Genomic DNA, 72,089 nt, shown 5'->3' with positions numbered 1-72,089 from the left:
GTTGTTGTCAAAAACCAGTTCCGGTATATACTTCAATATCAGTTTATTTCATGATAAACGAAATTATCCTGACAGTAAAAACGTATCTTAATGCAAAGAGTTGTTACTTTAATATTATCTATTGCACAGGTGGACTCATGTGAGTTCATAGGATGTACGGAATAGATGTGATACATGTTATAAGAGCTTGCTGACATATACTAGTAGACACAGAATGAAAATCAGGTAACTTTGCAAATTGATAATTAAATATACTTATCCTATCGGGAAAGAGAATGCTATTTGAAATAATTACCAAGTTCTGACAATGTTCTATTGGAAAAGCCGGTGAAAATTCATGAAGAAAATTTTATTATTACAATATGACCAAAATCAAGAGCTAAGCAATACTTTTCTGTTTTCTGTATATTAATTAAACTCTCGTTAAAAGTTAAATTTGTAAAATTGGAAGCACGTGGGTGTATTTTTCATTCTGATCCGGAAAAATCACCTCGGATCCCTTTTTGTCTCATATTTGTATTTATTTTAGCTTTATTTTTTTCATTTCAATTGTATCAAAGATCGAAAAGGTTATCATGAGTGATTTCTCTCCATGCCGTTGTTTATAAATGAACACCTATGCTTAATAACTGCGTTCATATCAAGCTGAATGACAAAGATGAAATTAGACAGCACGCTGGGAACTTCACATTAATATTTTTCATTTTATGAAAAAACCAGCAACTAAAAGCAAACTGTGGGCATTGGTGTATGATGCCGCCATGGGTTGCCATCAAAAAGCATAGTGTCATGTACCTTAATGGAATGATATTATTAACTTTTTGAAGGAACCTATTTTGTACAATCTGACTTTCATGTTTATTAGCATTATATTTTCTTTGATGACAAAATCCATACCACTGAAATTTTCCATTTCGGAGGAAAATCGAGTTTTATCAGTCCAAACCCACATCTGATGAAACTTGCAATCCATGACCAAGGAGTATCAATTAAAATTTCAAAATTGGATGTCATATTTTTGTAATATATTTCCCCCGTGTGATTAGTACAACATAAGGTTAAGTCTAATTCAGTAAATTTGGATTTGGCACAATACTTAATGAATACAGTAACTTCCATTATTTTACACGCTGTGTTTTGAGCAACGAAAAAAATCTGGAAAAGGAAAGAATGCTTTTTTTTTTTTTAGAATAAAACAAAGTAAGATAATTTGTCATTTACTTTTGTTATGGGCAAGATAATTTAATAACTTAAAGGATATTTGTACTTTGCTTTGGTATAGACAAATTTACCAATGACTACATTTACTGACATTATTCATGTTTTCCTTCTAAATTATGATTAAACTCATTCTAAAATTATTTGCGTTCTGTCTATTATTAAATTAATCCCCAAGTTGGACAGGAAAGGTTTTTGTTTTATCACTTGTTCAGAGAAACTGATGTATATCTTTGAAAAGCCCAATGTTTTTTTTTTAAAGATTAAAATACAGAATTTACAATTAGATAATGTAAATGTCTATGGCTAAGCAATTGCTGTGGACTCTTTAGTGATCGGCTGCCAATTCCACCAAGAGCACTCAGCATGTGTAGTCGTTTCCACGTGGTCCATATGGAATCGGGAGAGTGCCACATCCATAGCTCGATGATGATGACTTGATTGCACGTAGGAGCAACAGTGCAATGACATTTTGACACACTGTGCAATGGTGCTGACGCGATAAAGAGCAAAGACGATGATGCGATGGCACGATGCAACAATAGTGATTTTTCGTCATCGCACCATCGTCATTGTTTTATCGTCATCGCATCATCACACTGTCACTTCATCATGTAGTCGAGCCATCATCATTGCATTAACGGCACCATCGTGTCATCGGCATCGCACCTACGTGTCATCGAACCATTAACACAAAGCTCGATGCTGCAGTAGCGTGAACTACTTGGCCCTAACCTGATTCCATACATTAAGGCTACGTAAAAAAAAGCATTTAGCTATTATAACTTTCCAATTTACACTTTATTGCACAATTATACGTAAAAACATCACATTCATTTTTTAGCAAAGGCTTATTTGTTATTTTTAAGGTAATAAACACATATTTTTGTGAAATATTTTTTTTTACCTTATCAATGAACCTGGCTAGATATGGAATATTAAATTTAGTATTCATATAAATCAATAGACCATAATTCCTGTGTATTTTCTTCTCATTTGTCGCTAAACTTATCAAGGAAATCTATTTAATGTATTGGTTCTGAGACGGAAGAAATCAACATCATTACCGCCATTTTACGATACTTTTGTTACAAAAATTATGATTTGCAGATCTTATGAACATAACATCTCAAAACCTGCTGTACTGGAAAATAGTCTTAATCTAATTGTTTCGGCGGAAAACATCAAAATTGTGAAATGGCCCTTTTTATGGAATCCGTAGATTATCATGTTTATCTCCGGAAATCAGTGGTATTCTTTGTGAGAGATTGCGCTTGATAAATAAGGTTGTTTTTTCTCCTCTAATCAATGCCCAATGCTTGTTCTTTCCCTAGTTTTGTTTTGTCTGTACATAATAGAGGTCAAATAAAATCTATAGCGAGACCACAAATCAAAGGATTTTATGTCGACTTTTGATGCAAATTAAACCTTGCTGTTGGCGAACAAATGAATGTCAGAAGTAAAAACAACCTGCAAGAAATACTGTTTTTCACCTAGCAAAGGTCTGGATTGAGCAAAACAGGGCATCGATGTGTACAAACTTCAAATTTACATATCAGTATTGCACTGTAAATATTTTTTATTGATGGAATTCTGTAAATCTTCTTTGAAAGCAATATTAAAAGGTACAAATACATATATGACGTACAGTTATATTTTGCTGACTACCTTAACTACCGAGCTTTGCAATGGACGAAGGTTTCTGTGAATACGTAATCATCAATAACACGATATTTTCTAATTTTAAAGTTTTTAAAATACATGTAGTGAATAAATACAATTCAATGAGTTGTTAATCAAAGTACCGGTATATAATGCAAGATTCTACAAGTTTGAACAATTTAACTGATTTTTAAATAATGAATATTAAACAGAATAAAATCAATATTTATTTTATTCCTTCTTTTTCCAGAATAAGTGGCCGGGGTTCACACTTGTCGGTCAGTCGACCTCATGGTCTCTTTGTACACGAATGGCTAGGCCAATATCCTGAGAAACATTTGCTTGTAGTTGTCAAACTTAATACACAGGTAGGAAATGATAAGAAAATGACTTTTAAAGCAAAAAGTCAAAGGTTTTCTGCTATTCTTGTATCAAAATTGATAAAGCATCATTTCAAAAATTCATATAGTTATTTGTTCACATGTTGGTCATGGTTATTATATAATGACTACAGATTTTCATGTAAAGGATCTACATTTTCCCTTATTTCTTTTCTTAATGAATGTAGTTCATTTTACATCTTGGATAGCCTTTGCTTCATGGTCGTCAAACATCTCGCAGTGGTTGTCCATTACATAATACAGCATATATTTGATCTTTTTTTAAAGGAAGAGTTGCTTCAACACATTCCTTGTTAGGCTCAATAATTGCAACTGCATTTAAAAAGAACTTGGTTTTAATTCCACATCTGGCAATCCAACTCATACTCAAAGGATGGAATTCATCAAAATTATGTTTCAGTTTTAAATACTTTTAGCACTCCAGTCAATAAATTTTAGCAATCATGCCTATACCGGATTCTAATATACTTTAATACAATCCTTACGGAGATACATTGCAAGGCATAGTAAATGTTTTATCAAGCCTACTTTTATCGTAACTCCTCATAAAAACAAATTAACTGTTGTGAAATAGAAACTTCAGATTTGCTATGCTACATCAAAAGAAATGCTGGACTTCCATATGTATTTTCAATCATATGTCGGTTTGACGTATCCCAGTAAAATCGAAATAGAAAGCACCACCGACTCTGATACATTTAGATGCTTTAAAACATTTTTTGTTTGAAATAAAATCTCGATGGAAAAACTAACGTCTATTTGTATATTTAGAAAACATTCAAATATCAATCAGTATTTCGCAAATTTTATGGTCGTTATAATGACTTTTTTGCATTTTGATAAAATTATTTCATACCAGTTTTGCACAAATGTTAGGTAATTGTCTTCATACTGATGTTGACAAGGGTCCATTATTTTCACCTTTTACATAGCACAAATATTTCTTGTTTAAGTAAATACAATAGTGGTTTTTTTAATTGACACAATGAAAATGCAATAAATCTTAGTAGAGTATTTGTTCTTTTGACTGAGATTTGCTATTAGGCGTCATCTTAATTTAGCTTTTGTAGGTTTAAATTATAACTTGACAACATTTCAGCAAATAAAAACTGAACTAAACTACTCTGTTCTCATTTGCAATAACTGTAAAAGGTCATGAAATTGCAACCGTACCATAATTTCTTTGCTCAAAGTTAGAATTATATTTCGGTTAGTCGGTAGGGTGAAAGCAAGTGAGTGCTCAAAAAGAAAATAAATGAATAAATAAAAATGCAAAAATATTTGATGTAAAGAGATTAGATACATATATGAAAAGGCATACAGTAGACAATTGTCACTTTGATGAAATATTGATTTATGGGACATTTCTCATTTTTATGAAGCACAGATTATATGGCTTTGTTCCAAGATTACAAAAAGTCCCATTAGTGGTTAAATAGGATAGAAATTGATAAATTTCGTGCAAAAGTTCTCGAAGAATTAATCACTTTACGATAATTAAGCCCTAAACGACCACAAGGGAAAATTTTGAAACATTTCATTTATCGGGAAAAAACTATACTAATACGTAGGACATCGTGGTTTAGCTTTCGATATGTCAGTCTTCTTGAACATTATTTATACATTTTCCATGAAAAGTCAAATTTCTATGAAGCAGAATTTAGTCAAAAACTGGTACATTGAGAAGAAGAAAACATTTGCTGTGGCCTTCAACTTGACATTCAGATATATCGACGATATTATATCAACTAACAATAATTATTTCCATTCAAATGTCCACTCGATATACTAGTATCCATGTGAACTCGAAATAAAAGATACCACAGAGTCTGCCACATCTGTTTCGTACATGAACGTTTTTCAGATTAGAGACGATAAGGACCAACAGACAACTTAACTGTATGAGAATCGAGATGACTTCAGCTTTTCCACTGTCAATTTCCCTTATTTATGTAGTAATATTCAAACATCACCTGCATAATGTGTTCATGTCTCCCAAATTATTCGATATTCAAGAGCTTGCTCTGAGTACGATCAATTTTTAAACCGAGGGGTTCTTGTTTAATGCCACAGATTCTATTGTTTGTAGCTTTTTAAAAGATCGGTTACTGTTCGTTATATACATGTTTTTCATTGAAATTATTAAACATACTTTTTAATAATTAATTTAAGTTATATAAAACATGAATAAAATTCCTTTGAAATGTAAAGATAATGAACGGTGATCATGCTCAAAAATCCATTTCAACAATATAAATTGTAAACAGTGCCAACAGGACCTCTGATCAGGTGCCATGGAGGTGTAAGCATCCCCTGTCGACTGGTCACATCCGCCGTGTGCCCCTTGTCTTGAAGGGGTAAACAGAAAAATCCGTGGACAATTCAGTGATAATAATGGCATAACCATGTGTATGAAAGAATCCAATCAACATTCGAGTTTTAATAACAGATTTATTTGCAAACAAGACCATTGTATCGACCATAGAATTTGCGACATGTTGACTTTAAACGAGATTGTTGGTATCTTTGTATCATCAACTTACTTGTCAATAGCCTGTCTGCTTTAGAAATTGTTCGTTCATAGAACGAGATTGTCTTTGAAGCAACCAAACTAGATAAAATATATGTTCCCTCTATTATAGTTTATTAACATAAGAAACTACGTGTACACAAGTTGCTACCCCTGAAAAAAATTAACATACATAGATACTCTTGAACAAATATATATTTATAGACGACATTTTCCAGACAAAAGTGCACGTGGTCGTCCACATTGCGTACCGATTAAAATTTTGATCTAAAATCGCAGAGTAGGGAGATGATTCTTACGTTGGGGCTCGAACCCGATTGTGGAAAGTGAAGAACGGTCCTTCAGAGTAGGTCCTGTGGTGCAGTAGATGTTAGCACGAAAAAGATTCCTCACTGGCCGTAAGTGCCAGGTACAGGTCTAAATTTCTGAGCCTTCCACCGGCAGTTTGTGGCGATGATCAACTGTACTCGTTTTTCACAAACTTCATTTTCTAGCTCTGAAAAGTTCTTAGATGCGTTAAATCGTCGGTTAAATTATTTTGATATAGAAATGTAACAATAACAGTATCAATACAATATCTTGTAAATTTTTTGCTGAATGAAAACTTTCCTTAGTCTTCGATCTCAATTTAGAATAAGCTTTTTCTGTATTTTGTAAATCATATCTTTTTTAAAATAAATAAATGTTATTTTTCTTTTGCATTTTTGTTGTAAAAAGGAGTTTATTTAATTAAGAAAAATTTAAAGTAAAATATAAATGGTCACTGCAATGTTTTTTTTAATTGTGTCTCTGAACCGAATTAAGCGTCATGATTTTGAGCCACGAGGTAAGACTGACATTATATAACCCTGTCTTCAGTTGCTGTTGAGAGTTTTTGAAAAGACAATTTCATACGCATTCGCATACTCGAGCGTATTCCTTTGCCACTCATTGACTTTAGACTCTCATGGAGTTTTCCAATCATAGGCTTGCAGTCCTACAGTTTAAACTATCCTCCTTTTAATGCATTTACTTTGAACTTCCTTCGAACACCTCATTCAAAATTTTACCCTTCAAGTAATTGCAGGAGAATGACTTTCAAAGATTTTTCGGTAGTTTTCTAAGTTCAAAACAGCTTTATAGTAGTTCCAGTAAGCAGTTCTCGTGAATAAGCTTTAACGCGGAAAACTGAATGAATATTAAATAGATATTGTTTTGTATTACTCTCAAAGATAGACCATAAAAAATATCATCGATGTACTTGTGAAAAAGGTTAAGATAATGAACAGTGATCAATCTCTTAAATCTTTAAAACAATACGAAAAGTGAACAGGGAAAAACACAGACCCTGGAAAAACCAAAGATAGGATCAGGTGCCTGGAGGAGAAAGCACCCACTTTCGGCCGGTCAAACCCCCGGTAAGATCTCTGTATGATTAGGTAAACGGAGAAATCTGTACTCAAAATTTATAAAATTTATAATCAAAAGACAAATACAAATCCATAATTTTTTTATTTAACATCCATTCAGCATTCCACGTTAACAGAGTGACGTATTAATCTTTATGAAACATGTCAGTGAAAATGTTACCAAACGATAGGTTGTATTAATTTTGCAAAAAAGGTCACTATAATGGCCATAGAAATTGCAATAGGCTGATTTTAAAGAAGTCTATCTAAACAACTGTAGCATCAAATTATTTTCCAGAAACCTGCTTTGCTAAAAAATTGATCGTACTTGGAACATATTCTAGCGTATCGAATCACCATATGCAGATGATAGTGAAAGGTTTCTACATATATACATGTAGGTGAAGTTGACATTGTAAAAGCTGAATTCATCCCGTATGCAATTTACATTACATGAAATTTAGTTTTTGGTTTGCAATCAATGTCTCAGAAAAAAACCAAATACGAAACAAATGTGACAGACTCTTGTGTGTCCTTTATTTCTAGTTCACTAATTCTGCTTCAAAAGAATATAATTACAGGTCGGTTAATAAAGGACACAATTTGTGCCAACAGTAATCCTAACAGATTGATGAACTTGCTCGCCAGACCACATCATATTAGCTACTGTCATTGAGGAACTCCGGTATCTTTTTTAATTTGAACTCCAGAGTACTTGTGTATAGAATCAGAAAAATTTTAACAAAGTTATTGTGTACGTGAAAAATCACAAAACCAGTGTATATATGAAAATTTCCAAGTTTCATTTTATCGAAGAAGTGATTGTCTATTATGTAAAAAGTTATTGCGTGGAATGGTTGTATAAATTTTGAAAAGTCATGCGCTTTGATGCTACTGATTTTGAAAATATTATAATTTCAAGTTTTCAAACAGTTTTTTTTAGCTTTATAGAATCTATATCTGATTTATGCCAAACCTTTGAATAGGTTATAGTACAGTAGGAGTGAAGTTTCTCCTACACAGCAACTAATATTTCTGTGCGTAATAAAGGAAGAATGGGGCTTGGTAAAACATTTACTGGACTCTGCAATGTATCATTGTTTGTAAGCATATTTATGTCATTTGGAATCCAGTAGAGTCGAATTCAAAGTATTGAAAACTGAAACAATTTAATTCATCCTTTGAAAGGGAATTCTGAGTACAATTTTAATTACCAGACATGAAATTAAAACCAGCTTGTTAAATTTTAATTCCTTTAATGGCCTTAGTGTTATGGTTTTTAACAAATTTGAACATTAAATAGTGATAACTAGGTGAAAACAAGAGGCCCATAGGCCTTGACCGTCCCTGAATCGAATATCATGGATTTTTTCAGGCTATGACCACTTTGGGCCCACCTAGAACTGGCTTAGACTTTTATCACATACATTTACAGTTTCTTTGTTTTCAAAATATATGCAGATTGCACCCTTTCAATTCAAAATTGAGCATAAATGAAAGGAACAATGTATAATAAATTTATATATGTATGACTAATCAAGGCTTTGCTGTTCCTGAGAAGAAGATTTTAAAGATTTTTCTTATATAATCCTATGTAAAACTTTGATCGCCCATTGTAGCCCAACCCTAACCCTGGGGGTCATGATTTGAACAAAGTTGAATCTGCACTAAGTGAGGACTTTCTTTTGAACAAAATTGAATCCCTCACCCTAGAATACTTTGTGGCAAGTTTGATTGAATTGGTCCAGTGGTTCTTGAGAAGTTGGAAATGTGAAAAGTTTACGCACGACGTACACCCGCACGACGACAGAAAAAGAACAGTAGGCAATAGGTCACCTGAGTGACTTAGGTGACCTAAAAATGAACCATTGACCTTTTCTTTTTAAAGTAGAGTATTTCTTGTATTATTTTTAAAAGATACTTTAATGAAATTTGTAAGATATTTTTGACCCTGAACACTGGGGAGGAACTCAGGTGACCTAAAAATGAACCATTGACCTTTTCTTTTTAAAGTGGAATATATTCCTTGTATAAATTATTAAAAAGTAATTTAATGAAATTCTGATATTTTTACATACAAGATATTTTGACACTGTACACACACATGTTTTATTGACTGTATTCCTTTAATTAATCCAAAGATGCAAAGTGTGACATTTGGTTAAATTACTCAAATAATTGTACAATAACTTAAATTGTGGAAAAGTAAGCAATCACCTACTTAACGATATCGATCAGATATCACTTGAACCTGTGGCTTGGGTCAGGTGAAAAATGTCAGTACAGAAGTCCTCAACGAGACCGCTTTCTCTCATTTATTAATGCACTAAAAACATTTTTAAATTTTCTATTCGTTCTACGTTTAATTTCTTTTACCCTAAGGTGTAATGAAAATCAACTATTGAAAATTCTATTGCCCACTACAAGCTGTTTGTTTACAATATTGAGCTAGGGGCATCTGTCTGAAGTTAATTACAGGACTTGGGTAAATATTTCTTTTCTACCGTTTGATGAAATACAATTCTGCAAACAGGGTTGTTAATAAGCCAGAACATAATCACATGACACCAAGTACGCAGGAAACCGTAAGATAAAAAATAAATATTTATCGTTTTGTTTCGATGGAGGAGCACACACAACAAAGACTAAGTGCTAAGTTATTTGTATGCGGAAATTACAGATGGACCGCTATTGGAGCCATTAGCTATCTCGTTAGATTCTCTTTTTAAAGAATGAGTATCTTGTAATCGAGTAATGTTGATTTACAGTTTAGAAAGTATCTAAAATAAAGCATGCCTTAGGATGTACATATTACGCTGAAGAAAGGGCGGATTAGAGAGGGCCCAGCTCTCCCTTTTGCCAAAGGCAATATAAATATAAAATAGAAAGGTACGAATAGACAGGGTAAAAAAAATCATGCGTACGTGTAAGATTTTAACAAATGAAAACTGTCTATTGTACGATACATCCTATTTTCATTTCTTTTGTATCACTGTATTTGCTATTTTTATTTATATTTATCGTATTTATTATAAATTGTAATATTTTGAATTGTGTCCTTCTTGGGTTTACAAATAAATTGATAAAACTTTCCATCACAAAGTATTAGCTCTTTTCAGAGGGTTCGTGTTAAAGTTCTTTGATCATCAGATTGACCAATTGCTATTTGAAAACGCCATAAATGTCATCGTCCGTACGTACAGTAATTTCCATATGAGAAGTCAATAGCTTTATGAACAGGATGGTTTGCAATCATACGTACAGCTCTGATGTCATTGTTATTTACAGTCCCCTATCGTTTTTGCTTCTATCTACTTTTCCGTGAGATCAGATGACAAGAGGAAAACCCCACCCCAGCTGTCATGAAATATTCATATGTAGTTCAATATTTCTAGGTTAAGCATAGTATTGCGTCCATTGTAACCATATTCAACTAAAGACTTTCTTTAATCGTCTTCACCGATGTGTATCCTCCACCATAAAATGGTTCTTGATTCACAAATAAATGAAGAAAATGAATGATTGAAACTAATTATAAAAGCCAATAGACCGCAAATTATACTGTTGTATAGGTACGAGTGAACGTAGTATCATAATTATTCTTTTTGTCCGGTGATGCAAATCTCCCCACATAGTTAAGGCTTAACAGAATAAAACTGATGAGGAAAATGTAATTACATAGTCTATAATACAGTAATAAATGATGCAAATCTCGTGCAGTGTAAAAGAACCAAAAAAAAAAAAAAAAAAAAAAAAAAAAAAATGAATGAGAAAACGGGTATAAGTACACGGCACCAAGTTTACAAAAAAGACAATGTCAAATATGAGGCAAAGAAGTCCAGGATTGGTTATTTAACCAGAGGTTGTATTAAGTACACAACATTAACCGACGTTCTGCCATTAAAAGCAATAAAAATCTGTGTTGAAATGCATTTAAATCTAATATGGCTATCCTGTTTTTATTCTTTTGCAGTATGTATTTTTTTATATTCTGCTGTTAGGGAGCGTTGACCAATTATGCTCTCAAATACCAGAAGAAAGGTATTAGGCAAGAGTTAGTTTATCATAAAACTTATGACCAGGAGTAAGTGCAGTGGGTAAGTGCTTGACAGTCAGTGAAACAGTTGTTGCATGTGTCACAATAAATTTAACTGTTAAATGCTGCTTGATACCTGAACGGTATAGAGGTTGCTAAATTTGAAAGCCTTTGTACACACGTCATTGAAATGATCAATATGGGTTGAAATTCTTAAAAGATTTAGATAATGGTTCAATTTCATCATAGTTTGGGCTCGGCGGTGACGTCACATAAACAAGTGGAATAGACAAATGAAATATTTTGGCACCGGAAAGTTTGAAGAACGTTCATAAAGGATAGGCTAGCTCTTATGCCATCTCGTTGTTTGTCTTCAAAACTGAGAATTCCTGACTATAGAGCGTATCATCTGGAAAAGGGAATGAAACGGGGTTTGACAAAGAATGTCAAAAAAGTTATTTTTTCTATCTGTAAAATCTCTATTTTGCTACATTCTCGTAAGTATTAAAGTATTTATCTTTAAAATACCATGACACACCAAAATAGACAAAATTGACATTGCCATGTACATGCATACTATACGTATGCCACAAATTTTCTTTACTAGTGGGTTATCCATTCATTTTTTTGAAGGTATATCTTTGAAATAGGAGCAAACGTAGAGATTTTGAACTAAACATGGAGCAACTTTCAAATTACAGTGCAGGGAACTAATTTTGTTACATAAACCAGCATCAGCATAAGCATTAGTAGCATCAGGATCGAGCTAGCATCAGCATCAGCATTTAAAAAACAGCATTACCAGGATCAGCATCAGCAAGCAAAGGATAAAACCAGCATTGACCTACGTAAAATCAGCATTATCCTACTAGCATCAGAAAATCAATGAGTTTTAATTCAGTAAAAAATTAAAAAAGAAAGAAAGAATATTGGTTAAAGTATTCACATTACTGATACATAGTGAGATATTATGATCAAATAATTGTAAAAGGCACTTTTATTGCTTTAAACGGCAATGCTGAAATTCATTAACTACTTCCGGTAGCATGATGCTACTTCCGGTAGCATTGACCAAATTATAAAACAGCATCAGGATAAGGATAACTAGCATTAAATCAGCAAGCAAAGGAAGCATTCAAATCAGGAAGCAAAGGAAGCATTCAAATCAGCATTGATGCTGTAACAAAATTAGTTTCCTGCACTGTACACTTGTATGATAAAACATACAAATATCGTTCGTAATAATAATTGAAGTCTAGCTATTCAATGGCCATATCAAAAACAACTAGATGCTTTCATATTAAATAAAACTTGTACATAAGCGTTTGCCTCCAAATGCACCCTCCTTCGTACCTGTGTAATAGTGAAAGAGCCACAATAGTTATTCTATAGTTTACATAAAATGTGCATATATCAAGCTGAGCACAAAATGCATATGGGCCTTGGGCCTCTTATGTTAGTATTTTACATAATAAATTCATTACTAATCTGAAATTAGAGAATTAATGGAAGCAAACTCTGCTGATGAAAGAGTTTATGAGAGAAAATATTTGTTGGAAAAATCGTTTTAAATTTCTGGCCCATAATTATATTTTTTGTTTTAATAATTTTTTTTAATTAAAATTTTTTTGAATTTATTGTCAATACAACAAATTATATTAATTAGTGTATGATGGTTTTTTTTTTTTAACCCAATCAGAGATTTTCCTTTGAATAGTTTAAAACTCTATACAATGTACTTGTAAATGTCTATCATTAAAACTGAAATTGATATTAAGGATAAATAACACAAACTTTTTTTTTCAGAAATCAGCAACATTTCTCATACATTTATTTTCCAAAAGGTAGCATGAATAATGTTTGCCATGTAAAGTAGAAGAAGTTTTTTTGTCACAAGATTAAAAATACATGTATGTGCAAAATTCTGTATAGAATTACATAGAGTATCATACAAAGTCGCAAATCTAAGCAACGTAGAAAACTTACGATTTCTTTATATTTAAGGATTTATTATTTATGTCATTTCAATTCAAAATCAGTCAAAAAATATATAACTATCCATGCATCAGATTTTTTGTTTGTGTGATGTATCTTTAAATTATTTCAAAAGCACTTATCGATATGAAGATATTTCCATCTGGCAGTTCAGAGTTTAATTTACGCTTCTTTCTGCATATATCCCATAGCCCAAGCCTCTCATTTGCTCATTTTTCCTGCGAGTTTCAGTTATTTAAACAATGAAATGCTTTCTTTGGTTGTTAGTACGGGAATTAATGTTGCAGTTGTTGCAGAAAAAATACATAACCCGCGTAAGCGGGTTCTGTAAATTTTTTTCTGCAATAGCTGCAACGTTAATTCCCGTACTAACAAACAAAGAAAGACATGTCATTGTTTATATTTATATCTGTACAAAAAATCATGTTAAGTAGGATTTAGTAGAGATGAAATATTGTATTATTGATATGTGCGTCATTGTATGTTTCATTGATGGAACAGCCACTGTTCAATGCAAGAAATTTGTTCAGGTGGTTTATGCTTATTGCTGTTTACTGACTGATTAATGGCAATGGTTTTCTTTAGAAATAAAGGAGATAATATCCAGTAGATGTAAATATTAAAGTATGTTCTGTCTTTCTATTTCTGTTTTCATAATATGAAAGAGCCCCTCCTATCGAAAACGATCATCATTTCCATATTTTGAAGGTGTCAGCATGCAATGAAAGTGCAATATTTTGCAATTATTAATCCGTATGAACTCTCCTGATACTAACGTTTTCTCTTTAATGATCAGCGAGTAAACAGTACTCCCTAGTCCCAAAAGATTTCGTTGCTGCTGGCAAAAGATAATCTTAAAAAAAGTTGTAACGATTTGATTATTTTGGAATTAAATGAAGTAATTCTTTGTTGACAACGCATGCGTCAATTACCTTCTACACGCACAATAATTGTACAGTATCCACTAATGCTGTTGAATTTTACTTAAAGCAAATGATTTGTACAAATAAATCCCCGCGCAAATGCGTCGCGATAATTTCCCTGGAGACCACACTTTGAAAAGCCGATTAAGGTATCTTTCAGCAAATTATTTACCGAAGAAAAAAAATATATCTTCGTTATTAACGCAATCCTCTCAAAGTATATGGGTGCATTTCCCATTATATTGACCCAAGGGATACATTATTTTACGAATGAAGCTTAAATTCTATGTGCATCGATCGCTTTTCTATAAATCTCTGCAGTTACTTCATGAAGTAACTTGAAAGAAATACCAAAAGAATTCAAGTAACTATTATAAAATGTAAACAGTGTAGCCTTAATTGAATGAAAAAGTTTACATAGTTTTAAAAATCTTAATGTCAAACAGTTTCAGGAAGTGAAATATTGCAAATTACTTCCGGTAGTGCCCGGATGGTAGCTGAGGCACAACTTGAATAGTGTTGCATCTTGTCTGGAAAACACAATTTAATGGTATATTTCATATTCATACACACTGAATCAGGACATTAACAAAGAGCAGACATTGTATCCTCTATTCATTCTTTTAAATAACAAACACTCTACTTCTTTGTCTCGGATTTCCCAAAGGCTTCCTCATCGAAAGAAGCCCTTATCTTTTAAAGTCAACAACAAAGTAAACAAAACTATCAAGCTTTTGATGGCACTGAACAAAGACATCCGACGTTTTTTCCCCTTACTTTATTGCACTATTTCAGCATAATATGCACATACTAGTATATAAACAACCAATTATATGCGTTCATGATGTATGGAATGAAGTAAACAATTAAACATGAAATATACACGTACAAGTTTTTATTAATGTTCTTAGATACAAACTAAAGTCCACTAATTATCTGTAGTGGTCATTTCTTATATTTACATAAAGAAAATATCCCCTGTCATCTCATGTTATTTAAATTTTTGAACTGGTTTCAAAAATGCGAAATAGCTGATACATATACTTGTACATTAATGTACACATGGATAAATTGTTAAATGGATTTGTTTGATGAGAAATGATCTTAATCTTTTTTTTATTGTATAAATAAGTGAGTTTTTTGATTTTCAGGGCCCTTATTATTGTCTATTTTGTTACCAAAAACATTTTGAAAAACAAACTTCGATATCTACAAAGACTTTAAAGCAAACCGGCTAGGTCACTGTAACTTTGAAGGAGGAGGTTTACTTCCTATCTCAGGAACTCTCTAGAAGTAAAGATTATTTCCAATACTTTCAAGAGTTAACTTGATCCTGGCACCGTAATTGAAAATTTAAGTCGCAAAGAAAATTTTTGATTCCGTTTTCGGGGGGACTTCACAAAAAAATAAACACAATTATAGTATTCATCCGCAGATATTGCGTTGCCTGGAATATCTTCAAATAGGAACGCTCAATGTTATAGATTTAAAAAAAAATCCCAAAGCGATATAATGAAGTCAATATGAGCCTACATTATGACGAACAAGAGCCAGGGGACATATTGTCACTAACACGAGAGAAAGATATTACAAATTAGTGAAAGAAACATTTTATAAATTTATAGCAAAAGTAAATGATTATCTAATGCTGTAGACCAATGAGTTCATTTAGTATAGACTTTCATCATCTGATAAAGTTACTGTCGTGTTAACATACTAACTATATATTCTCTGACGATGTTATGAATAAAATATGAATGTGCACTTGATCAGGGGATATTTTGATCGATGACCTATAACGAAGATTTTTTTTCGTATTTAAAATAATTGTGTTAGTACTATGATGCAGCAACATAAATGTTTACCTCGCTGTTGAAAGCATGAAGTTCTATTCATGTTACTTATAATAATGATATATTGAGAACTTTCAATTTATTTATCTATCGGCATCAAACTTTACTTGTAGATTAAAATAACAATTAAGGAATATCTAGACACTGCTCAACGAAACGTTCAAATTCCATGGTAGATTGATTCAGTTTTAGTAAACTATTCTTTAATGTAAAATGGAATAAATAGAAATCTGTAGCTGACACTTCTTAACATTATATTAGATCAAGATAAAGTTACTGAAAACATTTATTTTTGGCATGTATTTTCCCAATGTAAGTAAATATCAGTGATTTCCATTCTAATACGTCGCAGTCTTTGAACATATTTCCTGGAAAACTATGACTAGTACCCTATGTAAAAATGAAGCAAATATTAAACTCATATATGAGACAAAATCCAAAAATAATTCTCATTAATATAAACGTACAGTGGTCGATCTTAAAAGATCTACAAGCAATACAAATCTGTGAACAGGGCAAAAAACACGGACCCCCGTAAATTCCAGAGGTGGGATCAGGTGCCTAGGAAGAGTAAGCATCTCTTATTGACCGGCCTCACCCGCCGTGGGCCCTATGTATAGATCAGGTGAACGGAACATTCCGTAGTTGAATATAGTATTATAAAAACCAGAGGCCTAACAATAATCTGAAACACGACAGCCAAAATACGACCCAATGATAGGTTATATTTGCTAACGAGGTCATTACAACGATCATAGAATTCACGAAATGCCGACTTTTAAAACGAGGTTGTTAAAATCCCTGTTACATCGACTTATCTGTCTGAAGCTTGCCACTGTTCAAGAAAAATGATCGTTCTCAGAGCATGTTCTTGAGTATCGAATAAGTTTGGATATTTTGAATAAATTCTCCTTCACAAGAATTTAAAAACTAAAGAAGCACAATTAGTGCCCCCTCGGAATTACGACAGTTGTTGAAAGACCTGGTCTCCGAAGACAGTCATGATAAATGTTGTCAACAAGGAACTTCAGAGTACTTGTTTGTAGAATCAGAGTAATTTTTAACAATTTTTCTTTATGAAAAATCACAAAATTCGAAAATTTTCCAGTTCCATTTTATTGTATTTCAGTAAACACGGGTATTTCGTATCTCACATGCATGTCTTTTGTGTAAAGTATCTAGAAAAGTACATGTATGTATGTATGTATGTATGTAGCTACATGTAAGTTTAACTTAATACCTTACCTGTTGATAGGGTCCAGGTACATGTAAACCACGTGTTATAGAAATGTTTTCCCTTTTTTTTTCATTGCACAACAACATGCCCATCTTATGTTTATTAAAATAGATTGATTGATTGTATGTTGTTTTATACGTCCCGTTCGAGAATTTTTCACTCATATAGAGACGTCACCATATACCTGTGAAGGGCTTCAAATTTAGACCTTACTCGGCACTCAGGGCCATTGAGCAGTGAGGGTTCTTTATCGTGCCAACGCCAACCGTGACACGGTGCCTCGGTTTTTAAGGTCTCATCCGAAGGACCCTCAACTTTCACTTCAAGGTGACGAGCGCTTTGCGAAGGGACAGTTTTTACATGTATATCTATTTTTTTATCGACTTAGGTCAGTCGCGGCCGTTATTCAACACACGACCTTCCGATCATGGAGCGAAGCGCTCTACAGACTGAACTACCGTGACAGCTATTAAAATGGAGAGCTGGGATTTGTCTTTTATTTTACTATTTGTTTATAAATGCTAGACACCTTAGTTTTCTTGCAAAATTCATGTATTTACTTTTAAGTTGATTTGATTTTACAAATGCCCTTTCCGAGACGTTAGGAAAGTAGATAGTCCAAAGTTGAATCCTATAATTCCTGAAATTTTCTCCATCATTTTAGACAGGAAAAAATTCTATTAAAGTCTGAAGTACGGTCTTAGACTGACATTAAGGAGTAATTTACAATAATCATTGTATTGATTTCTGAACAAAATTATGCAATCAACCTAAAAAAAAAAACTTGTTCAATGCTGAAACGGGATTAGACTTTCATTTTGACGAAACAATATTTCATCTAAAAATTACCATAAAATTCAATTAGATTGTAAAATACTGAATTTAAAAAGAAAAAAAAAGAGGAAGAGAGAATTTCTCTGGATTTTATCCAACAGCGCTTAATGAAATATCCAAGACAGCTCCTTTAGCCAGAAAGGCCTTTGATATAAGGAATCGTTCTGGAGCTTAATTCAACAACCGAAGCCAAAAATATATGTTCAATCATGTAACTGAGATACATGTATGTAAAATAAAAATAATAATAAGGTCATCTTCAGAAAAAGTGCTTGTTTGCTCTCTCCAGACTCAGGATTAAAAAGAAATGGTAGGAAGGTATCGGGAAATTTTTTTAAATACAAAACCTTGCAAATATGATGTTAAAATTTAAGTTTTTAATGGGATGAGAAAACTTCGAAATGAATACAAAAAAAAAATGATTGTTTAAAAGAATGAGTCGGGCCGTTTTAGTCGTTCGGGAGAGGGCAAACAAACATTCTTTGAAAAATGTCCTAATAATAAAGAAAAACAAAACCCCAGAAATACTTTAAAATGACATATCATATGCAACACAGCATGTCCTTTTTTTTTTTTTTTTTTACATTCTTACTATTAACGTTATAAACGTTCATTACTACTACTTACATATTACAAAGATGTTTACAATAAAATATTCAGAAAGTGCAACTCTCCAGGGAACCATCTGATGTAGACTACTCAAACCTTGCAAACTATGGAGTGACTTCGTTTGTACGTGATACTCACCTGGTAATGATCGGTCATGACCTGTTCTCTGGACACTAGAATATCATTACGTAAATCCCAACTTATATACTTCTGAACAAAAAGATCAGCGACTGACCAAGTTGTCGAACAATGTACGTAAAAGATATCTGTAACTACATGAAGAAGTATACTCATGCTGTAGCTAGAAGTATAATCATGCTCTAGATGGAAGTATAATTATGCTGTAGCTAGAAGTATAATCATGCTCTAGATGGAAGTATAATTATGCTGTAGCTAGAAGTATAATCATGCTCTAGATGGAAGAATAATTATGCTGTAGCTAGAAGTATAATTATGCTGTAGCTAGAGGTATAATTATGCTGTAACTAGAAGTATAATTATGCTGTAGCTAGAGGTATAATTATGCTGTAGCTAGAAGTATGATTATGCTGTAGCTAAAAGTATAATTAATATGCTCTAGCTGGAAGTATATTAATCATGCTATAATAATATAGGTCATAGGAAAAAATGCTAGAAAGTACACGCAGAATTTAGTAGCTGATCGCTATGATAAATAGGGATTAAGCATTAATATATGTTTGGAGACTGAACTCCCCCCCCCCTTTTTTCAAATATGTTTTAGATTTGTGAAAGGCATGTTTTCATCGTAATAACTGCCTGCATATTTTACTTAAGCTTGAATAATCAACTCAATTTTTTGCACTGGTAATTGTCTTGCAACATTAGTTTCATATTTTTCTGATCCTAAAAGAATAAAAGAAAAAATAGCACTATTCTTATCTCTCACTATAAAAACTCAATAAAATTCTAACCATCTTTGAACTTTTTAGAATAATACTGATTTACTTGGAAAAGAATAAAATCCAATCTAATTAAAATTAGATGTTCCGAATCCGCTACCGCTTCTCAAACAGTTTGAGAAGCGGTAGCGGATTCGGAACATCTAATTTTAATTAGATTGAATAAAATCAAAAATAAAATTTAAAAAATTGTTAGCACGGCAGAAAAATTTGTAGGTCATGGACTTGGAAGCTGACTGGAATTTCAGATATTTTCTTTATATCTTGGATAAAAAATAAATCGGTCCATTACAATCAGTCATTTAGACTCGCGCTACAACGCTGTATATCTCAGATTCGTTTACTTTGAAATGATAATTAATCAAAGTGAGATGTAATTATGTAATTAATCAATCTATCAAAGTGAGATGCAATTATGTAATTAATCAGTTAATCAAAGTGAGATGTAAAGACCATTTAGGGAATAAACCCCAATTAAAAGAGTTTAATACCTATCTAGTTTAATCAGTTGACAGTTATAATCTAATATACTGAGACGAAAAATGGTTTGTCAAAATTAGAGAATGTAAAACACATTCAATTATGCAGGAACCACAAATGAAATTTACATCGCTTACCGTAGACTTCTAAAATATTAATTGATGAATGAAAAAAAGAGCATTCTTCAAATACATTATTTTCAACTCTAGAATACTTAATAATTAAAATTATTAGATGCATTTTTGGAAATAGGCATCCAAAATAAAATAAAATAAAATAAAAAAAAAAACAAAAAAAAAAAAAACGTTTGACCTAGTTTCACGTTTAGCATGGTAAAAAGCTCACAATGGATATTTGATCCAATTTACTCCCCACTCAATATGGCTACCGATGAGACTAGATCAGCCGCGGTATTCTTGACAATTGTCTGCAAATATGGCTGAATGTAGCTCTATCATACATCATACCAATTTTGATGAAATCCACCCATGACAAACACTGGAACACTGTCTCCCATTTGAGAAGGGTCTTTTTGTAATAATGCACTCGTGATTCTAAATGCTGCCTGTCCTCTAAAAGCCTTTGACTTTTTTGAACTTCTAGACAACCTCTCGAAATATCAGCAAATTGCTGCCCCCTTTCTATCTCAGTTCTTTACCTTATTTTTTTGTCAATATGATCTCCCTATATAATTTTTGTGTGCATTGTACGTGGGAAGTTCCTGTAAAATATACAATAAAATAATAATAAAAGATATATGTAGCTAAAAGTATAATCTTTCTGTATACTAGTATGTCGTAGAAATTTTTTTTTTAAAAGCACACGCAGATTTTAGCAGCTAATTGCTATGATAAATAGGGATAAGCAATAATATATGTCTTGAGACTGAACCCCCCCCCCCTTTTCAAATATAAGTTTGGGATTTGTGAAAGGTATATTTTCATCGTAATTATTTGACTTCTTGCATATATATATATATATATATATATATATATATATATATATATATATATATATATATATATATATATATATATATATATATATATTTAAAGCAAAAATATTCATTTTTTTGCATTGATAATCATCTTGCTTCGCTAGCATAATATTTTTCTGAAATATTTCCCAAATGAATAAAAGAAAAAAAAGCAATATTCTTTAATGTTAAACATTATCTTTACCAGTGTATAAAAACTCAATAAAATTCTAATTATCTTTGAACTTTTTATTATAAAATTGATTTACTTGAAAAAAAAATATATAATCCAAAAATTTGTTAGTCCGGTAGAAATATATAATCAAAAAAAATTTTTAGCATGGCAGAAAAACTTGTAGGTCGTGGGTTTGCAGGCTGACTGGAATTTCAGATATTTTCTTTATATCTTGGATAATGAATAAATCGGTTCATTACAATCAGTCATTTAGACTCGCCTTATAACGCCGGATATCTCAGATTCATTTACTAATCAAAGTGAATTGTAAAGACCATTTAGGGAATAAACCCCAATTAAAAAGGTTTAATATCGGTTTTGTTTAATCAGTTGACAGTTATAATCTAATATACTGAGACGAAAAATGGTTTGTCAAAATTAGAGAATGTAAAACACATTCAATTATGTAGAAACCACAAATGAAATTTACATCGTTTACCGTAGACTTCTAAAACATTAATTGATGTATGGGGAAAAAAGAGCATTTTACAAATACGTTATTTTCAATTATCAGCTCAAGATAAGTCACAAAACTTAATAATAAATAAGATGCATTTTGCAAATGGAAGCCCACAATCCAAAAAAAAAAAAAACAAACAAACAAACAAAAAAAGAAAAAAACAAAAAAACAAAAAACAAAAAAAAAAACAAAAAAAAAAAAAAAAAAAAAAACAAAAAAAAAAAAAAAACAACAACAACAACAACAAAAAGAACTGAGACCTACTTTCATGTTAAGCAAGTTAAAATCTACAGTAATATTAACTCAAAATGGATATTTGATCCAATTTATTCCCCACTAAATATGGCTACCGATGAGAGATCAGCAGAATATTCTTGACAACTGTTGGCAAATAGGGTTGCTTGTAGCCTATCATACTAATTTTGATGAATACCAGCCCAATCACAATGTACTTGTGTGATTCTAAATTAATGCCTGATCTCTAAAAGCTTTTTTGAACTTCCAGATCACTCTACTGAGCAAATTACTGTCCCTTTACCTTGTTTTTGGGTCAGTGTGATTCCTGTATATTTTTTATGTGCAAGTAGGTGGGAAGTTCCGGTAATACATATTGTTCTTGCAGTTGGTTTTAATATCTGTTCACTTATGATTTGGCACAAAATTTAACAGTTAACCGTTTGCATTTAAAGAAATTATTTTTAATTATTTCCAAAAGCATGAACCATTCTATCTTAATTCGTCATGATCCATTTATTGAAACACAAGGAACTCAACTAAATTTTAGTTAAATGTTACAGTGCATGCACTTTTGAATAAAATATGGAGATAACGAACAGTAATCAAGCTCAAACGTCCATTGAAACAATACAAATCAGGAGCAGATTAAACACAGACCTCTAAAAACATCAGAGGTGGGATCAGGTGCCACGGAGGAGTAAGCATCACCTGTCGACCGGTCACACCAGCCGTGTGCTTATTGTCATGCTCGGGCAAACGGAAAATACGTAGACAAGTCGTTGTTTAAAAAATGCCTATCAATTAGTATGAAAAACATCAGTTAGCAGTCGACTTAAAGATTATCCATAGATTGTATTTGCTGACAAGGTCAATGTATCGACCGTATAACTTGCAAAATGATAACTTTAATCGAGACTGTTGATATGCTTGTTTCATCAACAATGAAAAACCAGCTGTCTATGATGTCAAAAAGCCTAGACTTTAAATTATAGTGGGGAATGGTTGTATAAAGTATTGAAAAGTCATACGTTTTGAAGCTTTTGATTTTGGTAAAGTTTTGTGATTTCAAATTTTCTCAAAGTTCCTTGGAGTTTTTATGTATCCATATCTGATTTACACCACTTCTCGAAATTATTGTTTTACATTTACAGTAATCCTGAAGTGTCTCCTTCACTGCTGTTAATATTTTAGTGAGAAGTAAAGAAAGAGGCTTGATAGAACATTTACCAGAACCCGCTATGTACCTTTGTTTGTAAGGATGTTTATGAAGCTTAGGAATCCAGTATAGGTATGGTAATTAAAATTCATTTTGATTGTTGGGAATATTAGAAATATTAAAAACTGACATGATATGATTTTGAAGAATTTCCTCCAGAAATTTCCTCCTCTTTATACCTATAGCTCCAAAGGGAGTTATGGGTATAAGTTGGATTTCCACTTGCAGAATTGAATCCCAGTTCCTCTAAAATACAATTAAAATAGTCAGCCTTACAAAGACAATGTTGTTACCTGCTTTGTCAGCTGGGACCAGTACATACTGATCGTGTAACCTATCTAATTCTAATTCATTTTTCACTTCTGAATTATTGAAGACAGAAGGATAGATGGTTTTCCCATTGCCCCTCAATCGCATAATGCGAGATTTCAACATCCGTATGATACTTTTAATCCATTCTGACAAAGTGTCAAGGTCTTTTTCATGTTTGACAATGTTAGAAAAAATCCCCTAAAAGTTTTGACGACAAGAAAAAAAAATATGAAGAGATCCCGGATATTACGAAACAGTAAGTAACCATCGTAATTCTATACACATACAATATTTATGTTTTTCCTATTGTAGATAAAGGAAGAACATATGATCCCTTGTTTACCCGTTATACAGGGTATCTCTCATTGGTTGAATTTTTCATATCCCACGCTTTGTATTCTGACTACTGACTTAGATATATAAACAAATACACGTATTTGCATTTGAAAACATGGAAAAACCAAAATAAAATTCCATTACTGAAATCGTTGAAATAATAAATGCACTTTTGTCATTATTCCATTTCCTACCATTTTAGAGGCGCTATTGATGTTGTATTGCGTAAGACAGCTCACGTGAAATCAAAGAGTTTTCAGTGAAATAGTCAAGGCATTAGGACAGTCAGGTGCTCTCTGAACTCTACAATTAAAATTAAAGACAAATGCTTGACATGCTTTTAGTCCTCTAGATTTATTGCAGAAATTATGGGAAATTTCCTATCTTGAGACTTTTTATTGACAAATATACTAGAAATCAAAAATTATTTCTTTGTCATAAGATGCTTTTTCCATTGTCTTCCTTCTGTCAAACGTAAACATTAATGTTTTCACATTTTTGAACTTTAAGTATGATGTAATTATCCTTTTTCTGTATTTTTCTTATATGATAGCATTGTAGATTTAAAAAAAAAAGAATTGTAGCTGACTGAAATGGTCATTTAGTTTTGCTTAAAATATAAACACCCCGCCACCACCACCAGCACACATGTACAGTGAATCTGAAGGCAAAATCACTTCCATAATGATTCATTATATTATTGTTCTTAAATAAGCACAAAGGAAATATTTCAGTATAAACATTTATTGTATAACGTTGTCCACCATTTTTCTCACACACATCTGTACACAATGATCAATAACGAAAAAATAGTCACAAAATTCGGACTTACATTATCAGCATGGACAGAGTGATAATATTCCATACATTCTGTGATAAGAAATGAGGATATATATAATTTATTCTATCATGAAAAATATATTCCAATGGCTATATATATCAAATGAGTATTTATTGTCCAATTGTGGACTAGAATGAAGTTTTTTGTATAAACTTAAATATGGTTCAACGAAAATTAAATATTATGATAATCAGAAAAAACGTGATGAAAATCCAGAGTTTTTTGCTCAATCACTCTGTATGAATAAAACATCACAAAAGTCGGCAAAATGAATCATATTCATCAATGCTTTGAACCTGCGTGTATTCTTGTTTAAAAATTGTTGTGCACATTAAAAAACAATAAAAAAGGACTTCAAAGTCCATACTACTTATCAGAAGACAAAACTGTGACATTCACGCATTGCAATACATAATATATATATCGTATATATTGTAATTATTTTCCGTAACATCTTCCCCTTCATTCCCCTCCATAAAGCGGAGGAATAATGGATAGCACTTTTAAAACTGTCAGCTAAAAGATTAACTGAAAAAAGCCTAAATAAGTCATGATATAGAAGCAAGTGATCAGGTTGTAAATGCACAAGTACATCGTATTAAAAAGACGCCTTGGTTAAATTTGCCACAATAAGATCACACATCAGAGGATACGTGACTCCTCCAGATTTACATAAAAATATTTCACAGTACCCCTGGGATTGCTGCAGCAGAAAAGCAGACTGGAAGAAATCTGCATGTGGTGCAAAGAGGGGAAGAAATGCGAAGTATCAAGCTCATGGTTTGTTTCTTTTTTAGAAGGATAAGGCATTGAAGCTTACAAATGAATATCGATATTTCGTATGCAACTGACAGATAAATGAATCGACTCTGCTATAAGGTTTTTTGATGAATAATTGTTCAGCTGACCATGGTCCATCACAGATTCTATGAAAGTCTAAATGAGTCTTCTCTGTTCGTTACGTTTTGTGACAATCCAATTTCAAAATCCTAAGAAAAGTTTTCTTAAATTGTTGATTAGCTAGCGCATAGCAGAATGGATTTATAGGACTGTTGAGGTAACATAACCAGTATGTAAACTGGTACAATTTCATGTTCACGCATCCCCAACCGTCATCACAAACGCCAATGATTAACACCATTATATGATAAGGCGTCCAGCACACAATGTAGGCTCCAAGAATGAAAGTGATTGTTCTCAATGCTTTCCTGGCTCTATTTTCCGATTTGGAATTCACTTTTTGACGATTTCTCTTGCTTCGTTTTCTTTTGTCTCGCATAGATTGTACAAGGTTGTGAAGTGGGCTCATCAGACTTGGTTTTTCTTTATTTGCATCATTATCAATGTTTCCTTCGCCATTTTTCTTGTCACTAGAGGGCATTGCTGAAGTTCCGTTGGATGGGGTTTTCTTGGACTTGTCTTCCTCGGTGCTCGTATGATTGACATTAGAATCACCCTCAAAAGTTGTGGAAATGGTATTGCTCGATTCCTCTGCAATGGGGATGGGTAAATAGCGCCCTTCTCTCCGTTTCCAAACAGGTGAACATCGCTCATCGGTGGTAGCATCAAAGGATATGCTTCCATCGGGATAAATCTTGAGATTATCATTCGACGTAAGAGTTTTCAGGCTATCCTCCTCTATATACTTGCACCCTTGCAAAACATCGTTCTCAAGCAGTTTATCGGTTTGTTTCGATGACTTTTCGTATGTTTCTGGTATGACTTTAGTATATGATGGAGGTGCTTCTTCTATCAAAGCTTTTGTGGCATTTGTATCCTCGTTTCCATCTGTCTCGGTTTCTGAGCCAGAGGTACCAGTTATAGTAAGTGCTATTTTAGAGACATGATTAAAGGACATTCCTAGCATTCCTTTCAAAGATGGTCGATATGTTGTGTCGGTTTGAACTGCACTATTAACAAAGCATGTTTGCTCGTCGTCATCAACATCATTGGTTTTATAATGCATTTTTGACAGACCACAAGCTCCCTGGCTACTGTTATTTTCTTCATCAGATTCAAATACAGGTGAACTCGAACGATCCTCTTCCGGTGCCTTTGTAAAGCTTGTGGACTCATCTGGACGCATTGGTCTTCCGTTGTTGTTTTCAGCACTAAGAGTATTGTTATCCGTCGCTGACGTAGTTCTGATAGACTTGGCGGCTTGCTTGTTTTTAGAAAGTTCCATGGCAGTGGCCATCTTTTTATGCTTGGCTTCTGCTTTCTTTTGCAGTGCGAGAGCCACACAATAGATCCCTGTATACAGTCCTATCATTACACAAAGAGTTGTCCAGTAGTAGCCAATTGTCAACAAAAATGTAAACAATGGGTCACTCATGAATTGGACCTCACATTGGTCAGATGCAACAGTTCGCTTACCAACAAAATATTGCCATCCAACAATAGACGTGAAGAAAATCAGAGTCGGAAATATCCATGTTAAGGATATCATAATTATCACTTTTTTCTCAGTCCGCCATTGCCGATATTTGGCGGGAATTTTGACGGAGCAAAATCTGTCCACCGTAATAAAGAAGACAGTGTATTGAGAGGCAAGACACACGGTCCAATCTAATGATAACCACAAGTCACATATTAATTCACCGAGAGGCCAGTATCCTAGAAGCAGATACAACGTAAAACATGGCATGGAAAAAGATCCTATAAGCAAGTCCGATACAGCAAGGGAAGCAATGAAATAATTTGTAGGTTGGCGGATGGTCCGTTCCAAAGCAAATGACAGCAGTACAAGAACATTTCCAGCAAGCGTTATAATGACAATGAACGCCACCAGAATCCCGAGGATGATAGTCAACCACAGGGGATGAGGAGATTCGATCGGGGGAGCGGCCGTAACATTGCCATTTGTGCAATTATCACACAGAGTTGTGTTCATATTCATAGCCCATGTAGAGAGGGCAGAACGAGTTGTGATGGAGAGTCCGGCCATTCTAATTTTTTTCATATACTGCCTAGAGAAATCAAGACAGTGACTGAGTATTCAAATGTCATGATTTCATCAGCTCAGTTCCATCCCCGCAGACGAATGATAGACACACATTTTTGATTGAGTGAAACAACGCCAAGTACGATAAGGTTCAACTGGTCATCGTCTGCTCATCTGTAAAATACAAAGTAGAAATTTTCGCTTAATAACTTTGATATACAGAAGACATTCTATACTGTAATTATTATATGAGAGATCGATGCCGTGAACATTGATCAATCAGTCGGAAGATAATCATCTTTTCTATTTTTCTTTGTAATGGAATGAAAAATCGGACGCTAGTGTGTGAATTAGGGTATCGAAAGAGATAATTGCGGTCGTAAGTCAGCTGCAAAAAAATGGTAGACTTTGCTTTTCGGATGTTACTTTAATACTTAAAACTAGAAAAAAAAATGAATTGTAGCAAATTCTCCACAACCTTAACGCTGTCTTAAAAAAAACTTATATAATTTTATTCAAGAATCAGTATAATCAGAGAACATTTGAAATTGATTATTGTAGAACAATCATTGGAATTGACTATCATTATCCTATAAAATATTCTAAAATCTAAATGACTTTTAATTGTCATTCTTTACAACGTTTTCAATCGTGATTTCCTGATGAATCGAAATAATATCAAATATGATAAATTATTAGTTTCGAAACACAGAGAGAAAGAGAGAGAGCTTTTACTGGTTCAGTAGTCAGCCGCGCGTCATAGCCACATGAATATTTAATATCCACATCCCAAACTACTGCATGCACCTTCGTATTTTTTTTTCCCTATGAATATTGATGACGGGTGCACAGAAGCAAATAGTATCAATTATTCCCCTGAGGGATTTTACAATTATACTGTCATAGGAACGTCCAATGAAAGAGAATTTTAACTTAAAAGTGCAAAAAATGGATAAGTGCAATGGATAAGTGGAACATCATTCACCCAAAGATGACATGCAAAGAAAATGTTACAAAAACAGATGATAGGAGGTAATGAATGTATCGCTGGCAATATAAGTGGCCCAGAGGAGTTTTAGCATGTTTGGGAATTTTTCCTCTCTGTTAAAGGAATCCTGAAAATTTTTGACAGAAAAGGGAAATGGCTGTACGTGATAAATCCGTTTTACTGTCTACAAGTACAAAATCTTGATTTATGTTTAGAAAACCATCTCTTTTAACATATGCTCTTACTACAAATTTATCGACTGAACATATCTTCTTTGAGTCAGGTATTTCTGTGTAGTATTTACATAGCATTAAGTTTAATTGTTGCAAATAAAAGTCGAAAGATTTTTTTTCAACGTGAAATGAATAGCACTCATTGCCCATTATTTTATCAATCAGACGTATACGTTATTTACTTAAAATTGCGTACTATTTATCAATGAATTTAAATATGAAGAAAAAATGTGAACAATAAGAACGAGATAACAATAGACACCCCCCCCCCAAAAAAAAAATAATAATAAATGAATAAATAAATAAATAAATAAAAAGGATGCAAGCTTGAAATCCCAAAGGAAAAGCAAGCAACTACGGATTTAAAGTAATGGAAATTATCCAAATCGTATCAAACATATTGGACACCGTCTTCTGGTAACGTTACAACTATAACCTCAGAAATATGCTTTAGTAAAGAATTCATCAACGTAGTTAGAATCCGCAAAAATGTCTTAAGCGCCAAATATTCTGAATGCAACTGTTGTTTGGTGCAAAATGATAAAATGGAACTAGTTTCCAACACAATTTCTACATCAAGGTAAGATTAACAACTTCTATGGGTCGTTTCTCTTGTTATTTCTGTATGATCCAAAAACACAACACCCATAACCAAAATATCTTGGTAATCCATAGAAAACAAAGTCTAGAAATACTGTTCTGTTTAAACAATCGATTCATCAATTATACAGTGCATTCAACACGTGAAAATGCATAATTAATTGTGTCAAAATAGCTCGGACGTTTACATTTCGTTTACATCCTTTAGAAAATTTAGCTTTAAGACAATCTACTGTTTAAACATTTCCGTTATTTCAAAGGTATACCCCCGGCGAAAGTACACTTACTTCCTTAAACATTAAATAAAAATCAGGATCAACATCCTGCAGCAAAACGCAAGAAATCAATGTGGGAAAAAACCGCCAGAGCTTTGTCGAAAAGTGGTGATTTAAAGCTATGCTATGCACTCCACAATTTCATTGCAATGAAGGTTTTTTTTTTCTTTCCCCCCAAGAACACGATTTATTCCCCAAATAGTCATCAGAGATTTTATCAGTTAAGATATTAGGGTCTACGCTTTTAATTTTGATGAATGCTAGATAGAATCTTAATGACTCCCGTTATGATAGTTTCCTGTGGTAGCCCTTGATGTGTCGATAGAATATCATTATGATGCAGTAATTTGATCAAACTATCGATGTTAAACACATTTATGACGGACATATGTGCAGCCTGAATAATCTGATAGGAAAATTTATATGCAATGAATTTAGTATGCTCAATGCCCACAGATCATTATTTAAAAAAAAAATCAGTGAAAAGTCATGTCTGGTTGTTTTAAATGAGGAAGCAAACATTTTCTTTTTTCGTCTGTCATTTCGTGCATGGAAATTGTGAAAATTGAGGAAATAAGAAAAGTTAATAATTTTCATTGTTATAATAATAGCATAATGTGCATAAAAGATCGCTTGTCTTCTCTGTAAAAAAAATATGTATTTATTGAAAGCCAAATTGAAAGGCAGTCCAACTTTCAGAGACTCAACCATCACAATTACTAATTATGTAAAACGATAGAATCTCTACAACTTCTTTGAAGTTTTTCTTTTAAATAAGACATTTTAACTGATAAAAAAAGTCTCACATCATGACATTCAACAAGAGAACTAATAGACTTTGCCTTTAATGAGATCAACTTGAAATCGATCTGAACAAGCTTTTATGAAATACAAAACATAAGTACCCATCTTTCTGATTAATATTTCAAATCCTGTTGTAAAATCAAAGGAGCTAAAGTCAATACAAGCATGCAGGTCGCAGATGCAATTATCACATAAACCTTGTAAGTTCAAAATTGGAAACAGTTCTTATCGGCTGCAATCTAAATCAAAATGATTAATTTTACAAACTGATGATGATGTAACACATTTTCTAATGGCCGATTGCCGCGTCAATTTCTTAACCGATGTCCTTGATATGGAATCAGAAATGCTTTTGTTTGTTTTTTTTTAAAAGAAATTAACTATCTTCGATACAAAACGTCTATAATTTGCTTCTGTGGAATCTTTGCGATTCATGAGATTGGCGTCATAAAGCAGCCGCAATCACTGACCAAAAGTGACCAATGGTTATCACTTTTGACATATGCTACACGTAATTGACACTACCACCCGCGCAATCAACGGGTCAAGAACACCGCATTTCCTTATTAGGTAGCCCCAAATCCCAAGGAATTCCACCCCCATTGTAGCAGACGACACGCCAAAGGGCCAAGGGAATTCTAAATCGATCCATTTTTTTTCTACCAATGGTCATATATATTAGTGCTTGACAATCAATTGTCGCTAATGAATTCACTGTTTGTTTAAGTGCAAACTCAATATTTGGGTTTGCAATCGGAGTTTTATCTTAACATTGAAATGTTGACCAAATCCGAGCTTATTTCTGTCTCTAAGTAAATTGGTGGATCGAATCACGCTATGATTGAATGTTTTATGTTTATCAACGTTATATCTACCAGATATTGTCCCGGTACCAATAAAGACAGAATAGAGCTCTAATACAACAGATGTTGCTCAATGGCAGTCATTTGGGTACACCACATTCATTTACTTATGTGCATATAAATACAACAAACCCTTTCAGACTAAAGGACAAATTGCAGTGAGTTGACTAAATTAGAGAAAGAACTAAATTGAATTGTGTGATCATATGTCGCTCTTATTGTACAGTCATCTGTTATTCTGAGATTAGCCTTCATGTCGAAGTGCTCTAAAATGTTTCAAACGTTTAGCCATTAAGTTAAAAAGCATGTAGCCATTTTTCCTTCTTTTTTGTGGCGATTTCCATGCCATACAGATCAATTTTAACATCGTAAATGCTCCAAATAATAAAATTACAATATGGAAGCGAAATTCCATCTTCAAAAGCAATGAGTCTTATCTGTCCGAACACATTATGTTCACCATAATCTGTTTTTAATGACAGCTAGATGTTAACAAATCAAAATGTTTACGGGTTCGATTTTTCCTTTTTTTCAAGATGAATTCCGTGTTTTGGAGAAATAATGTGGTCAGAACACTCAATATAAGTTCACAGGAAAAAAAGACAAAACAAAAGTAATCAAATCATTTCTGATTCCATATCAAGGACATCGGTTAAGAAATTGTCGCGGGAATCGGCCATTAGAAAAGGCTGTATTTAATTACACGCTTTCAACAATATTACAATGGCCAATTTTTGCGGACAATAAAATGACGAGCTTGGACACAAAGGAAATGAAAGAGCACAGACAATGAGGGTTTTATTGATTAAAAGTGTAGTACCTATCTTAGGACCTAAAGCAAAGACTCTTCTGTCGGGATGCATAATATCAGAATTCAGCTACATCATGGGCAAATCCGATCAACGACCATGCTCAAGGGGACTGGATGTACCCTTTAGAATTTTTAACTTTGTAACTACTTTTTATAGAAAGCAACATTCTTTTTGTATCGTTGTAATATGTAAAATTATGGGAAACTAACCCCCGTTCCATTTCTAAATGGCTCATATTTCTCCCACAAAAAAGTTCAAATTATCAGCTTGTGAATTTAGAATATATACTGGGTGGTGGTAAATACCAAATTTACACCATGATAATAAATACGAAAATTTATATGATAACATTCAAAACTTACGAGCGCAAAAGAGATTAAATTTTGATTCATTCTAATAATCGTTAAACACATGATAAAGAACTACTTCTACGATTTCAAGCATTTCCTTGCTCACTTTTTGTTATTAGTGTGGCTTTGTTACATGTAATATGATTATTTGCTACCAGCAAAAAACTGCCAATTTCCATATCTGCCAATAAAATATCATTAGTGATGTCAAATTGCAAATTACAGTCGAAACATTACACCAACCCGATATTTTGTACTTCAAAGTATAATTAAAATTTGCCCGTAAATTGATACAAACATTGGAAAAGGTATAAAATAGCATACTTTTACTTAAAATAGCATCATGCAATTCTATGCTTTGTTCTCAAATAACATATCCATTGACTAAATTTACACTATATGCAGAGTTGATCTCTCAAGTTGGGTCTTGTATTTCCCTAAAACAAAAATCGATTATAAAATACCAAGGTTGCCGTACTTAGAAATCGGTTGCAGTTGTCCGACTTCGAAATAATTTTATATTCTACATCATGAAAAATTTAGAATGCTGATGAGGTAGAAAAAAAGGCTATTTGATTATTATCTAGCAAGTGATCTTCAAAGGACACATTATTTTGCACGTTAAATAATTCATGAAATGGCTAGGAATGAACAATAAAATAAAATATATCGTCAAGATTTTATTTTTTTTTTAAGATTGTATGTTTCAATAGGATTTTACAAGTGTTGAAATATACAGAAAGAAACCGAGAAAAGAATATGAAAATGACTATGTAGACATTTACAAAACACCGATAGGAAATAACATCGAAAATAATTATCCCTTGAGGAGAAAATGGCATTAAATGTATTCATTAAATTTTAATGCCTTTATGTTGGTACATGCAATGCTTAACTGGACACGTTAATTAACAACAGTGTCATCTGATCATACCAGACATGTTAATTAACAACAGTGTCATCTGATCATACCAAACGAAACATCATAACTGCTATACACTATTAAAATTGAAGGGGTAGGTTCATATTGATCAAGACAGATTAATAAGCAATGTGCACATCATAAAATCGTGATCAACAATTATATTCTACTCATCAGGACTTAACCTGTTCAAATATATATTACAAAATGAATTCTAAAGATTTTTTAAATCATTGTGTGTTATCTGTTAGCAGACTATTTTGAGTTTGAAAAGATCTTGGGTAGCATGTGAAATACGCGCTTTATCATTACTCAAAGTAATCTAATCAAAAGAAAACATTCACGTATTGCGAATATTTAAAAAGAATCTGAAAAAAGTTTCTACATACAGTGTAAATATACCTTGTACTTAACACTTCAAGAAAAAAAATAATAAAATGATAAAATGCAAAACGAAATGTTTAATTTAACAAAATTAATTCCCTTTTTAATGTGTCCTGTCTTTGATATGTACCCATAATATTTTAAGTAAAATAAAACGAAATTAATATAAACCCTACCATTAATATTTTGCCTCTTGTTAAAAAGAGGATAAAAGTATTTCATGTTTTGCTTTTAAACTTTCAAATATCCCGAACATACTTTTTCAAATAAATCTTTTAAAATTGTATCAGTTGTTGATTCACTTTTAGAAAAAAATCTTACCTGCCGATGCAAATAGTATCCAAACTGATGCATCTTTGAAACAAGTAAAACTTCATTTATGCAACACAGAAAGAACAGATCGAACCAAAACACATTGTCTTTTATAAAAGCATTTTGAAATTCGTTTGCCAAATTTTAAAATGGAAGCCAAACTTTAAGAAGATCAGAAACTCTTGTAAAGAGTTGTGAAAGCCCATGCTTCTCGATGAAGAACTGAAGTGTCACTAAACTAGGCGAAATCATCGATTGGACGAAGCATTGATTAAGTTTGTACTTCACGGATGCTTCACAAGCAAACCAATCGACCGTCACTCACCCTGAAACTGCCGGATTATATTTTAGACTTGACTTTCAAATTGACATATTTGACCACAAATTGACTACAACTAGATCTGAATCCAGGCCGAGCCAGCAACAGAATCTTCTCAAAGTAACATTTGTCGAATTCCTGCGATTGATTTTCGGGTTAGAATTATAGATATTGGACGGTTCACACTTGGAGAACATTGAGAGAAAGAGTCTTTACTCGCTAGCTTATCGGTAACCCGTTCTGTCACACAGCTCGTCAACTTTCTGTAAATATGATTATAAAATCTCAATTTTAATAGAATCGACAGCATTTATGGAAAAGATCGGATTGTTTTACCTCAAAGTGAGAATACACCAATGTATAACACTGCTCTTTTAAGATAATTCAAATGAGAGAGTGAGGGAAAGCAATGTCAAAGGAACCATTCAGCAACTGTAGAAATAAATTCGGCAGGGTCTCCGCTGAAGCAAGCATCGCTGTTTTTTTCTTATAAAGTTGATAAATAAAGCAGATTTGTATGACAAAGATGAAAAATCGGTTAAAACTAAAAAGATGCAGGTCTGATTTAAGGAAAAAAACTTGACTTAAATAGTATTCTTGAACAATTAAAGCAAAGAAGAGGGGGGAGTATTCCATGAATCATCTCCATTTTTCTGTATGTTTACCCACCGAGAAAATATATTCAAACGATCAATCAATTACAAAATATTAGCATATTCCACGAAAATCCGCCAATTTCATTTTTTAAGCCTTTTGGCATTATTACATAAATGATTCGTATTGATTTTTAGAACTTTTTTATAGAATGTGTGAAAGACCCTGGAGTTTTCCTGTGCCAATAAGTCTTGCATTATGTAGATCTCAAAACCATTTTTATAGTGGGCAGAAAACCCCAATATTATTCGTATTATTGGCAGTGACATATCTTGATCATTAAGGACAACTCTATCAATAACGTAATTCAGGGATATATATATACCGAGATGAGGGTTTTTGACAATCCCATCAAGAAAATAACAAAACAGCTTAAAGCTGCCATATTCATGGCTGTACAAAATGGCGAGCCTTAACCTGGAAGCTTAGGGCTTGTTGTTGTTGCATTACAACAGTCTCCTGGGTATGTTATAATTTTTCATATCGCAAACAGCACTTCATTTCTTAAATCCCTCAAGAATTAACGATTGAATACACTTACTGTAAATACGTTAGGTGCAATTTGTATCATCGCAACATCTTCGAACAGATATAGTTTTCTGCGACAAATTTGGTTTAGCATTCAGAACTTTTGAGATTTTTTTTTTTGTGGTAGTCATCAAATATTATTTTGTAAATCGAACATACGCTTTGTGCAAAAATTAGCATAATTTACCATACTGGTTTTTCAAAAATATTAATTGAAAAGCCCAAAATGTTAAAAAAGATTGTTTGAAAAAAATTCTTCCTCGATACTATTGTTGACGAAGACACAAGTGTAAGCTGACTCCGATTCCTGAGCAATATCACAAATCTGTAACTCCCGTTGTTAGAAGTAACACAGAAACACTTTCTTTGGCTATTTCCGAATTTATCATTCATCGGGCCAAAAAGGATAGGGATCAACCAGACCTATGACCTAGAGTTTGAGATACATTTACTTGTGCCCCACAATGCAAACAAACTTTCACTATTGCACTGTAAAAGATAAGGCTAGGCACACATCGTCCTCAACTCTATGGAGAGGAGTAAAAATGTATAATTGACAAAAGCATTTAGTTACCAAATATTTGATTGTGACGTCCATATGTGAACACAAGGTTACAATCTGAATATTTGTGGTCAATTTAGAATTAGACTTCAACATGTTGTGTATCTCTACAATACGCGCAATGTTGTCTTGTGATCCATTGCATGTAAATATTAACCTACACTATATCCTACTTGTTGAATTTACAAATATTCCCCCCTTCAAAGCCCTTTTATCACATTTTTATGTCTAACAGATAATGAAAATATGATGTTTTAATGGGAATTACATCTGTAATAAACCAGCCATATTATATCCCAGCAGTGATTTGGCAAACGCAACAGAAAATATTATTTTAAAGTTACAACTAGACCACAATTATTTTTGACTTAGAACTTTTATCAATGAGATCAATCGGCGTAATATTAAATGAATAAACGTTTTCAGACAGCTTAGGAAAAAAAATAAATCATTTCAAATCCATTTCCACGAGGTCTATGTACTTTTCTAATAAATACGTTCTAGCAATCCGAATTCAATTATTGACTTAATTTATTTTCCTTATGTTGCGCATGTGTTTGCTGTATTTTGATTACAAAGTTGTAAAATAATATATCACAGGTCACGTTGACCTTTGTACAATTTTGATGAATATTTAATGATAAGCAATAGGCCAGGCATTAGGAAACTTACCAGAGAAATCATATTTCTCATAGCCTACAGCCCAGATGAAAATGACGTTAGCACAAACCAATAATGAAGTTAAGACTTCAAAGGCATGTGTTCTCAAGTCTATCATGTTAAATGCTATCAGAGCCTTAGTCTAAATTATATATATATGAGATTGTTCTTTGACATGCTAAAACATACATACATGTATGTTATTTGATTGAGACAATCTTACATCATTCTGGGAATAAGTGAAGATTAACATTTCTTTTTAAATCAAATTCAGAGGTGTAGTATTTTTGACTCTTTTTTTCAAATGTGAAATTAAAAAGAGAGAAAAATATTGTTTTGAAGAAATTTTGATCCAATTTATGCGTGGAATTGAAATTGTCAACCATTAATATTTTTTGGTTAATGTATATCGAAAAGAAAATATTCTTTGAAATTTAGAATATATCAGCTCACTAGCTTCGAAAGAGCCGATATCAGGGTGGACCCGTGCTGACATATAAAATAGATTTTTGTTTTTCAAATATTTCATTCTAGACTCCTGTTAAAAGCTCTACAGAATGAATTCACATCTTGCTCATTATGGTCACGTGTCAAAAAGTTGATAATAAATGGCTGGGATTTACGATATCGACATTATTTCCGCTGATCCTTTTGAAAGTTATATTACAGTCATCGATCGAAAAAATTAATATTTCTCTTTATAATAGGTTAATTATTGTTTTTTTAATCCCTTACGCGTCAAAATCTAGGAAGTTGAGTACATATTTGGATTAGCCATTTCTGTATAATAAGAGAGACCTATTTGGATTATACATAATCGGAAGATAGATTTAACTACTTAGAGCAGACATCATGAGTAATCAGAATTTTTCAAAGGTATAGTTAATGGTAACATTAAAATCTAATTAGTTATTTCTATGACGATTCATGATTTTCAATGATCTTCTTAAAGCCGCAAAACAAAAGAGGAGATTGTTGAATATCGAAATATAGTGGCCGAAAAGCACAAAAGATCCTGTCAAAATCTATATTACGTCTCCTTAGTATGTAATTTAAAAAAATTCACTATGAGGAAAAAAATCCAAAAAAAATGCACAACGTATCGGCGTCAGACACACTTAGATATTTATTTGTGATTATCTAATGTGTCATCTCAAAGGAGACATGCATAATAAATGTATGAAGTTTTTTTTTTGTAATTGGAACCAGTTATTTGGATGTACGGTATATGGTTTCAACCGTTCCCTTTTGAATATTTGTCTTGTAACAGAAAGGATTGTCAGCTAAATTATGTATATTATTTGGGTAACTTTAGATTATATCAAGAAAAAAAAAAAAAAAACAAAAAAAAAGGTCAAGGAAAAAGTCCACACAGTATCTAGAAATATTACTAGTAAAAATGGTAGTTCGAATTCTGAACATTAAAAATCAAAAATGGATTTTGTACAGTCATAAGAAAAATCTCCATGATAAGATACAAGGATGAAGTACTTTGAAAGATTGTGAAACACATTTATGCTTATGTGGCGAAAAGATGTATGTAGAGCAATACATTGTCCACTACAATATAATATTAACAGGCTTTGTGATTTCAAACTTCGGTTTTTGTCTGAAATTTAGGCACATTTTGATGGTTCATGGCTCTAGCTCTTTAGCGACATATATTCTGTAGTTAAAGGGGCTGTACGAAAGTTCTTCCAGATAAACAATTCAAGATTTATTGCTATTCAGCAGATATGAACCAAGAAGTATCACGTATTAAGATTTCAGACAAAAATCTGGCATCACGAACATCTTATACCAACAGATAACCTTGTAAAATCGTGTTCGAAGTGTTTTCTTCTATTTTATCTCTTGCCTCAAAATCACTGATAACACTCATTAATAACAAGATTAACATAGGGGTTGCATGACGCTGGCTTACGGCATTTTGTTAATTGAAAATTTCAGATGATTTTACGTTTCATACGGAAGCAGTTATATTATATTGTATATAACGTGCTGCTCTATCAATTCTTCTCACATTTTCGTGAAATGTTGCATACTTTTAGTTTGATACCTCCTGTTAAGTGAAAAGGCCGGGTTAATTTTAGTCAGGTTTGCGAGATTATGTGTACTTTATTATCATCGCTGATTTATTAACTAACATCAACATTGATAAAGATTGGTCATATGACAAGAGGCCCATGGGCCACATCGCTCACCTGAGTAACTTTGGCCATGCTGTTCATTACCAGACTTTCCCCCTTGTAATACCTATTGTGGTCCCACCCTACCCCCAGGGGCCATGATTTGAACAATTTAGAATCTACACTACCCCAGGATGCTTCCACATAAGTTTCAGTTTTTCTGGTCCAGTGGTTCTTGAGAAGAAGATTTTAAAAGATTTTTCCTATATATTTCAATGTAAAACTTGGGATTCCCCCTATTGTGGCCCCGCCCTACCCCCGGGGGTCATGATTTTATCAATTTAGAATCTGCACTATCCCAGGATGCTTCCACATAAGTTTCAGTTTTTCTGGCCCAGTGGTTCTTGAGAAGAAGATTTTTAAAGATTTTTCCTATATATTTCAATGTAAAACTTGGATTCCCTATTGTAGCCCTGCCCTACCCCCGGGGGTCATGATTTTAACAATTTAGAATCTGCACTATCCCAGGATGCTTCCACATAAGTTTCAGCTTTTCTGGACCAGTGGTTCTTGAGGAGAAGATTTTTAAAGATTTTTCCTACATATTTCACTGTAAAACTTGGATTCCCTATTGTGGCCTAGCCCTACCCCCGGGGGTCATGATTTGAACAATTTAGAATCTACACTACCCCAGGATGCTTCCACATAAGATTCAGCTTTTCTGGACCAGTGGTTCTTGAGAAGAAGATTTTTAAAGATTTTTCCTATATATTTCAATGTAAAACTTGTATTTCCTATTGTGGCCCCGCCCTACCCCCGGGGGTCATGATTTGAACAATTTAGAATCTACACTACCCCAGGATGCTTCCACATAAGTTTCAGCTTTTCTGGCTCAGTGGTTCTTGAGAAGAAGATTTTTAAAGATTTTTCCTATATATTTCAATGTAAAACTTGTATTTCGTATTGTGGCTCCGCCCTACCCCCAGGGGTCATGATTTGAACAATTTAGAATCTACACTACCCCAGGATGCTTCCACTTAAGTTTCAGCTTTTCTGGCTCAGTGGTTCTTGAGAAGAAGATTTTTGTCCTATATATTTCAATGTAAAACTTGTATTTCCTATTGTGGCCCCGCCCTACCCCTGGGGGTCATGATTTGAACAATTTAGAATCTACACTACCCCAGGATGCTTCCACATAAGTTTCAGTTTTTCTGGACCAGTGGTTCTTGAGAAGAAAATTTTTAAAGATTTTTCCTATATATTTCAATGTAAAACTTGTATTTCCTATTGTGGCCCCGCCCTACCCCCGGGGGTCATGATTTTGACAATTTAGAATCTACACTACCCCAGGATGCTTCCACATAAGTTTCAGCTTTTCTGGCCCAGTGGTTCTTGAGAAGAAGATTTTTAAAGATTTTTCCTATATATTTCAATGTAAAACTTGGATTCCCTATTGTGGCCCCGCCCTACCCCCGGGGGTCATGATTTGAACAATTTAGAATCTGCACTATCCCAGGATGCTTCCACATAAGTTTCAGCTTTTCTGGCCCAGTGGTTCTTGAGAAGAAGATTTTTAAATGACCCCACCCTATTTTTGTCTTTTCTTGATTATCTCCCCTTGTAAGGGGACTTTGCCCTTTATTTTAACAATTTAAACTCCCCTTCCCCCAAGGATACTTTGTACCAAGTTTGGTTAAAATTGGCCCAGTGGTTCTTGAGAAGAAGTTGAAAATGTGAAAAGTTTACAGACGGACGGACGGACAGACGGACAGACGGACAGACGGACAGACGGACGGACGGACGACGGACAACGGGTGATCAGAAAAGCTCACTTGAGCTTTCAGCTCAGGTGAGCTAAAAAACTAGACAGTGCAAGTTACGCAATAGGTGTTAATAATCTTGCACAGAAAAGGGGTGAACAAAGTCTAAACCAACATGCATCGAACCAAAGAGAAATGAAAATATGAATAATAAGTGATGTGTACTTTAAATCAATTTTTTGCAAAATCTGGACCAAGGTTTATATTTTCATAAAGTAGCTGAAATTGACAGCTGAAATTTATCACCTGGTTTTGCTTAAAGAGTTCAGATTGTAAAGATAGATTTTACATTAAAATTCTTGATATCACATCTCCTTTGCAAAATAATGACTGACAGTACCCGAACAATAGTGCCATGAATTGTAACTATGCTTAAGTTGTAAGCCAAACAAGTGATAACACTTACTTATAATCCGCATACAGAGCAACTTACCCAAGAACATCACGTCTTTTACAGATCAGGTTTGTATACGATACAAATATGGAGCAGAGCAAACACGAACATCAAAATGCATCTTGAATTGTAAATTGTCCTTAACAAATATACCAATGCATTCAACCTAGGAATCATGGCAACCTTAGTGGACGCAGTTTGGCTTCCCACTATGAATTCACAAATGTCAAGATGCATTTTGTTATAAGAAATTACAGAGTTCCCTTTAGGGTTAAGAAGCGGAAGGTAGGGATATCAGTCACTACATTGACATAATTTGTACTTGATTGATATCCAACGAGATAACAATCAAAATGGTGACAGATTTCCTCTGCCTTGGATCCATCAGACTATGGGGCTGCAATTAGCCTTTTGAGCTTCAGATCTCCATCTTCAATATGGAATCATTATTTCGTTGGTTTATTTGATCTTCCAAGAAATTAACAAATGACAACTACAGCAAACACAAAATCAATGCTCTCTTAAGAACCGTGATAGAACTTCCTGCAAAAAGCTTTCATCAATTTCCGGTACGTACTGCATGGTAAAATCTGATCCTTGCATCCTATTTTGGTTCAGTAAACGTATACATGGTTAAAGTAATGCGAAAGAGCAATTACATGTATCTGTCACCTACATTAGACATTATTTGAATTTTTATGCTAAGTAAACTTAAAAAAAAAAAATCAAACAAAAGAAACATTTTAACCATTTTTTATTATAGAATCTTTTTCATTACAGATCGTTCCTATTATGTCATATAATATTTAAAAAAGAACTTTTTTGATGATACCTGTAAATCGTACATATGGACCAAAATTGAAAGCTTAAAGTAAAAAAAATCCATCAATTTTAGTATAACATTCCAGAAACACAAACATTCAAATTTCGTCTGGGGGAGGAGGCGAAAGTAGAAATGTCATGAACCTATCGTTACTATGGCAACGTGTGAAACTTTATTTGCACTGACGAGTAAAAATAGAAAGCAAGAAAGATGGGGTTTCCAAATAACATTAAAAACGGTTTTATCACAAGAACGTATGAGTTTACCTTAAAGGCAAACAATTACAAAGAGCTATATACTTTAATCCCAAGCGCTTGGTGTTTGATGAAGTCATTATTCTTGGAATTAAAATATCATTTTATGGTCATTACGCGATTCCTTAAACATTTCATACTTTTCTGTCTTCCGTACCCATTCTTCTTAATTATCTTCGCTTATTGTTTGCAATATTGTTTGCGCTGAAGCCTTTTGCGGAGGGTCTCATAATCTCTCAATTGAGAGAGTCATTCTCCTGGTCATGTAAGATAAGGTCTGGGCATTTAATCACATTTATGGCACATGTAAGTGTAAATGTCCATTACTGTACCTTCAGAATGATGAAGAAATGCGAGGGCTGACTGGAAGACTTTCATTCTGATCATTGATTAGATAGCCATGTAATCATAAAATGTAGAACTGTTATCAGAAGGTTTTCCCAGTCGATACTGGAACGTTCAGGTTAATACACAACTACGCTTTCTCTGATGAAGATGGTTGAATTTAATTCTAAAGCTAACTGACATTTTCGCATCACTTTTCCCCCCAGTAACTTTTCCTCTTGTCAGATTCAATGAACTAGTAAGAAAATAAAACAACCCTTCTCTTCAATAATCTCAACCGTTAGAAAAGCTGCAGTAATCTGTGAATGCTGGGAAAAAAGTTCATTATACATTTCACTACCTGGTGATGTTTATGTATATGTTTTTAAAATCGAAATTAGTCTTGCAATGACAAGCCTGCAATTTTCTAAGGTTTGTTTATCTATTTGCTTGCTGTATCCAAGAAGCTGTGCAAAACATTCTCTGCCTCGTAAATTTTACTTTGGGTAATAAAATACACTTTGATGACCGCGAGGAACATTTTGATTTGTTGAAATTAATGAATCCCCCATATAAATAGTTATTGAATGTAAATTAAAGGAAATTGTGCTATCTTGCACGGAAATTGCTTGCTGAAAACCAAATTAAATGTCGCTCAAAAAGCTAGAAGAAACTTAGTAGAAAGAGAATTAAACGAACATGCAAATTACATAACAACATGAAGAGAGTGATATTAGTATTGACAAAATTTTTGAGAAAATAGGCACGGAAGGTAGTAGAAGACTTAAACATGGAAGTTGCTGAAAATGACAGACTACGCATATAATTTGATATAAATCTAAAAGCCTTTTTTTTGGCACTTCTCAATTTCAAAACTTAAGAGAAGTACCGATTTTTTCAACGGAATACAATTTCATGAACAGGAGTCTTTCATTATTTAAAACACTTTAAATTATTTTATTTTTTTTAAAAAAATCAACATTTTTAATACACTCTTAATTGCCTATTTTGTCAGCAATCCATTCTTTTCATGGAAATATGAGAGATTCATGCTAGTAACTTGGCAATTGAAAGGAGTTTGAAAAAAGAAAAGAAAAAAAAATGTTCATGGAAAGTCAAGTTTTGTTGATCCAACTGCTTTATATATACAAGTATAACATTTCATGGTTATAACAAAAAATTTATCATCAAAATTCTTTCCAAAATTGTTTATTCTTTGCATTATTCACTTGCACTCAAATTACTGTTGCATTTGTACATCATTTGAGAACGAGAAGTAATCGTAATTGAGCAGACATCTTTATTCACAACAGAAACTACTTCATATCAAATCAAACTCTCATTAACAACACTCTAATTCATCTTAAAATGTATTAGACTAGGTGGGTTCTGTTGTGAATTGCTGCGTTATGCTGCCTTTGTTAATAACAAAATGGGGGAGAAATTGGCCGATTTGGGTCAGTTAGATGTTCAATATAAAGCATTGTTGTATCCTAGTGCGAATAGTGAACTTCAATTAACTGGAAATTAGACAACAATTGCCGAATTAGTTAACGTTCTGAAACACTTGCAGTTACAAAATTTTTGTCAAATGAGCAAATTTTCAAAGTGTATTGAATGAGTAACATATTAATTAAATAATGTAGAACTTAGATACCGATCGTGATTCTGCAAGGTATAATTGCTCTTTCCCAATGCTTCAAAAGAATCCATATACAGTTGGACTTCATTATCTCGAACACGAATATCTCGAATACCACTGACATATTGAAGTCACATGGAATTTTTAAGTCTTAACTACTATTTCGTTATGTACACATGTATTTTTAACTCGTTATCTCGAATTCTCGGATATCTTGAAGTTTTTGAGCGGTTTCAACAAGTTGGAGATAACGAAGTTTGACTGTATATATAAAGTAGAAACGCGTCGAATTTATCTTTACACTCTCAAGAACAGTTCTCTTTTCATAATATAAGCCTACAAGTACAAGAGGTTTGAAAAAAAATGAAAATTATTTCCATCTAATCATAAAATGGCAGCTATAAAACATACAGCATAATAACATAAAATAAAATTGTTAATTGCTTCAAAGACATTCACTAATCTACTTGAACTCAACCAATGCAAGATATGATCCCTGCTGTAATTCAACGTCATATAGTTATAGCACGCCGCGGTAGTTCAAGTCAGGGGACCTCATTAAGTTATTGAAAAACAAAGAGAATAAATTTCAAGAGGAAAAAAATTTGGGAATGCAGATACACAACGAGTAGAGAACGTACTCAGGGTTCTAAAATTGGGTTCATTCAAAATTCAGTTTCCTTTCTCAATAATATCAGACACTCCGATTTAATATGCAAATGAAAAAGGGACGAAGTGACATTTTTTTCCAAGGACAGGCTAATCACCGATAGAGGGTTGAATAACCTGACTGTTCCAACCAAGCAAGATTTTACTGGTATAAAACCAGAGCAGTGTTTGATTTTTGTGGTCATTGACGCTGATTAGAATCGATACTGATTAGATACAAGACACAATGGGATCGCACAGAAACCGAACAGCTATGTCCCAAACAAAAATGAATACGATTTTAACGCAGCAAGCGGGTATATTTTGACAAAATTTCCCTTTCCTAAACAACCTTTTTTTTTTAAATCTCTCCAAAGAAAGACTTAACAGATGGCTTAAACTTCTAACAAATATTATAAATTTCTAGTTATTTTGCTATCAATATTTATAAGTAACAATTGCCCTTGGCTCAATAGGTGCTCATCCCTCCAAAGCATTTACACAAACACAAGATTGATACTCTTAAAGTGTTAAATGAACTACGATAGTGTTATATTTGGAGAATTGCTAGACAATGCTTATATTAAGTATTGACATACTCCGTCGAAAGTGTATATTATGCTACATGTACGTTACAAGCTTATCTTTTAAAAAGATAGGCGAACTAGCGCTGTAGCTATCATAAAACACAGAAGAAGAAATCTTAATCATTGATTAAACGTGCTGAATCGATTACTTATTAATAGGAAGGCACATTGGTGCACTGGAGTGGTGTTGGGGGTGGGTGGGTGGGTCTCAATTCAGAATGGTGAATCTAGAGTTGGCTTCACATGGGCAATTTCATATCTCATTAACTGTGCTTTGAGCATTCTTTAGTTCACTGTTATTTCAATTTTGATATGAAAAATAAGACCAGTAAAGCAAATGAGAATCTACATGTAGTTTAAAACACGCTAATATGACACCTTTTTAGCAAACGTATCTTCTGGGGCCTTTCCAGCAAGCTTGGGAAACACATCCAAGGTTGTTTTCCGAGCTTGCTAGAAAGATCCAGGAAGGTAGTTAAGAAAAACTAGGTATTTATTATAATTTTAGATATAACTGATCTATACAGTCTTGGCATTATAAGATCTGAGTTACTACATATACATATATTACTATTTGTACATATATGTACAGGTTGGACAATAACATACGAAAATTCAGATCAAAAGTATTTTCATATGATAAAACGAAATTGACATGGTACAATTTATCTACAGTTGTATTCCAATAATGCCCTACCATGAAGTCGACCGCTAGCAAAAACAGTTATTCTATTGAATTTATTGAAAATCAATTAAAATTCATATTGCAATAACAAATTCTTATTGAACAGATAAATTGAAATCTAAGAAGTAAATTAATAAAAACAAAAACAGCGCCAGTTACTGAACTTACCTTTGAGGTTTCCAATCTTACACATTGCATAGAGGAGGAGGAGTCAGTTGAAGCCTGCAAAAAATCAGAGAGAGTATGATAACATTTATTTTATTTTTAAGCTGAGATCGATTACATAACATAAACAAATATTTCCAAGATAGGGCGTAAGGACTTCCGGTAACCAGGAAATACAATATAGAGATCAGAGATATCTACTTGTAAGAGGGGAACAATACGGAATTATAATACATGTGCAGATCTCTACGACCTTCAGGATGAATATTGATATATCTTACCAGGAACAAAATTAACAGTGTCATGCATCATCCGATTATTTGATCCACGCATGAGTTTATTGTCGCTTTTTTTTTTTTTATTCAAGTCAGTGATTCGATCAATTTTGAATAACAGCAAAGAGTAATTGAAGCTCTGATCATTGATCATTCATCTATGCATTATTTCTAAAACACTCTTCACATTTGATGCTTGGTGCTCTCTGTTCGCGAAATTTAGATTCAATAAACTCCAGTTTACGTCATTCAAAGTCGGGCTCGTAAAATCGTTTTCTTTGATCGGGTGTGAAGGGTTATTCTTCTTGCCGGAAGCTAACTTCCGGAAGAGACATGCGCGTCGTGGGTTTCAAACTATTTTAATAATAAAAACCGGGACCCATAACGATTTGAACACATTAGCAAACTTAGGTATATTAAATGAAATTGACACGAGGGATTTATTCCTCTTTTCCACTTGATAACTGTTTTAATCTAAGAAAGAAATTTAATAATTCAAATGCCAATATCATCATTTAAAAGAAATCTGATATATTTTGTGAATTCTTCATTGAAAAATGCTTGTCAATATTTTTTAGCGTATATTAAAACTCACAATAAGTTGAAACTTTGCCAAGCACAATCGGAAAAACACAATATTCAGTTTGGTATTTTATAATATGAAAATTGTCAAGACAAGTTAAAAAAAAATACTTGTACAGCATATTGCTATTGATTGACTGAAAGGTCGGGAAAGTATTAATAATGCAAAATCAACAAAAAATTATTACAAAAACATTAACAGATAATCCTGCTAGGGACGTGTTGTTCTTAGTTAGGTCACTACAAACAAAGCACCTGGGGAAATTCAAAGCCCGTCCCGACATTTAACACCTAGTTAATTTAGAAGTGTGGTAGGATTGTCGAATACCATTAAGAAATTTGACGACATAACATTTTGTCATGTAATATTCCAGTACTTTAACAAAAAAAGGCTCTAACCGAATCTCTTAAATGTGTGTAAATGGAACAATTCAAACACATACTAATTACGTCAATCCTCATGACGGAATAGCAACATCTGCAATTAGGTATATGAAATGTGATCCATTTACTTAAGGGTATATAACTGATAATAGTAACAGATTATCCAAAACACCAACAGAGGTATAGAGATTAAACTCTTTCGTCCAAAAGGGGTTAAACCAAGGTAGTATACATCTTTTATTTAATCAATACAAAATTCAGGTAACACAATGAAACTGTTTGAATTGAATAATGTATTTCCTGCTAAAACAGTCTCACGTACTTTTGTCTTATCCGGAACTTCTGTAAATTTAAGCCATAACTATATGTAATTGTTAAGCAACATGAAATATGGGACAGGAAATACATGTACCCAACTTGTACGACGAATCAAATGGACATCTCAACATTAAGATTTCTGGGTACGATTTTCTAATTTTTTTTTTGAAGTCAGGTCTGATTCGCTCGCTGTACTCCGCTTACATAGCAAAAATCCAAACCAAACTAGTGTGAAAGACGGTTTTATGATTGATTTAAATTCACACAATGGTTTCATTTTTCTATTATACTGTTAGAAATTACAGTGTATTGTTTTCGTGAGAAACTAGCGTTTTCAGTGATAAACCTTTGCACTTTTTGCAGTTTCTTATTGATTGACTATTTAATTCCTCTCACTTCAATTTTCTTTGAATATCTACTCATTTAAAACTCGAAACAAAACATCAAAGATGAATAAATGACACTAAAATTTAAAATTGTGTTAAATGTATGAGCGGTCTTAAAACTCCCTCATATACATTTACATGTACATATTTTATTTCATATCATTCATTTTTATAATGATATTTACTATACTTAATTCATCATTTATATTTCACTTAATCTTCATAGTTTTTATGGTATTTACAATGTATATGTAGCATGTACATTTCATCAATTGGACATTGTTTTCACAAACCTCCCATGTGTCCAACCTCTTATACATGTAAACTTCTATGATGGTGAATAAATAAGAAGTTTATCTTACTCTTTTAATTGGACAACATCATAATCATTAAGATGCACTTTGTAATTTAAACATTTTCTTAAATATAGTAGCAAAATAGATGCATAATTTTGCAAAAATTTGTCTGAGAAAACCTCTTTCAATATAATTAATTCACTATTTGCGGCTGATGAGAACAACAGTGTATTTATTGAAGTATGCTCCTTAGTTATAAGAATTCCTTTGAAATCCTCTAAATTAAGCCTGGATTTCAATGTCTTGTAGACCGTAAAGTGAATAAATATTTTTACAACTTCTCTAAACACCAGAATACTCGTGTTGGAGATCGTTTGATCAGATGGAAAGATCACACGTTTTCTTTCCCATTTTCACTAAACGTGCAGCGGTGTTTATATCTAGATTTCTGCTTTTTGCTGCATTTTGAAACCAAGGGTTTGAAGCGTACACAATTCTTTAGAATTCAATGTTTTCTCCTCTTTTTTGACAAGATAGTTTTCTTGACGCTCAAAAAAGATTTGAAACCATTTAATGCATTTTAACACTTTTTGTTTTGTTTAATTGTACATGTATGTATAAAAATTTCTACACAAAAAGTAACAAATGAAATCTAGTAGTTATATTTTATCTAATTCAAAGAAGTGTCTCATGACTCATTAATCTCTTTTTTTTCCTCATGCACTTAGGAGCTTTTGTATGATGAATGACCCGGAAAAAAAATCATCAAATATTCATAAAAGATATTAGGAAAGCATATGTTTGCGAATTTCTTGCAATTCCTTTGAGAGTTCAATAGTTTTCGAATGAATATTACAAAATACACTTAGACTGAAACTTGTGCTATTTACTTAATCTCAAATGACGCCGTTCGATGCGCAATCATATGTTCAATTCATAGAGTTTTTTTCACGCAATAAAACGCCTGGAAGTAAAAAAGATGAATTTTTTATAGTTTAATAAGAAGTTGATATTTTAGCATTTGTTTAAATTATCAGTACGTGGGAGGTTTAGCCCGGCAAGAGTGTTGATATATCTGCCTAATCAAAAGATGATCTTTACGGTGGGATATGTTCCTACATTGAATCAGATGCTAAATTCTGATTAATTACATATGTAACACGTAAAGTTACTTTGATTTCTCTTTGAAGTTAACATTAAAGATCGAAATTTGAAAAAAAAAAAAAGATAGAGATGAGAATCTAAATGGGATAAAAGTTTAACGAATCCATTTTTCTCATTACATGTATACTTCAATGATAGAAAGTGCAAAAGGCACCAATAATTCAAAGTATTTTTAATAAAGATGCATTGAAAAGAAGAAGAAAAATTTGATATTTCTTGAAACAGCATAAGACGTGAATTAGGTACATGTGCATTGTGATCGGTTGGCAAGAAACGCACGCGTGGCGCAGTTGTTAGAGAGTTTCGTCCCAGAGTCGCGAAGTCGCGGGATGTGGAGACCAGTCCTTTTGATTAAACCAAAGACCAATGGTGCAGTAGATGCTAGCATAAAAACATCAACTCACTGAGAGCTGATCGAGCACTGATTTAAAATTGCAGTCTTCAATCTGCAACTGATGGAGTTCAAACATAAGTGAAAAATTCTCGATGGGATATAAAGCAAGCAAGCAAACAAACAACAACAGAACATACGCTTGAGGAACTTGCAATCGGTACCAAGAGGAAAAAATAAATGAATAAACAGACAGCAATGACTGAAAAAGCAAAGTTTTCAGAAACAAACACAAAACAAACAGGTGCAAAACAAAAATTACCTGAATTAGGTAACAGTCAAAAGCATCTCTCTGTCCGTGCCGACACAGAGTGTTTGCAAGGTATATCAATTATGTATAAAACAATATACTGGGGGAAAATCGATACTTGTATGCTGATTTCTAAGTCTATAGCAATCACCTCACTAATACAACAGTAGAAACAGTAGAAAAAGATCTGAAACAATTTTATTTACATCATTAGAAAGAGAAAGGGGTGATAATTAAATACGTTAAAGGACACCTGTTGAATAATATTTCTTGGAACTCGAGATTAATACACATTTACCAGATAATCCATAACTATATGGTGTTCTATAAACACTTTTGAGGTTTGAATTAAGAAAGAGAATTCGCCACAAATTAGCGTTACTATCAAATCTTTACCTAAATGACATGTAATATGATAGTCATAACTTGTGTGAGGACTTGGGCACTCGCACTGATTTTCGTTGATTAGTGAAGGAGAAATATTAGCTTTCGGTGTCTTGAGTGGAACTGACTTGATTGACATTCTCTGTGCATCATTTGCATAGCAAATTAACAATGTGTAACATAGAAAATAGTTTTAATGGTTTCCGTAGCTGTCTCACTAATATTGCTCCTCTAACAGCGAATTTACTTACGATAGACATCACTGCAGAGGGGATTATCGAAATTTGGCGTAAAGAATAAATAGTTGAAGAATGGCTTCGTCCGAAGCCAAAGGATTATCCTCAAGTGAACTCAATATCCCCAAATCCGAGGAAGTCTGGCTAATTATTGCTAGGGTATTGGCACAGCAAGATATTGATCCGCCACTTCTATTTATTGGTTGTCTTTGGACAATTTTTGCAATAAATGACTGCTAGAGTCACCTTATTTAACAGCTTAGACCGAGCGTTAAAACTTATTATACCAGAATAGTAAAGGGAAAGGACTTGTAATGAACTATCCCCATATTAGATATCTTGAGAGTCATAATATCTGCTCCACAAATAAAGGAGTAATACAGTGAGAAATATTTGCCCCCTTTAATTTTTACTCTCCTCTCTTTCCCATTATCCTTGATCTAAAATGGGGACAAATTAACAAAGAAAACCCATCTCTGCAATAACAAATTGGCTTTCAGTCATGAGTGAATTCAAAAACAGGGAGAAAGTTTGCACACTGGATGAAAATTTCTCAATATACAGCAAATATTTGGACGTAAATTATTTGTTTTTTGCTATCAAAAGAAACATCATAGAGAGATTATTGATAATGTGCTTCATATATTTTACAAGTACATCCATCGCTGGAAAACAATCTTCAAATAAATATTGTTGCACGATTTACATATCAGAGACAAACACAGTAAAAACTCATGTAAACTCACCATGCCAAACGACTTGAAAAGTATTGCCGAACTGCACCGTGATTAACGTCAGAGACACGTGTTTAAATGTGGGACAGGATTCAATGATTGAAAATTTCCAGAATTTATTTTTGTAAGATGTTGAAGATTGATTTGACATTTTAAGAAGATCGCTGCTTTCGAAAAGCTCTTACACGAGATAAAATTAGTTCTAGATATTTGTTTATCATATAAAAAGACTTTCGCGTAACCTCGGTCTCAGTTTCCTTAGCCTCGGTTTGGTTTCCAGGAAATCACGAATTTCAGGTGCAATGCCGCATCATTCTGAGCCACAACGCATGGTGAGTCAGTCCCTTTTGATTTCCCAGCAGATCAGTTTGCTAAGATCTCTGTCATGAATCCTGGAATATGACGCTCCTAGTTGACATTTTATGAAAAGATCTAAGACGAACTTCATAATTGAATTTTAAGAGCATATCATAATTACACCATCATATGATGAAAAACGCCGTTTATTCTTGCAACCTGACTTTTACGTAAGGAATGAATTTAATAGCTACCCATTTTATACTGTATAAACTGGGTTGGGGCAGTTTACGCTAGCGGTTTATAAAAAAAGCATAAACTGTTCCAACCCAGTTTATACCGTATACATTGGGTAGCTATTAAATTCATTCCTTATAATTTAATTTTCATTCATTTGGTGTTAGAAAAAAAAGATGATTGTCCTTAAAAAATGACTACAATTTGTTCAAAATTTGAATGTAACGTCAGGCGGATCGATACGTTTTTCACGCAAGTCATTGTGACGTAGGCAACCCATTTTATACGATATAAAGTAAATTATTTATCCAATCAAATACAGCGTTACAACCAGAATTAAATTATATAAAATTAAAATCATGCATAATGGAGGGAGAGTGGAGCCCCTTATAATAAGCATACTTTCACTACTTTACAATGGTGTCAATTTGGCTAAATTATATACCACCTCATAAAATATTTACAGTACTCAAACTCATTTCAACACATTCAAAATTACCACAAATATGCTAAGGGTGCGAATTGTAAGTTGTTTTATATTTCTTTTTTATATTTGGTGTACTAAAATGCATTACAGATATAAGATCCATGCCTCGACTCTACGTTTTTACAATACACGTGTAAAATAAAAAAATAATATGGATCACTAGTTCAATATCGCTCGCTAACACTTGCCACCTATCCCTGATCTATCTCCAACAGATTCAGTGTGGATGTTCTCTATAATCCTCTCTTCTTTCCTTTTTCTTATTACTACAACACGTTAAACTTGCCATAAAAGTGACTCAGCATAGCCATTTTTAGAAGTGAATTATTTTTTATTACAAATATGAGAAATCAAAAGTTAAAATAAAGGCTTTACCTACTGCGGATGTAAAAAAAAAAAAAACTTTTAACGGCTAGTTTTGTTTTCATTGGACAATAACTATTTTAGGTACAATTCATAACCTCAATTCATACCGGTGAAACCGTAGGGCACTAATATGTTTCTTCTCCCTCTGTCTGTCTGTCTAGTTGTCTATCTATCTGTCTACTTAGTACTTATATATTTAATATTGATTTAAACAATATATACTAGTATTTCTAAACATAAAAAAAAGATTAGAAGCAGACAAAAATACATATTAAAGCCTATTTAGCTGTCCCTCTGTCTGTCAATCATTTAACTTGGTTTTCCCGGACTCATTTTCACACGCTTGTAGATATTGAGTCGATTTATGCATTGATTAGTTAAAGATGAAGTTTTTTCCCGCCCCGATGATTTTTGACGAAAGTACGGCCTTTGTACTTAGAGCCTTGATTTTTAAGGTAAATGTAAACTAGTATACTGATTATGCAATTTTCTCAGAATTGGTATAGTCAATTCCAGTTGAACAGTTGTGCATCGAGGACAAACACATAGCAAAAGAAATATACTTTTATTCAAGAACTGTCTCTTACAACTCGTTTTGACTGAATGATTTCCAATGATGTCTCGTTTACATTGTTTCTCAAATGCACGGCTTTTTCGCCTACATGACCCTTTAAGAATAAGCAATAATTACAAACACACTATATCATGTATATAGCTGAATAACCAGGAGAGATAATACCATTTCAAATAAAATGTCGAATCAAAATATGAAAATTAAATGTTTTAAAAAAATCGACTGTAGAATTCACGATAACCTTTGCAACATCTCTAAACAGTAGCAATTATATTAATGGATGCAGCAATGAAAACTTAAACTTTTAGAAATGTTTGCAAGTTCCAAATGAACATATGATATATCTTTTATCTGCTGTCAAAGAAAAGTGACTTTTGCTTATTTCTTTTCGATCATTAATTTCTTTTCGTGTTACTCCCTGTTTATATATGATATTTATCTCCAATGCAAATACATCACAAATAATTACAGTTGTGGCCCCTTACAGCTGTCGTTACTAAAACAAGATTTTATGCCGATAAACAACATTTATTAACATTCCTTCCTTTGAAGAAGACCGTATCGCTATGTTTTATGTAAATTATAACAATTATCAATTCAATTTCATTGCGGTTCATTCGATTTTTCAGCGCTTCGGCCTACTTACTGCATTTTGCTTTAAAACCATCTGAGCGTACTCATATGTTAACGAGAGCTTGTAAAGATCAAGGTCGAAGGAACAACGGGTCAACGATTATTATTTACTTATGGAACAAAGTGAGCAATATATAGAAATACTCCATTACTCTGAAATCTTTAAGGGTAGATTTATGTACAAATAAAATTAAAATCATCTACATAAACATGTACATGTATTGCAGGATTGAGGGATAAGTTTCCAGTTATGTCGAATTTAAGACGTTAAGATGCTTAACTGAAGCATTGACCCTCTACTCTGCTTACTAGATACATTTGCAAATAATAAAATTAAGCTAAGTTATAAAAGCTTCCATATATGACATGTCCTTTTTTCTAATGTTTTGAAAGACCTTGCCAAGGAGACAGAGCCCATTTATATTACATGTAACTGCACGCCATCGCAATGGCAGTCAACGGTTAAAAATGTTCCTTTATTTAAGAACTTTGAATTTTTGCTAAAGTAGGTATATAACAAAACAAACTGTATACATAGTCTCCATTGTTAAATATTCATATGCGCAGGTAATATCATTTAAATCTTCCCTGACACAACTATAGTATCACAATAGGTTTAAAACAATTAGCATAACAATTTTGTCATGAAATAGATGCGTGTTTATAATAAATGCACAGAGGTATTGATTATCTGATACCGATCTAGGGAGAGCATGCAAATTATATATAAAATGACATTTTCAATTGCACCTGGTATGTTCTTCCTTGTACATCAATAATTGTGCAACAATTATGAATACTGCATACTTTATTTCTTGTCACCTGGTCCCATGTCTATGGTTTTAAACATCAGCCAATCAATATGGAGTTGAATATGACTCAATATGAATATATCAATATGAAGTTTTTTGTTTTGTTTTTGTTTTATATTAAATTGAATCCAGAAAATTAAATGAAATCATAACATGACGATTACAGTGTGAATATCAAGAGAAAAATAGATTCAACTGCAATATTGTATATTGTTATTATATAAGACTTAAATAATATTTGAAGAGCTGTGAATTAAAAATGGATATTTACTTGCAGTCATAAAAGAATGTACAAGAATATAAACGAAGTATAGCTGTATGTTTACTTCCTTTCTGAATTTTGAGATGCAGAGTTATTATTTATGATTAAAAACTCAGACATAGTTTTAAAATGTCAAATGAATTATACTCTTATTATCTGAATTCTCTCTGGAATTTCAATAGCAAGCGACATTAAAATCGTATTGACCGAAAAATGATTGTCAGAAAAAAATTAAGTACATTTCTCACAACTGGGAACTTCCTTACTTATTCATAAATGATATATAATGAAGCAAAATTCCTTAACAAATTTGATATTTTTATTGTAAATTAACAAAAAGAAAGAATTATTAGAGTTTATCAAACTTGTTTCTGAATCTTAGTTTTTATGTTTAATTACTAGTAATCAAATTAATATATTTTATACAAACTTTTTTTCGATTAATATTACACTTATTTTCATTAAATTCATATGTCTTTTTCCAGAAAAACAGCGAATGCCTAATTTTTAATTAAAATTTAAGACGACCACACATCTTGAGAATTCGAATGTTCCTCCATGTTACTATTGGGGATTAAAGCATTTGTAAATACATGTCAAAACCTATGGCAGAGATAAGAAATATTTATCTTACATATGCTATTTCAATCCAATATTTATGTGAATTCGTAAATAAGACACACAGAATGGCAATTCTTCACTTCAAAAGTTCAAGAGGGGGAATTAGATATGACAAGAAGTAAACGAAATTACATACATGTATATTGTTTTGTATGTCATAAATTATCATAATAAAAAATAATATGCTTTTATAAATGCAATTTAATCAAAGAAAATCTAATTAACAGAATTTCCTAAATACAGAAAAAAAACTTACCTTTACATTATATAATTATATTCTCCAAAGCATGAAATTTGGTATATTCTTTCAGGATGGCAATAGTTAGATATAATAGTATGCAATAGTAATATGTAATGACAAAAAGTTAATATTCTCCAATGAACGCACGTTGCACATGGAGGAGAAAAAAAACTATCCGAGAGGAGAGGAGAGAACCTGTTCGAAGCACAGGCGGATTCCGAATTGATTCAGCTGCGAAGTCTCTGGCCTTTATGAAGCACTAATCAGTAACTTCCTTTATATCGATAAACTATTTATTATTACCTTTAGACAACAACTGGTATTTCATGATAAAAATGTTGCAGATTCGTAGATGGTTCTTGTAGGACGTGAACAATGAGTTGCCAGAAAACTTATTAGAAAAATTAGAAGGCATTGTAGTGTGTATATTTATTTATAAGCTGGATTCAGGGTTGAAGGTGTATCTCTCAGAGCTCAGAGTGTATTGCTTTGTCTACTGTACATGTGTGTTGCACATCTGACCTTAATTACATTAACAGAATATTCAAATAATGGTATTTATATGTATATTAATATATAGATATGGCAAGAAGGATTTTATAAGAATTAGAAATGCGAATGGTCGGAATAACAATTATGTTGACACCTTATTTTTTTGGACTACATTTTGAACTTGTGCTGGTCAAAGTACTCACAAATCATCTAGCAGGATCACATTCATTCTTATTTACTAACGGCAAATTTCTAAATTTCATGTCTATTATGTGCCAAGTACATTAACAAGGATTACTAATTTTATTTGTTTTAAGAGTGCCATACTACCCATGCACTTGCAAGAAACTATAGTACTTGCACCGGGTAAATAAAAAAAAACACCAGAAAGACTACTGCATTAAACTTTCAAACGGATAATTTGAAGAATACTAGTAAGCAAAAATAAATAGAAGGTATTTAAAAACATTTAAAACAACTTATCAAGCACCATGGTATAGTCAAAAGTACTTGAACAAAAGTATCATTAGCGATGAGGATCGAAACCTTGGGTCGTCATTACCAAACTCCATGTTGTTCAGACCTCCCCAATAGCAAAATGATTTGAAAGATTAAAGTCAAGTTATAATAGATCTGTCATTTTGAAACAATAATAATACTTGTAGTGCAATTTTATTGCCATTTAATAATGGGTGTGCATTGAAAATAGATTTATTTTGATCCAGTTTATTGTACGACTGGGTCGAATTCAATTAGGATGTAAAAAACATGGGATATTCAAAATATTCTTTCTGGGGGGTCTTTTTAATTGTATGTTAGAAAAGTTCTAGACAAAGAAGTGAAAAATATATATTTTGTATTATGTCTGTAATTGGCATCTCCGCCGACACCTTCGGTGCATTCATCAGTTGATACATGTATGTATGTATATTATATTATATTCAAATGAAAATATACAGATGATTACAAATGTACTTTCTTTTTTGTCCCATGAGGGCCTTTAATTGGTAAATAAACAAATTGAATTGAATTTTACTGGACATTTGATGAAATTTCAATTTTCACTTTTCAAAACAGATATTGTGTAACTCATATATAGGGTGGAATAGACAGGCATGTGTAAAACATGCTTAAAAATTGTCAAAAAGTAACATTAGGCCTAATTAAAAAAACTTCAGTAATGCATTTGAAAATGTAAAAACTAAATTATTAAATAGCAATGTGTGTACCAAGGTACATGTAGGGAAGAAATGATACATTCTTAAAAGTTTGAATGAAAACATGATTTGATTGATTGTTTGATTGTTTTGTCGAACGCAGAGTCAGCAATTTTTCAGCCACAATTCGGCAATAAAAATTTACGTTGTGTGGTCGGTTTTGAAAGTTTTTGGGTTTCTCTGGCCGCCCCCAGTGAGCCTACTCTTTTTCGAAAACCAGAGAAACGATCTTTTTACCGAGGAGGTTGTAATCCTTGACACGGGGCATCATTTAACGTCCCATCCGACGGACTTGAAAATTAAAAACATGTAAACAGTTTAATTTACAATTACAAACAAATGCTAATTAAAATATACACATACAAAACTAGATCTTAATGTAAAAATCGGTTTCTTGTACATGTAATTATCATAAAATTGTGTAAGGACTAATGTTTGTAAAAAGATCATGCATTGTTTGCACATTATTAAAAGACCTACATGTACCACATCGAATAGGCGAAAAATCGGTGCATTCTAAAAGATACATGTACTGCACAGTCACAAGAAAACATGATTCAAAGTTAATGAATAACATTTCTTTTCGTTTTCATAAAAGTAACTTCTAAGAACTCATATAACTCAATTTTCTAACAAAAAAGTTATTTGATAATTCAATTTATCTAATTAACAAGATATGGGAACACTTTTAGATACATGTACCTCTGTTGCAACAATATTGTCATAAAATGGTCGTAGGAAGAGAACGACGTGTCATTTCTACACAAACCTTCCTGGCAGGTTTGGTATCAGTTTTAGCGGACATCGAACTCCGTGGTCTCGTGAATAAAATATGATAGCCTGTTTACCAGGATAGATGGAGAGGAGAGAAGTAAGTGTAATTGTTTCTGTCAAATGTTATCATTTTGAGAATTTTCACGAATGAAGTTCGGTTCTCACGTGAACTGAATGTAACGGGACTTAGCTTTCGCAAAGCATTATGATACGTATGATGTGTACATATTCTAAACAAGTTATAATATTTAAGCTATAAATCACAGAACAAGACACTTTGCTGGAACACTTTTTTTTTTTAAAAAAAATAAAGAATGAATAATTTAAATAAGATCTACAGAAACTGCATTTACAATCTAATAGCGAGAGGTTATTTAGATAGAACGCTACTTCATATTGCAATAATTAACACTATGCATATTTATTAAAAAAAGTATTTACACAAACTTGTATGCGACCTTTGTAACAATGAGGGCACTTTCAGGACAGTAACAATATATTATATCAGCAAAAATCAAGTACAGTAAGGCCAATCTCAACAGGCACCTATCAACATGCACTTTGTTCCCAATCAGTCCGAATTTCCAAATATTCTGACAAATATAAAATTTTAACAAAATTTATATCTATTTTGCAACATTAATCTAGTATATACATGTAATCAAAACCACTTATCTACCGTCTTTAGTTTTCACAAGAGGAGGTACATATATATTGTCAAGTCCAGATTCAAGCAAATGATAAAAGAAAAGTTTCACTTAACTAAAACCTAATAATAAATGAACTGATTTTAAAAAAATAAAGAAGCTCCCGATAAATGCATTTACTCTTTGTGTAATATGCAGACAGACCTAAAGGCAAAAAAATCTTGCATACATGTACAGTAGTTTCAAACAATATATCAGATCTTTTACGTAAAACGGCTTGGGAGTTGAAAAATATTTGTGTATATTTACCATCAAAATGCATCATTTCGATGCACTATAGATGTTAACACAGAACAACGTAAAAGTGAAAGAGCATTTATATTCTAACGTAATAATGTTTAATAAATATTGCTAAAATGAAAAGTCAATTAACTTACAATGCTGACTGAAAATACTGAATGGATTCACCACATTAAGACAGACTTCATTCGAAGTAAGAGCATGTAAAAGTGATAAAATTGTCTAAAACGGGAAACAAGAGTAATACACAGTGACAAAAATTGAAGCCAAGTTGTGATAACTCAACGAGATTACCAATTCTGTGGGGGATCAATTAGGCGGGATTTTTGACAGGTTACATGGAAATAGAACCATTATTACCAATCTAGACATAAAAATTTACAGTTTATAAAATGTTCACATTAATTTACCCTCTTACGATATGTATGAATTGATTTCTAAAAAGCATCTTTTTAATTTGAGGAAGAAATATTTATATACATTTTGTGCATTTTTTCAGCAATAGAGTAAGAATGATAAATTAATAGTTCAATGACCGATGAAACATCAGATAAGAATCTAAAATTGATCCTATTCACAGCTGACTGATATTTGAGCCGTGCATTTCCTGCTAAGCTTGCTTGTATGTATGAGATTTTTTTATCTGCGTTTTTTTTTTTTTAACTAAAGGTTAAGTCCCTTTTTTCAATTAACAAGACAAAGAAGTCATTGTTTTCAAATAATAATATGTGAAGTGAGATCTTATTTTCGAGCTTCAAAGACGACTAAGTCTGTCGTGAAGTAAAAGCTTAGTTCAAATCAAAATCAGAAAATGTCTTCGTTCAACAAGAGCTGGTGCTATAAAACGTATTCTATATTCACAACTTTCTTCATTAAACAAATTATACATTTTTCATAACGTTGAATGCCTTTTTCGAAGCTCGTTCTTGTTGCTCGAACCACTGAAGGAAACATGAAAAACTTAAACTGAGTAAATATGTCATTTATTGTCCAGATAAATGACAAGGAGTGAACAAAAGCACATAGAATACAATGGCTACAATCATGTAAATTATAGCTGGAATAAGGGGGAATGAGGAATAATTTCAACTTCGATTTGTTACATTGCAACTTTTTGCTTATCCCAGATATTTTTATATAATGATTACAAAGTTTGTGCAACAGGAAGGTGGCATAAACAATAAGGCACCACTTGTATTTAATTCAAAAGAACAAAATAAAATTTCAATCGAATGTACAATACCAGACAGAAAACCGGGTTTATATGAATAATATCAAGTGTTTTAAAATTATGCAGTAAAGGATAAATCAAGGCAAACATTTTTCTTCAATTTCCAAAAACTTTCCAGTGTAAGAATTACATAAGGGAGGAGGAAGGTAGATGGAGGATAAATTGACCACAATTGCACAACCTCGTGTTTCCACCGGATTTCAATATTGGGAATTCGATTCCGATCAAACTGAACCCAATCTTAATACAACATACAAATAATAATCGCAAATTATAAACTGACTTTGTCAATTAGATTTACCACGTCAAAAAGCTTGCATATAAAACATTCTATGAGACATAAAATTTTATTTATTTCCAGAGTGGATCAATTTTACACCTACTGAAGAGGGAGGGATGCATTATACATTTAAGATTGTCAATTTAAGGACATACGCAACGTACCTTACCTACTGATAGTTTTTCAAGGTATTCTTAATTTAAGATTATAGTGCCATCAGATGTTCGTAGACAAAAAATCAGCATGTATAACCAGGGGTTTTGAAAAGATATCAATTGATGGAAATTCTTGTATAATTCAAAGAAAAATATACAAAAATTACTAAAAATATATTCTAGATGTTTTGTTTATCCAAACTTGTTTTAGAAGAAGTGTACAACAGCATATATAGACATTAAAATGTAGCACACAGTTCCTTCAAGTATTGGAACTCTTCAACTCCAGGGAAAAGACAATAAAGTTCAACCTACGTTGCGTATGTCCTTAAGAAAACAAGCATACAAAGAAATCCTATTCCATCTGGCTTTGGGGTTAACTCAATAAAAGCACAGTTACCGTTTATCACTGATTTCCCCCTAAGAGTGATGCGAGACAATTTATGGCAGTAGCTTTGATGAGTAGATCTTAAGTTCGTCAGCAATCTTTTTTAAAGTCTAAAACTCCTAAATGAAGAGTCGTAAAGACCTGATAGCATAATGGTTGAACTCTTTACTTTTGACCTTGAGAGTTCAAAGATCAGGGCATACTTTATGTTAACTCAAAGAAATTGTTGATGGAGTGATGTGAGTATGTGACCTTTACCTTCAAGACTGCTTTAATTTTACCCATATATCTATCAACTAATCTTATATACTTTCATCCCCCTTTTCAGCGCAATATTTCTCTCAACTCAGATCTCGGATCGACGCAATACGAGGGCTGTTCGGAAACTATTGCGACATTAACTCTTTAAAAAGAGATCAATTTATGAAAATCTGCCATCTTTTATCTAAAACAATTAAAATAAAAGTGCAAAATTTCTAGCTAAAAGCATCATTAGGTTAGTCCCGGTGAAATTATAAACTTACACATATGGAGCATTGCTATCGCTATCTTAACATTTCTTCAGCAGTACCGTAGATTTCTTTTTTCCCTCACATTGAAACGATCGGGAAGAGCTTCTTCTTGTTTGTTATTAATTAATAATATTTGTTATTAATTAATAATGAAAATCTTTCTTTTTTTGGAAATCTTCGTTAAAATATGTGCTTTGTTGCTAGCCCCATGTCAAATTACCATGAAATGTCATTCACAGATTGACTAACATATGCTGTACTGACTTGAGCACGACTGACATTAATTAATCCGTAATAACTGGTGGTCGTCCAGCTCCTTTCTTTTCACTCTGGTTGAACAATTTCTCAGGGAAAAGTGTATGCTACTCAAAGACATACGCATGTTTTTGTTTCAGCAGGTTCTTAGGCTGGACAGGAGTTCTCAGCGCTTCACAGAATTTTATGTATGCCCGCTGCTCCTCCATGACGTCAAAATTCATTTGCCGCCTTTATCAGATTTCTATTCCGTGGTGACAATTTTTATAATGATATCTGTATTTCTATCGAAATTCTATCAAACTTTCACAAAATAAAGTCAAAATTAAATTGAAAAATTATATACAACTTACCGAGGGTCCACTGGAACTTAGTACATGTACGTTGAGGTCACAGATTTATTATCTGATTTCATGACCCCCACCATCGACGCATTAATATTAATGCCATTGAGAAGAAAGAATTCAATATTCATGCTTTTATTTATTGTTAGTGTCTGCTAAACCCTTATGCCAATGCAATTTTTACCAATAGACGTTCATTAGAGAGGAGAAACAACACAACATTTATGTCTCAATAATTTCCGAACAACCCCGTTTCAGGGCACTGTAGTTAAGATCCCTTGAAACTGGAAAGCTTAATTGTCCTACGCTACATTTTATCATAAAATAATTTTAATCTTTAATTGTAAGAAGAACAACCTCTGTAGTGGTGAAAATTTTCTGAACGGACATAAACGGATAATTTCTTTAGATGCCATCAATTTTACGTTGAAGAATTTATTTTGATTTTTACGTATATCTAGAATTATTATTCTTGAAAATAGAGATTCCACATATATTAAGTAGCAGATCATGCTTTCATTGTCCCGTTTTTCTTCTTACATTGCATATATGTATGAATTTAATTTATGACCTCTGATGTTTTGGAGGTCCGTGTATGTATGAATTTAACTTCAGACCTCTGATGTTTTGGAGGTCCGTGTTTGCTCTTCTACTGATCTGTATTGTTTGAATCGACTTTTGAGCTTGAATACTATAGGGTTATTGAACTTATATGGGTGAATATTGTCACTAGTTGGCTGTACAAATGCATCAGCTTGCGAGTTCATTTGTACAGCCAAAGAGTGCCAATATTCACCAATATAAGTTCAATAACTCCTTTATTATATAGCTAAAACATCTCCCATTGATTTATTTTAATTATTTCAACTAAATAACTCAAATTAATAAGAATTTTTCAGTATCGGTATTCACATTAACCTCTGTCCTATAAGTGTTCAATATCGAATCATTCCAGTGACCCTACCAAGCGTTATTATATGTTTATTGAGATTTTATTGAGGCTTATACTTACTAAATTATTAATTTATAATTTCAATTTTGCGTGAAAATAAACACATCTTACTTAGCTGCCACTACCTATCATAAATTTGCCTTTGAGAGGTTGACCAGACGACATTTTTTGTTTACAACGGGGCGTTCGATATTGAACGCTCATATTCGGAATGTTTCGGGCATACCTCATGGACGTGATACAAACTCCGCGTTCAATAAAACGCCAAGATATTAAACTCTAAAAATCTCTAGACTTTTGGTAGATTTTTATTATAGACAATTTAGTAGCTATTTTTAAATAATGTTCGTTATTTAAACAATAAAATGCTTTCTTTGTTTATTAGTTTGTTTGCTGGTACGGGAATTAATGTCGCAGCTGTTGCAGAAAAAATACATAACATGCGTAAGCGGGTATGTAATTTTTTTTCTGCAATAAGTGCAACGTTAATTCCCGTACTAACAAACAAAGAAAAACATTTTATTGTTTATATGTATATCTTGATAAAAAAAACATTCAAAGTAAATTAAATATATTAAATATTGTATTATAGATGTGTATGTCATTGTATGCATAATTGATGGAACAGCTATTGCTTAAGAAATTTATGCAGGTGGCTTGCTTAGTGTTGTTTACTGACTGATAAACGGCAATGGTTTTTATAAGAAATAAAGGAAATAATATTCTGTGGATGTAAATATCTCCATATACACTGTACATGTACATGTGTATCATTACAATCAATTTAACGCAAACCGATGCGTCTTTCATTCTTACCTGGTCTTTCCAGATACTCTATGATCCACCCCCGGTCTTGCAAGTTTTCTATATATACTAATCAGTATCGTTTCTGTATTTCTTGTATACTAGTATTTCATTTGCACCAATTATCATAACTCATTCAGAACATAAAACAACTAAAATTGAAGATTTATCGGAAAGTCAACATTTCTAATACACAAATTATGTTCTTAAAACTATTTTCCTCTCCTTAAACTTTGTTTAAGAATTTATCCTCCATAAATTCTAACATCAGAAGAAAATTCAAAGGTCACAGATTTTTTTCATTTATCTACCTTTTCTTTTGAACGCACATATTATGGCCCCCTTCCCCTTATAGAAGCCAAAACAGGTGGAAAGGCCTTTAATTATTCAATGAACAATTATTTTCTTGATTTAATTTAAAACTTGTAAAATTTAGAGTCCATCTCTCAAAGCTGATGCCATTAATTGCCTTGCACCACTCTAAGGGGACTATCATTGATAAGCGTTGATAGCGCCCCGGACGATAATGCGGCGGATGCTCTTTTTGAAAAATTTCCTCGGAAAATATATCTATCTGCAATTCATTGTTTTTTACTGGGTAAAATAACTGAATAAGATTATGCTGTAATGAAAATAATTAAAAATGAACAGGATGGATATCCCCCTCCAGAGAGAGAGAGAGAGAGAGAGAGAGTTATTGAATGCTTTGACAGAGCATTTGGAAACTTTTTTCTCTGACTTAATATAAGTCCTTCAATATTTCTTTTTGTATTTGAATTAAAAGTGTAAAGAAAGATCCATGTATATAACGATAAAAAAAAAATGCTCTCAGCCGAGCGGTTTGTGATCATAAAATGGTGTAAATTATACCAAAATTATTGTTTTGCCTATATCATCTGTCGTTAATAATTACTGTTAAACTCCAGTCTCCTAATATTAATGGTGTGAAGCCTATTTACACCTCATGTCACGAAAGAAGAGGGCGTTTTATTCATTGTTGATTAAGTGGCAGTAGGAAGTTAGAAAAGTGTTTCCCTATAACTTAGCACGAAATCACAAGACTCTAATCATGATTCTAATTAAAGGTAATGTATTAAATGCACATGTTGCTAGGAAGCTTGCCGCAAAATACACGTGAGTGCATTTCAATAGCAGCGAAAAACCTGTCATTTTTTTCTTTTCAGACAGTATTTAAGCATGTTTCTCAACTGAAATCTTAAAAATATGCACTATTTTTCTTTTAAGTTAAAACATACACATGTATCATCTTTGATGCATGAAATTTGCGTTTGCTGTAATAATATGTCTAATGTGTGACTTCTGTAACCCCCCCCCCCCGCAAAAAAACAACAACAATTAATCAAACAGACCCCCCCCCCCCAAAAAAAAAAGAGAGAGAAAAAAAACTGGGGAAAAAACCAAACACACAAACAAAACAATAAAAGCAAATAAACAAAAGACAACAATTTAATAACAATGTATAAAATTTAAGTTACTTTCTCTGGAAATTCACAATATGAATTGCGTATGGATACTTTATCTCTTTTTCTTTGAACAGAGAGCCTATTTCATAGCTAACATGTACCTATACAAATCAAAATGTTCATCGGTATGGTAACACACGTTCGTTGATCTGTAATCAGATATAGGTCAAATTGCTTTTTCCGTACTTTGCCATTTGCCTATCGAAAAAAACGTAAATTGCACTTCTGGACAGTCTTCAAATGTAAATTGCTTTCTTTATATATCTGCTATCGTTTGTCTGTGTTATCGTACATCGAATTTCTTATCATATTCCGACTGAGAATACAATGAGTCGTTGTAATTTGAAGAAAATAACTTTCAATGTTTCTATGTCCAAGTCTCTTGATTAATAATCGCATGTGTGTTATGCATTATTATGTAGATAAAATGTAAATCTTACATGAAACAAGAATACAGTGAAGACAAAAAATGTCCCACGGAGGGACGATCATGAAAATTAGCTTTGTCACAATGTTTTATTTTTAGAAATGTTCTTGTTTAAATGTGTAGAATGCAATCAAGAAAACAAAAATAACATCTTATTCCTCTATTCTGCGTGTTTCTGACTCTCATTTGCTAAGAATCTTCTGTCGTCTTTCCATTAGAGCGCAATAATGATGAATTAATACACTTTACACCTCAACTATGGCTTCGGCGGATTCATCATGTGTTTTGTAAGGGAAGACTGCTGTTTTCCAACCATAAAATTGACTTTTGTTTTTGGTCGTGAGGGTTATACTTTGGGTCTTATTAGTGTATTTCTAACTACAAAAGAGCAGCTAAACGGATAATGGGCTGTGAGAATTTGGTTGTATCATTTTCTAGCATAAAGTTTGTATCTTAAGAAAGAAAAGTGCATAATTTAGTATTCAACTTTATGAAGTACCCGACATATATAAGACTAAACGATAACTAGTATATCCGATCTTTCATTGCAATAGAAAAGGGATATTAAGCTCTTTTGTTCAACGAAATTAAATGAACCTTTACTCGAAATCTAAACATTTTACTTGGCAAGCAATATTTTATACTTGCCTGACCGGAATTCTCACAAGAAGGCTTGAGCTATCTTAGTGAAACTTCACAGTTATGATAATAACCGAGTGTAGTTGTACACACAACTTTTAAAATACCCAGACAGAGGAGACAGAGGAAGGTGAGTTCGGGTTGACATAGGATATTGCTTGTAAAAGCAAAATTTCTTGTTTTAATTTTTGTACTGCGGAAATTCTCGATACATGTTCAAACATGGTTAAAGGCGCTGTGACATTTGAACTCAAAAGAAACAGCAAATTTACTCCACGGAATACATTTCCTTTGTCTAACACAATAAAACCCAAATATCCTTCCAATATGCCAAGCAACATCTTTTTAGCATCACTCATTGAATATCGGTCGCTGTTACAAAAAAATTCACCCAGTTCAATATTTGACATATTTTTTTTTTCGACGAAACAAAATGTATATCACCATTTGGGTCCAGTGATCACCAAACATATTTCATTGTTTCTTATCAGTTCTTGATAAGACTGATAAAGATAAGATTTAAAATCTTTATTTTTATGCGCCATTTCGACTACAAGGGCGACTAAAATAATTCTAAAAATAAACAAACCGTTATGGGTGGTGTCTGCCTGCATGCTGGAAGGTGCAGGGAGTAGAGATAAATTGTTGATTTTCTCGATAAACCAGATTTTTGTAAAAGAAAAAAAAAATGAATGTAATGTGGTTTATATTGCATGCATTTATTTTCTTTAAAGTCATCGATTTTACAGTAAGGTTAATAGTCAGATCTTAAAACCTTCAGACAGAGAGAGCTTCAATCTCGATCGTTTTCACATCTGCTTTAGCATTCTCTTTTTTGAAAAATCTGATTGTCTTTAAATTTTCTTTTCAATCCATCTAACTGCATCAATGCCCTTTTAAAGATCAGCTGTTAACTAAACACATAAACAAATAAAAGCACATGTGCTTGTTGACGATATTTTCTGCACTTTAATTTTGTTTTAGACTGCAAAGTACTGCATTACCGTCTTCTTTCAGGAAACAATATGGTTATTTTTCAATCAGAATAAATTTTTCCAACTCAATCCAGGCTTTTTATTCGATATCTCCCCACGAAATTGCATTACAGTTTTCTTGAATTCTTCTATCTCTCCTAACTGATTTACAAGAAGGAAGAAACAGCTGGGTTCTATATAACACTGCTGTGTAATTTTAAAGACAATTATCCAATCTTTCAAATGCCATCATAAAGCCAGTGATTGATGAGGATTCATAAAACCGTAACACTACTTTGCACTGGGAATCTGGGTTTTTTTTTTTTTTTTTGGTTTCAATGGAAAATGTTACAAAATCTGTTATGTTTCAAACACTGTGTAACTTATATTTCATGGGTGAATATCCTTCATTATTATTTAAGCTCTTCTAAGCTGAACCAAAAACGTTTTTTCCATACTCTGATTAACCACAAATGCTTATCCACTTAACAACTTACACCTCAAATAAAGTGTTCCTTGTAAACTTACCAGAAAATATTTTTAAAAAGTTTATAACCCATTTAGTTCTTGCTGCTACAATATAAAATGGATATATAATTTTCAATTTGCATTTTTTGAAAAGCTCGGACAAACAAGACTCTTCTTAATGATTGCCCAAGAAATAGCTGCATATCTATAAAATTGATAGGCAGTTCGGGATCCTATTTATGACAAATCGCATGTTACACAGATGTAAATAAACAGAATCATTATACCCCTATATTGTTGGTTTAATGTTCTCAGATTTTGAAAAAAAAATCTAATTTTACAGCATCACTTTGAAAATATGCCCAAATGACAATAAAACACACTCGTATTTCATTGATCCAATCTGATACATTGTGAAAAACATCTGTTTTTGTACAATTAAAGCACCTCATCAAATACGATCCGATCTTGACATATTTATCATTAGGGTCGGGCTCAAAATACACCAATTTATATCATTTTTTTTTTCATCAAATGTCGAATAAACATTTTTATTGATAATAAATTGCACCCCTAACAGGAAATAAAGGAACAAAACAACCAATGAAATATCCCTCCCCCCCCCCCCAAAAAAAAAATTCATTTCAATACTTTTTTGCACTTTGAATCTAACACAATTAAATGCAAGCACACAAAACTATAGTTCAAGGACTATACTTGTACACCAGTTGCTTTGCCATTGCTGTAAATAAGTTGTGACTTAATTGCATAATATCATTTTCTATAGAATTTGTCGTCATCTAAGTCTTGTACAACTAAAGCATGAACGTAAAGATGTATTCAAGGTCATATGTAGTAGAGTTGCTAGCCACCGGAAGTTAGCATGGGATTCTCAATTTCAAACATTCTAATGTGTGTTTATTCATAGCATATTACTGCAGAAATCCTTCAGCTATTGTCTTGTCTTTGTCGTTTGTTTGCTGTTTAACGTTCCTTCGAGAATTTTTCACTGATGTTGAGGCGCCCCTGCTTGCCGGTAGAGGGCCGCAAACTACAATGTAAGACCTTACTCGGCGCTTAGTTGATAATTCACTTTGTAGTATTTACTTGCTCCCCTTTTTTGACGAATAAAAACTTTAATGCAATTAGATATGTTATGAACTTAGTTTTCATAGATTCTGAACCCCCTTTTTTTCGAATTGAGCACTCATCTCGCTAAAGTGTTTTCCACTGATGTTATTAGTATGTTTTAAATAAGGTCTGGTCTTCTTAATTTGACCCCAAATATTTTTATTTGGGATTGAATCAGAACTGTTTCAGGACAATAAAAGTGTAGAAATCATATTTAGTGTGAGAAACACTCTTGTGCTTTCTGAGATGGCTCTCTGAAGATACTCACACTGTATCTTTCTTACCGGATATTGTCTATTCCTCTCACAATAAACAAAATAAAATGATTCGGGGATGCTTTGATTCACAATTATAAGCTTTTAATCTTTATCACAATGGGATGCTATACCGTCTACAAAAATGTCACAAGCATAATAGTTAAGGCCGGAATTTTAGGACAGACGATGTACGTTTTAGTATTAAAGGAGATGGGTGAACATAGCGTACAGAAAGCCTATAGCTTCAGATAAATAAAAATCATGTTCAATTTGTGAATTTAGTATTTAGAGTAAAGCTCTCATTATTGAAATTTATGAAACTATGATAAACAAAACTTTTCTGAGGAAAAATTTCTCAGTAAACCTTATTCTTTTATTAAAAATTAATGTGGTATTTGTGGGGTTCGAACCCTAGCAATAAAAATCCTGTGTATCATTTTCTTTCGAGACTAGCACGCTAACCACTAGACTACGCAGGTCCTGATGAATAGTGGCATTTAAATCAGGTTTGTGATATGACCCTTGACTTAATGGACTTAAGTATTTCTCGAAAAGATGCGAATGTAATGTCATAAAAGTATATTTTAATGGTATAGTGGGTCTTTGCTCCATATATTTGGTAACCAAAAAATGTGTATTTTTATGCAAACTTTGAGGATTAACTTTCAAAAATATGGAGCGAAGACCCACTCATATCGAAAAATAGTGATATAGTATGAGAAAATGACTCTTTTGGCCCTCTTTAATGTGTGTATAATATTTCATAGGCAAATAATTTTAATCTTTGAGAGATTTTTGCAAATTGTAGAGATTTTACATGAAGTATATTTTAATGTTAGATGAAATATCAAAGAAAATTTTGATTTAATTGAGATTCATTTTTTCACCTTCATGATTGTCACACCATAGGCTTTTCGCTCGTCATGTTCACCCATCTTTTTTAATGCATTTTTATTTTATTTATTTTCGGACTGAACCAACCTAATTTTAAAACCATATAATGTCATTCATGTGGCATATTAGGCGATAAGGGCCAACTAACAACTATAATTGTATGACAAACGAGATGACTTCAGCTTTTTAATCGTTTTCTTTCCTTATTTATTCTTTATCACCTGCATATGGTGTTTACGTCTCATAACTTATTCGATACTCAAGAAATTGCTCCGAGTACAATAATGTTTAAAGCACTACAGACTACTCAGAGATAAGTTGATGTTACAGATATTTCAACAACTTGGAGCTCGTATAAAACTAGCATTTCGTAAATTCTATCATAGTTACAATGACCTTGTTAGGAAAAATAACCTATCACTGGGTCGTATTTTGACTGACCTATTTTAGACCAATTTCTTTTTATATTGAATTTGAGTTTGGAATATTCCGTCTACCTGATCATGGGACTCACGGCGGGTGTGACCGGCCGACATAGGATGCTTACTCCTCCCAGGCACCTGATCTCACATCTCGGATTTCCAGAGGTCTGTGTTTTATGCCCTTTCACAGATTGTGTTGTTTGTGGGTTTTTTGAGATCGATCACTGTTCGTTATCTTCACCTTTTTCAAAGGTTGAACAACGCTAGGATACCTTGAAAACGAAGGTTTTGAATCAATTGGGCATTGTGCTAAGATGCAGACAACACCGTAAGTGTGGGTGCCATTCAAACCAAGCATTTTTATATGAGAGAATTACCCCAGACGAAGCGAAGGACGTAATTTGCTTCTAAAAAGCGTTCCATATTATAAAAGCCATTTGTCAAGTATTCTCTAGAACTTCAACACTCAAATCTTTATTTCATCTTCGCCATTCCAAAATAATCGTGACGAACATTCATGTATCATATTTCAGACGCCTTTGATTTTTTTCAAAAACTGTCAAGTCATCGATATAAAGTAACCCATTAGTGAAGGTCTTTTCATTTACTACCTTCGCCTACTAACTTTAGCTACGTGAACATTTTCACGTAGAAGTTGCGTGTTGGGATCAACATGTACAATTCAAGACTACCTTCATCTGAACTAGAGGATATATTTTCAAAGAAATTGAG

General features: G+C 32.7%; 1 protein-coding gene across 2 annotated transcripts; it reads right to left on the bottom strand.

The window, feature by feature from the left end:
- Window positions 1-24,586: 24,586 nt before the first annotated feature.
- On the bottom strand, window positions 24,587-56,497 carry LOC133184488 (muscarinic acetylcholine receptor M1-like). 2 transcript variants are annotated; one of them, XM_061319580.1, is made up of 3 exons: window positions 56,326-56,497; window positions 46,384-46,437; window positions 24,587-27,817 (listed from the first exon to the last, which is right to left on the bottom strand). In XM_061319580.1, the coding sequence occupies exon 3, from the start codon at window positions 27,659-27,661 to the stop codon at window positions 25,658-25,660; it is 2,004 nt and encodes a 667-aa protein (XP_061175564.1). In that variant the 5' UTR covers window positions 27,662-27,817; window positions 46,384-46,437; window positions 56,326-56,497; the 3' UTR covers window positions 24,587-25,657. The 2 variants fall into 2 exon arrangements, with proteins under 2 accessions (XP_061175564.1, XP_061175572.1); XM_061319588.1 differs by lacking the exons at window positions 46,384-46,437; window positions 56,326-56,497 and adding an exon at window positions 34,196-34,293.
- Window positions 56,498-72,089: the final 15,592 nt, after the last annotated feature.

The sequence above is a fragment of the Saccostrea echinata genome, unplaced genomic scaffold (genome assembly GCF_033153115.1).
Source record: "Saccostrea echinata isolate AGI-Se365-2 ecotype Australia unplaced genomic scaffold, CSIRO_AGI_Sech_v1 ptg000001l, whole genome shotgun sequence".
Classification (NCBI taxonomy): domain Eukaryota; kingdom Metazoa; phylum Mollusca; class Bivalvia; order Ostreida; family Ostreidae; genus Saccostrea; species Saccostrea echinata.
This window is presented reverse-complemented; position numbering and strand designations above follow the sequence as displayed.

Bases quoted from the DNA above. Each gene is read 5' to 3' on its own strand.
- LOC133184488 (XM_061319580.1), bottom strand. From the start codon at position 27,661: ATGAAAAAAATTAGAATGGCCGGACTCTCCATCACAACTCGTTCTGCC.